The following is a 72,089-nucleotide window of genomic DNA, read 5'->3' as shown; positions in this document are numbered from 1 at the left end:
AATATCTAAACTGGTCCTGGGCACCCCCCTAGCTTGACTCGGCCTTAAATGAGCATAGATGTTGCGGTTTGAAAACATCAGCATGGAGAAGACAAAGGCGACCGGGTGTAGGAGCTGTCACACGTGCACCCCCTTCGTGTGTCGTCCTGCCAGTTTGTGGAGTTGGGGGGGGGGGGCGACGTTGCTGTACGTAATCCCAATTGAGTATTGTGCAGGTAATTTTTTAGAGCAAATGGATATTTGGCCAATACCAGTTCCACTGGATGTTCCGTTTAAATGAGGATTATGGGTATACTGGAGAAATAACAATACGTGGTTTAAAAAAGGAATTCGGGGCAACTTTATTTGAAGATGTGAAAAAGTGGAAGATGTAGAAAAGAAGTGATAGATGTAGAAAATGGTTTGAGAATCGTGAGAAATAAAGTAAACATTTAACAATTTTTTATTTTTATTTTAGCAGGTAAGGCCCACTGAGCTATATAGCTCTATTTCAGAAGCGACCTGGCCACGAATGATAGCTCAACGAAGTAGTTTATCGCGTGGAAATTTATAGCAGCCAAATACTCTAAACGCACGTGTCTAAATGTAGAGGGAAAACCCGGAGGACCCGAACAAAAATCCACACGACCACGGGGAGAGAGAGACACGCAGACTCCAAATATACAGGCGTCAGGGTCGGGGTCGAACCCACGATCTCCTGCATACCAGGCGATTGAGTTAACATCTCACCAACGTGGCACCCTACACGGGGAGGAAGCATGGGACAGAGAGAGCGAGTCTTCCTTCTTCGCATGGCGTTTGAAAAAGTCGACACGCTGCATTTGTGATTGTGTAAGGCACTCCACGGCATCCGGTGGCGGTAGCCGAGTGAAGGCCGCTCGTTCCACCAGAGCACGCGTGGCTGTATTGTGTGGAGTCATCGGTGGTGTGCGTCTGGTGGCTTGCACCTCACCACCGCATTCGCAGTTTGGTGTAGGAGCCCAAACCCCCCCCCCCCCCCCAGATCGTCACATGTATGGAGGAAATATCCCCGCACCTTTCTCTTGATTTAAAGCTTTCGTGACTGCAGGAATTCATGTTCTTGGGTCTTTTGGTAAAGTCACGTAGACAGGTTCAAAGAAAATAACGAAAAATAACAAAAAACTACGACGTTTCGATCGGAACACAAGTGGTCGTCTTTAGGAAATGGTGGGGGGTTGAGCTTCCAAGGCAAACTGTTTATAAGGGTTTTAAATGGGCATAGCACAAATGTCAGCAGCCAATGATAATTTAAGTGGTGGGCAGCCAACCTGACGGTGGTTGGTTTCCCACCAATCAAAGGGCTGCCAGGTGAAAATTAGCATGTTAAAGAGAGATGAGCATCTTCATCATGGTACCTCCTTTGCCAGTACCAAAACATGATAATAGGGTTTTCTCCTTTTTTCTGGCAACAAAACAGGTGTTAAGATGTTAAAACAGCAAACTGAAACCTTTTACAAGGAATCATGTCTGCATTAACCACAATGCTTGTGGTCAGAATACGCCTTTTGGCGTCCTCTGGTCTAACACCGTTTAAGACGAGGCTCAAAAGAAAGCTGTCTCTGGTGTGGACCAATCAGTTTCAAGGACAATGCATCTATTTTGGTCTTTCGGTAAAGTCACGTAGATGGAAAAGTAATAAAATAAAATCACGACGTTCCGATCGCAACACAAGCAATCGTCTTCAGGTGAAAAATACAGTAGGTGGACTGCTGAGGCAGGAAGGAATATGGCGAGAGAGCGACTGGAGCCATCGGTTATAAAGGTTTGACATGGGTACAACCCAAGGGTTAGTGGGCGGGGCTAGAGATGGAATTTGCAAGTATGTGTAAGATCGCAGAGCTAGGCATACCTCGGCCATTGTGTTGCTAGAGATTAGCATGTCAACCTGTTAATGTAACCCCACGGCTACGGTGCTGAAGAGGCTATTGTATTGTTCGAGATTAGAGATTAGCATGTCAATGTGAGACGGCTCCAGCAGCAGTGACTGTGCTAATGAGCGACATTCAGCCGATTAAACAACGAGCGCCACTGCCGCATCGAGGAAAAGGGAGCAGCAGCTATATCAGTGAGACATTTATCCTGTGAATGTAAAGACATTTAACGAGGTAATGTAACTCAGAGAGTCGGAAATAACTGCTAACATAGGCAGGTAGGATGGAACCATCACAGCCGGTTATGATTTTACCTGGTTAATAACGTCCTTCCAATGACTGCTCAGTTTGTCCCCATCCTCTCGGTTGAAGTTGTGTCTGTGTTTATATATCTGGATGGCTTCATGAACAAATCTCTGAAGGTAGCCAGTGGGTTTGCAGAGTACCTTCGTCTTGGAGAAATCTATTTCGTGTGAGCCCACAGCGTTAAAACAATGGTCAGCCACGGCAGAGGTATTGGTCCTACCGTGTTTCAGATCTGCCTTATGTTCGCGAACACGGTCCGATACATGTCGTTTAGTTTCCCCAATGTAACTACTGCCGCAGACACAGCTTAGTTTGTAGACACCGGGGTATTGCATGTCAGGGATCACATCCTTCACATATGGGATCAGATCACCAATTTTATGTATTGTGCTAAATCGGACCTGGATCTTGTGTTTGCACATGATGTTGGAATTATTTTATTATTTTTCTATCTACGTGACTTTACCGAAAGACCCAAAGAGTATGAATTCCTGCAGTCACGAAAGCTTTAAGTCAAGATTATCAGAGTATGTTTTTTTTGTTTGCATTCTGACCACAAGCATTGTGGTTAATGCAGACATGATTCCTTGTAAAAGGTTTCAGTTTGGTGTTTTAACATCTTAACACAGCTGTTTTGTTGCCAGAAAAAGGGGAAAACATATTTCACTGGTCAACAAAAAAAAAATTCTGGCCTGGACTTTTGCAGCTGTTTTAGACTAATTTCAGGGTGCTGATTCCAAATCTGATCTCAGATTTGCTCTATCACATCTCATTTTTATATATCGGCATTCCCATTTTCATTGATTTTACCCGAAATTAACTCTGTCACTTATGATTGCAAGTTGTTGCGAGTCAGTGACTGCTTTAGTGTTAAAATATGGTGCTGTATTTTTAGGTTAGTGTGTTTATAATACCATTTTATGTAGATATCCACATTCATTTAATATTTTTCTTCTGCAGTTTTTATTGAAAATGCAATATTTGATATCTCAAAAACCTGATGTGATAGACAAAAACTGATGCCAGATTTGGAATCAGCACCCCAAAATTACCTTATAACCGTTGGAATACATTATGCCAGAAAAAGTGTGTTGACCAGTGTAATCAGAGATGAGCATGTTAATGGAAGATTGCAGAGCCGCAACCATCGTAGTTTTTTGGTTATTTTCTTTGAACCTGTCTACGTGATTCTAGATTTGAAGTTTTCGTGACTGCAAAGATCCATACTCTTTGGTTCTTTCGCGAAAGTCACGTAGGTAAAAAAAAAATTAAAAAGAAAAAAAAAGTCAATGTATTTTTATTTTTTCATTTTATTTTTCACCTACGTGACTTTCCCGAAAGACCCAAGAATACGGCCGTGAGCTGTCGACAGAAAGTGTGACAGTGGATTTCACCAGGAAGCCTGCGGGCGGGGGTTGTGTGGGAGCGAGGAGGGAGAAACAGCCGGGTTGGGTTATAGCTCGAGTGGCTGTGAGAAGAGAAATGAGAGGCGATAGTTGGGAGGCAACGGAGGGCATAACTAAATCATGGGGAGTAATTTCTTGAGTGGCGAGTTTTTGTGTAGCCAAGTGGAGCGTACAGATGCTGTTAGTCGCAGCTGAGAAGAGGCACATGGGCACGATGGCTTGCTCAACTCACTGAAATAACCTCGAGACATTAAAATATAAAGATACACATTTCGACTGCTGATGTGCAAGCTCCTGAAAAGTTCCTCGGTTCAATGCGAAAATGATTCATAGCTATAATGTATACCGATTTTTTTTTTTATAAATCATATTTAAATACATATATAGGGTAGGAGCGAAAGGATTTAGGGGTGCAATATCTGAAGATTATCCCACTCACGGCTCTCGTTGGCCGCTGTATAAAAAACAGGGTCTTGGAAAACACTCCACGCCTTCATAAATGACCACCGTCACGCTCCGAATCGCGGGTCCAATTGAACTTCACCCAGTGCCAGGAACCCTGAATATTGATGTAAATGAACGTACATCGCGTTGTTCTTCACTCATTTCCAGAGGAAGCCACTTTCGCCGATAAGACATCACTAGAGTGAGGGGCCGCCACACATTTGAAAGCGTTGGGTGTTTGACAGCAGCACGATGATGTCGACGACGATGGGGTGTGGTGCTCTCACTCGGTGTGTATTGTCTGGGGGCCGCATGTCAGCGGCCGCACGAAAGGCCATCAGTGGCCCATGGGCCTTTGCGATGAAGACTGCCCCGTTCGTAACCGCGTGGCCCCAATGCCGCCATTCACTTTCAGCAATGGCGCTCGAACCGGGGGGGTCCGTGCAAGCCCCCCTTGGGGGTGCGTGGGGCAATGTGTCAAGGGGTATTCGTGAAGTCATTTCTAAATGTATGGAATTATATCATCCATGAGAGTCTTTGGTGAATAATAATCACGTATGAATCTGCCAATATAAAATAACGACGATTTTTGTTTTTTTGTTTTATTCATATGGTGACCTAGAACTATGTAACATACTCTTTGGTTCTGTCGGTAAAGTCACGTTGGTAGAAAAATATTGAAATAAAACAAAAAATAATATATCACGACGTTTCGATCGCAACCCGCTGGTTCAGTAGTGGAAGTGCTGGATTATTTTTTCCGCCTGAGGACGACCGCTTGTGTTGCGATCGAAACGTCGTGATTTATTTTTGTTTGATAATTGGTTCTTTACCCTTCTATCTGGCAACAAAACTGACACCTTTTTGCAAGGAGTCATGTTTGCATAGACCGCAATACCTGCAGTCATAAATACAAACAAAAGACATAACTCTGATAATGTGCACTGTCCTGTTTGTTTTATATTATATTTTTTTTCTTCTTCTACCAACGTGACTTTACCGAGAGAACCAAAGAGTATGGATTCCTGCAGTCACGAAAGCTTCAAATCAAGATTTTAAAAATACCTTTATAAACTCATTGATATTCTTGGTTCTTTCGGTAAAGTCACGTAGCAAGGGAAACAATAAAATAATAAAAATATAAAACAATAAAATTCTCACGACGTTTCGACTGCAACACAAGCAATCATCATCAGGTGTGAAATCCACAGCAAGAATTTATTTTATTTTATTTTCTTGCTGTGGATTTCACACCTGATGATGATTGCTTGTGTTGCAGTCGAAACGTCGTGAGAATTTTATTGTTTTATATTTTTCTTATTTTATTATTTCTCTTCTACGTGACTTTACTGAAAGAACCAAGAATATGAATCCCTGCAGTCACGAAAGCTTTAAATCAAAATTTGAACTAATTGATTTTAAACAATGTGGTTTCCAAGAGTAGCCAGCGAACGGCGACAAATCAGCTTCACGCGTGCAGAGCGTCTGTTGAATTTAGTTTTCTTTAGTCGCTTTACATTCCCAGCATCATGAAGGAGGTGGTCTCTTTGTCAGCGCTGGGCCATGCTGGAGTGATAGGAGGCCGATAAGGAGCCGTCCATAAATGACGTCACGCGATTTTGGACGATTTTTGACCCCCCACCCCGCCCCTTCGTCACACGGCGTCACAAACAGTCAGACCCCCCCTCAAATATGACGTCACAAAGCTCTGCCCCCCACCCCAAATAAAACATGCTTCAATTCGCTTTAAACTATTGTCATTGTAGTGCGTATTTAATGTGGCGCTGCACTCTGATGTTGTAGGAGAAAACATTTATTAAAAAGTCTATTTAATTAAGTAGAACGTGTTGCCTATATTTATTGAAAGTTGCGCATTTTGATGTGACGTCATATTTCTCAACCACCCCCCCCCCCGCCTCGTCACACATCGTCACAAATGTCTAGGTGCGTGACGTCATTTATGGACAGCCCCAAAGAGGCCGTGCCTTCCACCTTGGGCATGGTCTCTCCCAGAGGACATATAGCCACTCGGGCAATACTCTTTGCTTCTGCAAGTTATCTAGCAGTGGAGGTCTCTTTCTCTTGTCCTGGGACTTGCTCCTTCACGAGGCTCGGGATTTCTATCTGAAAGTAATCCCGCTCACACACAGGAGCAGATTGGAGAGCCCACGTTTCATGCCGGAGCTGCCGTCGTTTGTCACCGCTTTTTTTTTGCCACCAAATACCAAAAAGCCTCCACACCCTGCCCTCTCTGGCTGCATTGTAGACACATTCTTTAAGAACTTGGCCCGTGTCCAAGGCAATAGAAGCAAGAGGGGGGAGTCTTCAGAGGCACGCTCCTCGCAATTATTTACGCGCGCGGCCATTCGTTATCGAGACAGCCCCCGCCGCCGCCACTTGCGAACTCACAATGGTTTACTTAATCGGCTCCGGCAGAACTTACTTTACCCAAAGCACCTATGACGATTTTTTTACACCTTGAGTCACAAAGGCTTACGAAGCCTTCGATCGCAGATGCGGTAAGGAGGCGACACTGTATTTTACTGGTAGTAACCTCCTGGTTCCACCAGCCCACAGGGGATTATTGTGTCCGTCCGTCCGTTGTGCATCCAAAAATGGGAGGGGTGGGGCTGGGTGGAGAGGGGAGGGTGGGAAGGGGCTGGATGGGGAGGGGCTGGGTGGGGAGGGGCTGGGTGGGGAGGGGAGGGTGGGGAGGGGCTGGGTAGGGAGGGTGGGGAGGGTGGGGCTGGGTGCGGAGGGTGGGAGGGGTGGGGCTGGGTGGGGAGGGGCTGGTCACCCCGTGGTGCCCTTATAAAACTCAACGTTTAACCTACTCACGCCGGCTTGTGCCCGCCCTCACAGTCGGCCATATTTGCGGAATACACCACGCCGCCGTTGACCCTGGCCATTGACCGAGCAACCCAACGTTCCTACCAGCTCCCTCCGCAGGAGGAATGTGTTCTTAGCGCTCAGATCGTTTTGGAACACTGAAGGAATAGCGGCAGAGGGGTTCCGCATGGTGCAGACGAGAGCAGCAGCAGCACACGATGCAATTCAGTTGTGTCTAAGCCAGGGCTTGTCGACAACCACCGTAGGAAACAAACAAAACGCTTTGCCAACACTTTCACCTGCGCTGCTATCGGCAGGTGAAAGGCGCGCGGTGCGGTCGGGTTGCCACTGGGGCCATGTAGGGAACGACATTGGCGCAGCTTCAAGTCAACAGCTTCCCGTGATCTCTCCGTGGCTTCACCTGCCCGATCACGCGCCCTGCCGAGTCAATAGGACGGCGCACGCCAATGGACGAGACGATGTGAAGGGCAGTGGAGAGATGACTCCCGACAAATGATCATCTCGCTCTTGGAGGGCATCGCCAGGCGAACCCTCAGTGCTGACAACAAACATGATGTCGTGGGATAGGGCTGAACGATTAATCGAGTTTAAATCGAAATCGCATCTTGAAACAACGCGATTAGCATTTTTTTGCGATTTAAAAATTCCAAATATTTTATTATTGGAATTATATGATTATAATAACATTATTTATTTAACTTAACAATTGTTCTATGTTTGATTGTTCTATTTTTTTATAAATACATGTTGGAAGCAATTGATATCTTTTAAGTTCTCATCTTAGCATTATAATATATAGAGCAGTTCATATTTTGATGGTATCATGTGGTAATGCTCCATCACATCTCTTACATCTATTACGCAGTGAATATCGAACTGAAGCTTGACTTAAAACATTTTTTAAAATCGCAAATCAAATCGCAATGTCAGAGAAATCGCCATTAAATATTTTCCCCAACTCGTTTAGCCCTACTTTGGAATCTTTAACTATATAACACCCCACACACAAGACACTGCGCTGCTCATATGCCCCATGATCGCGAGTGTGGATTTGCGCGCACACACACACACACACGTGTATGTGTCATGTAGGGATGATGTATTGTACTGGCAATGTAGGGGGTTGTCAGGACAGCTTACGTGTGCTGTTCCGGGTGCTGTCGAGAACACATTATTGGTTCAGACAGACCTTGGTGTGTTCTCAGCCACTGGTGAAGTTTTACAAGGTAGTGTTTTCAGAATGGGACGTATCCTGTTACGTGTGGGGTAGGAGAGATAGCTAACTTCTTGAATTTTATCACCAGATTGCCGAGAGCATGTTTGGAGCAACCCGCAGTAAAAAAATCACCGGTCCCTCCAGGTATCAGAATATCAAGAGGCAATATTTCCCTTCCACTGCTGAAAAACAAAACTTGGAATTCGTGTTTCTTTTTACAGCCGAATCGAAAGAGACGTTTTTTTTTAGTCGCGATAAGCAACACCAAAAAGTGTGGGGGACAAGATGGCGGCTTCGACGTTTTATTTGGATCACAAAAAAGTGTCGGACCGAACCACCGTCCACGTCCGTCGAGAATGGACGAGAAATTTAATATTTTCCCCAACTCGGCCAGGGTCAACGGCGGCGTGGTGTATTCCGCAAATATGGCCGACTGTGAGGGCGGGCACAAGCCGGCGTGAGTCGGCGGCGACAGTTGGACTCCGAATGGCACGGTTGGCTACCGTACGGTGCGAAAGAAGTTCAACATACACACGTGTACGTGCATGTCTTGGCAAGGCATTGCTCAAGGACGTTAGCGGGCAGCCAGTGAATAAGAAAGCGGTCAGGTATTTGGTTGAAGAGGTGCATTAGTGTTTTAGTAATTCCGACCTGTTGATGCTTGGTGAGAATTTTGACGTCATTCGACGAGAGGAGGAATGGAAACTCCACGGGCATGCAGAACAGGGGTCTCCCCAACAGGGCCCAATTGCAAAGTGGTGGCTATGTACGGTGCGAAAGAAGTGCAACATCAATCCATACCTGGAGTACAGCCGGGTTGTAGACATCTGTGAAAAAGAGCCTCATAGCTAATCAGATTCCTCCAGCCTAAATACAGATTCGGATTAATGTATCGAACATTGCAGGTTAGAACCGGTGGCCTCGGCTAACGTGGCGTTCGGTAGGGCCGTGATCTCCCTGCTGCGATTTCCTAGATCGCCGTGGGGCTCCCCGTCTCATCGGTCACAGCTTTGGCAATGGGTTCACCGTTGAGAATGGTAAGAGGCAGTAAATACGAGAGATGGATGAATCTGTAGGACTTCTGCTAGAACTCCTTTTTTATTCCAACACGTCGCTGCCACCCCCAGGTCCCCACGTGCGTTCGAAGTGCTGTCAAATGCGAGGCGCTCAATTGCAGCAGAGGTGGTCACCTGGGCCTCAAGGGGCCCGGACTTGTGCGGACTTCAACGTTACAAATCATCGCCGGTCAGAGCACTGGGTGCAAGTGTCGGCACCCACGAGGGTCAGAGCCCGTCCCCGTCTTCGTCCATCGCTGGGAGGCGCAGATCGCCTCAAGGTCGACTGCATCACTCAAATGGGAGATGGAGCCCGCTGCCCGCACACGCTGCGTCATGCATCCATCCGTGTGTGCCGTGAGGCTTGCGTGGCGTGCCTATGCATTTGCACGGTGCAACATATTTTTGAACAAATAATGTTGAGACGGAGTTCATCACAGAGAATGGGTGGCCGTGACAAGGGGCGTCAATTGGCTTCTGGAGGGTTGCTTTATGGGCAGCAGAGCGCTGTGCAGCATAAGCAATTGTTGCACTGTACTATGCCCACATGTCTATCCACCCCGCCTCCAACTCGCACAGACCAGAATATGGTCAAGGAATCCCCACCATTCACACAGCACGAGAAGCCAATCATCCCGGAGTGCACTGATAAAAGTCACGTACATACATTTGATAATGAAAAGCAACACAAGGTGACTAAACGTGCCAGAATGAGAAGTTTCCAATTCGTGTATCTAACTGGCCACATGGATCAGAAACATATTGACAAAGAACATGGAACAAAGGGCTAAAAAGTATGGAAAAGAAGTACGAAAAGGTGCATGCTTGGAATGACACTCAGACAGAAGGAACACATGGAACACACATGGCAACGTTTAATCAACACATGGACTGCGAAGAGAATTTAGTGGACTCGGGCAGGAGACGATCCCTTGAAGACGACGGCCGATGGCAGAAACTGGTGACAGGACGACGGCAGCAAAGTAGGGAAACATGTCGGAGAGGATGATCACCGGAGATGGAGCAACGGACATCAATTCACGCGCAGCAGTGATGGCATCTTTGGAGCGTGAAAGACGGCGGCAGCGGCGACCAACGTGGGGAGGCCTTCATTCGGCGGTGGATAGATCGTGGTGGGTAGATCGTGGTGGATAGATCTTGGTGGGTAGATCGTGGTGGGTAGATCGTGGTGGGTAGATCGTGGTGGATAGATCGTGGTGGATAGATCGTGGTGGGTAGATCGTGGTGGATAGATCGTGGTGGGTAGATCGTGGTGGGTAGATCGTGGTGGGTAGATCGTGGTGGGTAGATCGTGGTGGGTAGATCGTGGTGGGTAGATCGTGGTGGGTAGATCGTGGTGGGTAGATCGTGGTGGGTAGATCGTGGTGGGTAGATCGTGGTGGGTAGATCGTGGTGGGTAGATCGTGGTGGGTAGATCGTGGTGGGTAGATCGTGGTGGGTAGATCGTGGTGGGTAGATCGTGGTGGGTAGATCGTGGTGGGTAGATCGTGGTGGGTAGATCGTGGTGGGTAGATCGTGGTGGGTAGATCGTGGTGGGTAGATCGTGGCGGGTAGATCGTGGCGGGTAGATCGTGGCGGGTAGATCGTGGCAGGATAGATCGTGGCGGGTAGATCGTGGCGGGTAGATCGTGGCGGGTAGATCGTGGCGGATAGATCGTGGCGGGTAGATCGTGGCGGGTAGATCGTGGCAGATAGATCGTGGTGGGTAGATCGTGGTGGGTAGATCGTGGTGGGTAGATCGTGGCGGGTAGATCGTGGTAGATAGATCGTGGTGGGTAGATCGTGGTGGGTAGATCGTGGTGGGTAGATCGTGGTGGGTAGATCGTGGTGGGTAGATCGTGGTGGGTAGATCGTGGTGGGTAGATCGTGGCGGATAGATCGTGGCGGGCAGATCGTGGCGGGCAGATCGTGGCGGGCAGATCGTGGTGGGTAGATCGTGGTGGGTAGATCGTGGTGGGTAGATCGTGGTGGGTAGATCGTGGTGGGATAGATCGTGGCGGGTAGATCGTGGTGGGTAGATCGTGGTGGGTAGATCGTGGTGGGTAGATCGTGGTGGGTAGATCGTGGTGGGTAGATCTTGGTGGATAGATCGTGGTGGGTAGATCGCGGTGGGTAGATCGTGGTGGGTAGATCGTGGTGGGTAGATGGTGGTGGGTAGATCGTGGTGGGTAGATCGTGGTGGGTAGCTAGTGGTGGGTAGATCGTGGTGGGTAGATGGTGGTGGGTAGATCGTGGTGGATAGATCGTGGTGGGTAGATCGTGGTGGGTAGATCGTGCCAGGTGATGGATGAGTCCTCAAAATCAATGTGTGATTTGTATCAGTTTTTATTTTTTATACTTGTTTGTGGTCACTTTGGACATTTTCAAGTGAGTCCATAATCAATGTTGTTCATCGGTCAAGCTGTACAAGTTTTTGTTACCATTCGTAATGCTTAAAACAAAAACTGCAAATGTAGTGCTTTTTATAAAAGCCATAATTCCATTATACTTGTAACCACTCTCCTGTACTACATCAGCACCTGGACACAACTGCACTCTTGAGAGAGCAATGATTTAGATGGTGTCTTTAGCATGATCTATCAGACACAGTTTAGACTTCAGTTGCATTTCCTTGACCGTGATATACTTGAAGAAGGTTCAATTCCATGAAAACCATCCTGGCGGCAAGCACAGTCAAAGCTACATGGAGCCCTTCTTAAAGTCAATCTTAATTTTAGAACTTTAGATTTTGGTTAGATTTTATGTCGCTATTTCATTATACCTGATGATGATTGCTTGTGTTGCAATCGAAACGTCGTATGCTATTATTTAATTTATTATTTTATCTTTAGACGTGACTTAACCGAAAGAACCAAATAATAACCCTTCTTAAAGCCCTGCGAACTGGGTACATTTCCTCACAAGTTACCATCCACTCCACATCAGAATTGACTGTCGATGACAAGGCGACGCAACGACGCAGTTGTTGATCATGGAAGCCTTTTACAAACACGAGTCTCAAAATGTCAAATTGGGAAATGATTTCAGAAGTCTCTCTCATCCCAACCTCAAAACGACGATCCTTTAACGTGTACAGTGCTTCACTGTGTTCATCTACAGAGAAATTAAACCTTTAGATCTTGCCGAGATTTCATTAAGTGCAAAAGCCACCGACTAATTTGTGTTCAGACAATAGTCCCTGGGCTGAGACCATTAAACTCCTTAAACACGATAATCCATTTTGGGAGTAAAAACTGTTTTTCGTTGTTGTTGTAAGGTCAATTCGTTGATAATTATGTTTGTGTGTGAGAAGCCCATACCAATACGTGACCAAAACTCAGCACAATTCACAAGAAAGATGGGTGTTACATCCATATCATGGACACCATCCCCACATTGAAATATTACCGGTCCTCCGAATTGAATTTTACAGGTGTCTATCTCATCACCAGCCACGTGTAATAAGAGTCGCTTGAACAGCGCGACAAACCCCGTTGGGCGGCAGCGGCGCTTTCTTCTGCACCGTACGTAGCCAACCGTGGCTAATCGGAGGTGCGGGAAATAGCTATAAAAAACATACAACGTAATTGGTATTGGCCAAACCTCCCATTGCTGAAGAAATACCTGCAAATTACTCAAATGGGGTTATACGCAGCAGCAGCTGCAGCATTTGCTTGCCGACTGTGAAAAGTCAGGAGCCTACGGAAAAAAGCATCGAGTCTTAGCAAAGCCGTCCTGGATTAAAAAGCATCATAATAATACTACTACTAATGAAATAAAAGACCGTGTTGCATTGTCCGGTTTGGCGGTCTGCTTACATGCTTTATTATTTTCGGTCATGTAAATGAAAGCAACTGCCAACTTCTATTTTGTAGAAAATAATTAAAATGAGTATCGTTTGTTAAATGGAGTGGACCAGGGTTAAGGTATTTTATTAGGTCTGAACGTGATCTAAAGAGATTAACTGGCAATGCACAACACACGTTCTCAGCAGATATCATCGTGAAAAGGTTCCTCGATTAAACCAAACTATGATTGGGACTCTAAAACCGAATGAAGCAACGTAAGATCAAACGTCTGTAAACTGCAGAAACATTGGAGATTTCAGAATGGGTACTTTATACCATACAGTTGTTGCTCTACATCAGCACCGTCAGTCATATGAAGAAGACGATAGCTGCATTTGGGCAGGATCTACGATGGCTTTGCATACTGATGAGGAACAGCAGTGTGTGAGAATAATTTTTTTGAAGGAAGGCAATTATTGAACTTGCCGAAAAGCACATATTAGCTGTATAGTTCTGATATAAAACTATATTTAGTAAAGGCAGCAGCCCAAATCGGTATTACAGTTTTTTCCCCAAAGAAATGTTGGCAGTTACAGATTAAAACACACATTCTCACGTACTCCTACCATAGTATGAGAGCCCAAACAAAGACAAATATCCCCCGTATAGCCTTAACAGACTGTTGGGGCAAGTGCTGTTAGCGAGCACCTATGAAGGCCTGCACAGTACACGAGGGCGTGAATGGCCAACACCACGCCCGACCGCCTTTGTCTCCCCAGTGGCGATGTTTACACACCGCGCCAGGTACAGTACTCATTCGAGGCTGACTCGACCTAGGGGAGGCCCAGGACTGGTTCAGATAATTGTCACCGATGTTGTCCGTGAGCGGGAATCAAATCCTGGTCGTCAGGTTCGTTGCGCAGCGCGCTAACCGCTACACCACCGCTCCCCTAATGACAACGCTCACCCCCCTCCTCTATAAGCCACACACAGTGTATAGCAAACTCGCTCAAATAGCGATCTACCTTTAATTAAAACCCTCATCCTTCGGTCAAAAGGGCAGTGTGTATATATTTTTTTCTCTTTCACTTTATTTTTCAATATAAAAAAAAAGAATTAAACCGTGGCCGTTCCAACTGCACATGCAAACCGACTGTAATAAAATAAAATAAAAGATGCACGAATAGCAAACGTCACAAGCATCTACATGGTGACAGCGGCACGCAACAGCGTGCCCCAGGTGCCACCTCACGAGTTAGCTAGGCAAAGGGAACCAACTAATCACAGACGATGCATTTCCTTCCTAATGGGACAACCACCGATCCGAAAAAATAATATGCTGATCTGCGAGACTTCCGATCCAAAACACCGCTGGATTAGAGGGAGCCAACTGAATAAGACTTACACATTATTTATAATATGAGACCCTTACAGGATTACACATCTGTCGGTCTTATTATAGTAAATGTCAATTATTATAATAATATACACGTTTTCAACTTCCAATCAGGTTCAATCAGTGCAGCTGTTCATTCACAGTTAGATTATACATAAGCTATGTACAGTATATATAATATGTACTGCATATATAAATATAAGAGTATTATTATTATACAGAAGTAAGCAGTCATGGGGGTGGAATTTCTAAAACAGCACAGGTGTAATTAATCACAAACAACAAAACCCTCCGAGCAAACGAAAATAATAAAAAAGCAATATTTTGACACATACAACATCACCGTGTTTAAGTTGTGGGGACGCGGTGCTACACCTTAAACAGGATCAGTGATGGGAGAGAGATGAGGATAGATCGAGGACAGCGCAGACGACGACGGGAGATCAAAAGCTTCTCTCCATCGCAATGCCAAGAGATCGAATTCAAATTCACCGTCAGCCCACCACGGTAACCTTCCAGCTTCAATAAAAGCCAACGCCATCCGATTCCTCGTCGATTTGATGGGTTACATCGCCGCGTCAGCCAAATATGTGGTCGTGTGCCCTCCTCCACCTCACACAGCCAATTAATAAAGTTGTCACAATGTCCCAATGCATTACTGCTTCAAGCACGCCGGGTGTTGGGAGTTGCACAATCCACGTTGTTAAATGTTACGAATCGTTTTGGTCACCAAAAAAAAAACCTGCGCGCTAAATTAACACAACCTGTTCAAGTTACACCACTTGGCGGGAAGCAAATGAATGGTGGTTGGCGTGTTTAAAAGAGTCCCTGCCACCAGAACGTGGAATTTCCGCAAGCTTGGGACACGAACAATGGGCGAGCATTGCACAAGTCTCACGTTAGCGTCACTTTTTTTGGCGCGGCTTCAAGCACAAACCTTTGGAGACTTCGTTTGAAGTGATATCTGCCGATTCAAATGAGTTTCACTTTTGGAAGTTGGTCACAAGTAGGCGAGTTCTGGCTGATCCAAAATCAACTTCCACAATCAACGATTGCATAATGAGTCGGAGGTTTCTGAAACCACGATGGTGCCTACAACACAAACGAGACAATGCATGCGATCATCATTTTTAGTCCCAAAGCTGAAAGTGATTGTGTTTCTCTATCGCTAATAAAAGGCATAGATTTTAACTATACAGAAATTGTGATTCATCAGAGGAAAAAGGCGAAAAATTTCGCTGCAGTCACTACATTGGGTGTTCTTGGATTCCAACCGAAAATGGTTTTGAACATTTTACCATAACAGTTTTTTGTTTGTTTCGTTTCAACATCACTAAATCAGCAAAAAGTTAAAGTACACCACACAATGAGATGCATCACATCACAGCTCCATGTCAAAAATCATTAACGTCTGTACGGCCACACAGAGCTAAACTCTTCACACATCTACTGCACAAATACACCAAAAGCGATCCGCTGCTGCCGGAACCAAAACCACTTTCCCCACTCATTTTTTTTTGGCGCGGATTACTTTGTTTTAAATAAAACACGTGTTAATATATTCTCTGCATATACTGCAAGCAAAACGAATGGTGTTCACGATACATTGAATCTTAAACAGCCCATTACACCACACCATAACTATGCAAGGTCCTTTATCTGCATTGACAACACAGCTATATACACACACACACACAATATTTAACTTGTCTTCTAAAAAAAGACTCTGTGATGAGGCTGTAAAAGTTGTGGTGTCACCTCATTCTTAATTCAAATCCCGGAATGTGTTTTTCAATGACTAAAAAAATTTAGAGTACCAGAATTCTGAAATGGATTAGGGTCATAAAGTCCATGAAACCTCCACCACAATGCCTCTACAGGGTGTGCTTGTTGGCATGTGTTGTACGCGTGCGTCTTGTGAATGCATTCTCTGACAATCCCGTGTCTCCCGCGGCCTTCTCAGCCGCAGTGGCCGTATTCCGCATCACCACTTCTGCACGTGACCGGAGTAGTCGCTGTTCGCCGGGCGTGGGGCATTCGGCTCCGCAACAACCCCGCCCTCGCCGTCTCCGCCGCCACCTTGCCGCTCGGCGCGACCGGCGCCGCCGTCTGGGGCGCCTCCGTCACTTGGCAACGCCGGCTCGGCCGCAGCCGCCTCCTCCTCCTCCAGCTGCTGCCGCTGCTGCAGCTTAAAATCGTTTTCCAGTTGCTGTTCGAGAAATTCCGCCTCCTCCTCCTCTTCCTGCGAGATGTCGCCGTCCCCGCCGCCGCCGCCGCCGCGCGTCGGATCGGCGGCCCCGGCCACGGCGGCCGGCGCGGGCGCCGCTTCGGCGCGGCCAAACCACCAGGCTCGAGGGCCGGTGCGCTCCTGCTGCCGCTGGCGCTGGCGCTCGAGGCGCCGCGCCCGCTGGTAGCGCTGCAGGAAGAGGTCGCGCGCGTACTCGTACAGCTGCACGTCCATGTCGTTGAGTTCGCGGATGCGCGCCATCGTGGCGTTGGGCACGTCCACGCCGGCGGCGCGCGTCGCGTTGTACTGGGTGAACGGCGCGATGAAGCGCAGCTGAAACGTGCGCTCAAACAGGAACTGCGTGCGCCGCTGGAACTCGGTGAGTCCGAAGAAGGCCATGCCGCGCAGATTGCGCTTGGCGCTCTCGAGCAGAATCTGCCCGCGGCGACGCTCGATCATGAACGACGCGTTGTAGCAGCCGACGAGGCTCAGGTCGGCGAGCATGCGCGTCTGTCGGTTGTTGGCCAGGTTGTAGGGGCAGGCCATGAAGTCCGTGAGAGAGACGCCCGCCCAGTCGTCGCCGGCGTAGCAGGAGGGCAGCTCGTGCGGAGTGGGCGCGCGCCCGTCGCACATGTGCAGCGAGGTCTTCCACGTGGCGCCGCGCTGCACGTGCCGCCACTCGCTCAGGTAGCGCGACACGGGGTCGCGCAGCATCGTGATGTAGTAGAAGTTCCTAGTGAGAAGGACGGGAGGAAGGGGGGCGCAACGTAAGCCGGACTGTTGGGAATAATCCGCGTGAGGTTTTTACTGCACTCCGCAACACATTCAGCATTCTCAATGAATCTGTGCCTCGTGAACGGGGTTTCAGTATGAACAACTATTCTGGTTAAGATTTCAATAGGACGTTTTTCTGTTGACTCTTTACGCAAGAGTTTCATTTTGCTGGCCCCAAGTTTGGCCAGAGAGAGGTCATACGTTTTATGGGTTGGAACAATTAAGAGGCAAAACTGGAACACACATTATTACAATAATTACTCAAATAGGATCAATTGCATCAATAATTGCTCACTACCGGCAGACGAATGCTTCTTTGTAGGCCAAGGTGCCGAGTCACCTTACAGGGACAGCTGCCAATGGGGGTGCCCTTTCAAACGTTTGAGACAAGATGTAATTCGTGTGTCGCGTGCCCGTAGAAACGGGTGCTAAATAAAATATTTCACTGGTAGTTATTGTCAGTCTAATAATGATGCGAGTACCCTTTCCGCAGGCCGTAAGAAAAGATCACTGTACCAAAGGGTCATGAATCAGATCTGAAACACGGCAAAATTGAGTCTTCCGCCGTTGCCGATCATTGCTACAACGCTGTGGGCTCTCATGATATTGTCTTTTCCGAGACCAAGGTGCTCTGCAAACCTTCTGGCTACCATCAAAGGTTTGTACAAGAAGCCATCCATATATACAAACACAGACATAACTTCAACCGTGATGATGGGTACAAACTGAGTAATCATTGGAAGAAAAAAAAAGATTTAACTAAACATATTTGGACCATCTTATTTGACAGGCACTATTCTACTTTACCGAGTGTGGACATCTCCAGCGTTTAACAGTACTCTCCTTTTTGTATTTGGATTGTCAGCCAACACCGGTTACAACCTCTCTTTTAGCCCCACCCACCCCCCCAAACACGTTCCATTCATTGGCTACCACATTCAGATAAGCCCCTCCCCCCCTCCCCCCTTAACTTGTATTTAAGAGCTTGTCTCTTGGAATTTTGCCTCACTTGATGCAGTAATTTTAGCTGTGACGGTCCCACCTTATGACGGAGACTTGTGTTGCCTCCGAAACGTCGTGATTTATTATTTTATCTCAATTATTTTTATTCATTTATTTATTTTTACCTACGTGACTTTACCGAAAAAACCTAAGAGTATGGTCATGAATTAATATACGGAGAAAGCGGTTCAGCAGATACCGGAGGGGGCAAACAACAAAAGGAAGAGAAAAAAAGGCTACTCAACAAAATATAGAAAATCGTCAGCAGGTGGTAGCTTCTTTAGAGCTTACACAATACGGACAACCTATAACGCACCGGGGTCTGCCGTGTGACCTCCCATTGGCAAGGCTTCCTCTCTCTCTGACAACGACGACGCCGCTTGAATCTGTCCCCGAAACGTCAGCTGTCGACGACGGCTCCTTGACGAGCGCCGGGCATTTTGTGTGTCACAATCACAAGTTGATTTCGCCGAGTAAAGTGTCACCTCACATCGCACAAATCCTTACAATACTCGCCGTGCACATTGGGCCTGTCGTCACTGCCACTTTAAGGTGAATTTAGAATATTGTACTAAATGTATAACGTCGTTTAAAATTTTAAGAGGGGCTTCCATCAGATAAGGATCATTCTTATACACACACGTGTTTTATTGATCGAGTATTGCACTGAAAATCATGGAAATGAAGTGGTTGCAGTGACTGCTGACAAATGCGCTTCTCGCCCCACCATTTAACTTACTTGGGATCACATCTTGCCAGACATGGAGCTAAACGCATTAATCCTCAGTCGCCACGAGGAACCATCTGGATTGCTCCAAGCCCCATCAGCGGCGGCTCCATGTCAGGATGCGTGCTTACAGCGAGTGTTTACTGGAAAACTTGAAGCCTCTGGAGTAAAACTTCCTGGCTCGATTACAATGTGTCACTACCATTGTTACGTTTGTTTGCTCAGGAGAGGCCCCACTGAGTCTCAATTATCTTTTTCAGGAGGATCCTGCCAAGATTTGGCAGTACATGGGGGTGGGGGGGGGGGCGACATTGCTAAAATGTGTAATCCCATTTCAGTCAGGTGAAAGGTAATATCTCAGCATTGGGATATTTACCGAATACCAGTTACATTTTACATAAATGTTTTTCCGCTATGAAACGGGACAGCCATATTCTTGGTTCTTTCGGTAAAGTCACGTAGAAGGGAAATAATAAAAGAATAAAAATAAAACATAATAAAATAATTCTCACGACGTTTCGGCCACAACGCAAGCAGCCGTCCCTCAGGTGAAGAACAGGTCTGTCTTTTATATCATTGGTTTATTTTTATTATTTTATTATTTCCCTTCTTCGTGACTTTACCGAAAGAACCAAGAATATGAATCCATGCAGTCACGAAAGCTTTAAATCGAAAAATGGGACAGCCAGTTCGAGGCTCATGCAGAACGGGGAGAGAGACCATACAAAATGCCACACAGAGAGGCACTGAGATGGGAGTCTAACCCAGGCACTTCTAGCTGCGAGGCACGAGTGTGACCGCGGCGCCACGCTGCCGCCTGGATGAAAGATCGAGATGAGATAGAAGGCCAAGCTTATCACAGGTTATTTAATGCGAATGTAGATGGCTTTTGTAGACATGATATTCATCAATTTTATACATGCTGCTGAAGAGTAATTTATACCAGGCTTGTCAATGAAATTAAGATTTTCATTAAAGGCGGATTATTAAATTAAGCTAACGCATAACGAGTTGGTATTAAAATAAAATTTAAGTGGATGGACACCATCAAACAATGCACAAATTGTGGGTAATGACTTTAAGTTAATCATGACCATGATGTAACCGAAGCAAGTTTAGTCTTGCCAACAGAGTATTTTCCTCTAAATTGCTAAATAAAACATAATTAATCTGCATTCAATTGAAGTCAAACATTAATTGAAGTGTCATCCTCAATTAATGGGCGTTCAAGTCCATCAAGAAGCCCATGAACATCTGCACCTGCAGCAAAGGAGCCTCAAAAGGGGGCTCACCAATTCTGGAGAAAATCTCTTGCAAGAAATCACAATTACCCCCGATTCTGGCTTACCCAGGTCAACCTTCAGTGTTAAGATTACACAAATAAATACATAAAAATGCATCTTATCTCGCCAGAACGTTTTTCACACCGTACGTAGCCACACGTGATAATCGGAGGTACGGACGATGGGCTGAGTCAACCACCCCCCCCAGCCAGGAGTTGAACTCACAACCTTGCGACTGCGAGCCGTTCGCTCTAACTCTGAGCCACCCAAGCAGCGACTAACGATGACGATTAAAAGCTCAGACGATAGGAAGAGGTGTTGTACGTACTACATGTTGAACTTCTTTCGCACCGTTCGTAGCCAACCGTGCTAATCAGAGGCGCAGAATCAGATGTGGGAAGCTAAGCTGGGGTGGAGCCTGGACAATGGTTGGACGGGACACCACCATGTCAAGCCAGGTTGTCATGGGCAACTGCCAGGCTTTGCCACATCCATGAGAGGGCAATTCCAAAAATCCACTGCTGTTCCGTACCTCTTTAAAACCAATGTCCACGCTCCCTGCCTGCACCAGCCCGCACAAAGCCGCACTTAGCAGCGTGATGACGTGTGGTAAAATAACCCCCGTGACCTGCACGGCATGGGGAGGCCCTGACCCAGCAGTGGATTGACGCAAGAGATGGTTGTGCATTCAAGGTGCTTTTTGTGTTAGTTTGTTGTCCTTCCCCCACACCTCCGGTTAGCACTGTTGGCTACATACGCTGCGAAAGAGTTCAACATACGTGCATTGCTAGGCTGGAGAGAATGCCATGGGCGAAGAACATCAAAACTCTGGAAAGGTAGATCACATAAATGAAACGACATGATGGCTGTATCACTCCCTACACAAACACACACCTCACTGCCTCTGCAGTGATACTGCCCTGGGTGCAAGGCGATATTTAAGGAAGGTACCGCACCATTGTTTCAACTCCTGTGCTCGGACAGTGGTGGACAGTACTCGGATCGCAAAAAATGTTGTCGTGGACCTCAGGATGAATCAGAACAAATGTAACCAAACTATTTTTTCTTTGGACTGATGGCAAACAAAAATGCATTTATTAAAAATGTACTTCCAATATATGGTCCTGGTAGTATATTATTATTCTTTAACAAATAACAGCGTTTAGCCACCTCTATGAATATTATAATGAGTTTTTCATATGCAGTACATTGTGGCAGGACAGGAAGAAAAACAGCGTTTTGGTACAAGAAACGGAAGTCACATCAATAAAGTAGCTGCCCTCATAAACAAAAAACACACTTGGGCATTACAAGATTAAATGCGGGAAAGTGTTGGTAATCGCTTTCTGGTGGCTCATCATGCAGCCCGTTGAGATCCACCAGAACCAATCATCACAGTGCTGGGTGTAAAGGCCACCGCTGTGCAAGGATCTTGAGTCGAACCGGAGACTTTTGGATTGCAAGTTCAGTGTGCTAACCATTAAACCACAGCAGCAGCAGCACACACGGCATGCGGTCCAAACATATATCATCGTGCCTGGCGCCGCCGTAAAACTCAAAATGAGAACTTGTTTTTCTCCGATGGCCCAACGTGTTATGTCATCAGTCCTGCCTCGTTTTTTTTTTTTATAAAAACGGACTTCAGCCTTGCGAGGCGTCAGGAATATATCGCGGCGTTATTCTTTTAGTAACTCGAACCAGGCCTGTCACCACGATTTTTACGTTCGGCCCTTTTCACGTCACTCTCTAAGCACTTCCACAACGTTCTGCAATCACTTCTGGAGATCCCGGAGCGACGGCGATCACCGCCGCCTGGTGACAGGGCACCAAGTGCCGTGCGGGGGATCAGACCTCGGGTCACCCTCTCTTAATGGTGCTCACAAATACCGTGCGCTGCGACCATCGTCCACTCGCACACTGTACTGCCACTTGGTACATCTCGAGCGGCGGTATGCAATGCTTGCCCACGCATGCCGATTGTTAACAAATGAGCTCCCTATTAATATTTAACTTGTGTGTGCGTGCACGTGGGGAGCGGTAGCAGTGTGGCGGCTTCAGCGCGCTGCGAACCCCTAACACCTGGGCTCGAATCCCGCTCGCGACCAACACCGGTGACGATTATCAGAACCCATCCTGGGCCTCCCCTATGTCGACTCAGCCTCAAATGAGAACTTGGTGCGATTGTGTGAACATCACCACTAGGGAGACAAAGGTGATCGGGCATGTTGCTGGGCACCTACCCGCTCGCGTGCCGTGCCGGCCTTCATAGGTGCAACTCACTAACACGAACTTGACTTGAAGCTTTCGTGACTGCAGGAATTACTCTTTGGTTCTTTCGGTAAAGTCACGTTGAAAGAAAATAAATTAAATAATAGAGTGCGACGTTTCGATTGCAACACAAGCAACCGTCATCAGGTAGAACTCAATTTGAGACAGAGAAAAAACACAGACACGGAGACACACAAGCATAGAGAGACAACACAGACACACAGAGAGACACACAGCATAGACACATAGAGACCCAATGTCTCTGTCACTAACACTACTTGCCCATACAGTCTGTTAAGGATGAGGGATATTTGTTTGATATTTGCGGGGATCGGTAAGCAAAGTGGTTAGCACACAGCGCTATTAACCTGGCAACCTAAGTTCAATTACCGCTCATTACCAATGTCAGTGACGAATATCTGAACCGGTCATGGGCCTCCCCCGTGTTTGACTTTAAATGAGTGGTACAGAGGAAGTGGTGCTGGCCACCCACCCCCCATTGTGTACCCTTTTGGTCTTTATAGGTGCTCGCTAACAGCTATTACCCCAAATGTCTGTTGAAGGCTACACAGGACATATTTCTACGTCTTGCCGTGAGTTTGTATATACGTTTGTGCATATTGTAGGAGCTGGTGGTGGTGGTAAAGTTATTGGTATACTGCGTTACGATATGTGATCTAAGATTAATTCTAGGCCATGTGCAACATTAACGCAAATGTGTATTTAAACGTAGCCGGAATTGGGTATACGGCGTGTAGACGGTGTGACGGGGAAGCCATCACTCCAAACAAGTCCAGTCTTTAAAAGTGTAGCTACGCTAGAAGTGGAGGTTTGGCTTTTAAGAGCGCGCGTGGATTTGTTACCGAGTCTGCACGTCCTGTCCCCCACACGTGCCCCAAGGTATATGCTGTTTGGAATCCAGGCGTAGTTCTTTGTCAATTGGCAGTCCTACAAGCAGACAATGTGTGGTCATGTGCTCAACATTCCTTGCATTTCTAAAAACACAAATTCAGTTCAAGGAAGTTTGGTTTGATTAGATTTTAAAAATGGAATCTCCGCTCCAATGGACTGCTCCTCCCATCTGCAAGTCCACTGTCTGTAACTTGCCGTTAAAGTAACACGGTCCAAACCTTGTTGCCTTCAACGCCCTGTGAATGGAAATGGCTACACAAAAGTTTTGGAACTGCGTGCATCCTAACCTTAGGAGGCCTTAAGAACGGATCGTGCGAGGGCTGGGGGAGGGTAGTTGGGGTAGTGCTCTGCCATTCGCTCCATCATCTTGGCGAGACATTTCCATTATCAAGACTTTAATGTACTTTGCAGGGAAATGCTTTGTACTCTCGCTACAAAGAGCTGCTCGAGTGGCCAGCAAATGCACACGTGTGCAGTGAATGAATGTGTGCACATTAACTCGCCCGGCTGCCCCCACATACGCTTGTGTTCTGTGTCTGCACGTGTATGTGTCTCTGCATGTATTTTGAACTTCTTTCGCGCCGCATGTTGCCACACCGTGCCAATCGGAGGTGCGTGCAGTGGTTGCATTGTATCTGGTTGGTACACAGCTACACAATCCTGATAATCTTGGTTTTTTTAAATTAAATTTGCCGTTCATGATCAGTGGCAACTGTCTGAACCTGGCCTTGCTGGTCCCCTGTTCCGACTTCAGTCTAAAATGAGACGCTGCTGTGGCAGTGTGGTGCTCATAATAACTGAACAGATAAAGGACATATCACCGCACTGGACATTACATCGGTCTTGTTAATAAGCTACACTTACTCTGCAATTTCTTATTATACAGACAATGAAAATCAGCAGACTCTTGTTGGTTGCGGGTCACTGAAATGAACGTGCAAGAGTAAATGAATATCCGTAAGGAATAACCAGTGGTGCGGAGACAAGCTGACTTAACTCACCCTCCTATAACCAAAGCACAAATACAGACCATGCGCATCACAGTCCACAACTGTCTTGGATTTGACTAGCCAGGTGAGAGACCAGTGCAATTCATTAATAATCTTGCATACAACGTTCTGATGCAATTTCAGTCGATATTTTTCACGAATTAAGACAATGGCAGAAAACCGCACCGCCCATTAGCACGGTTGGCTACGTACGGTGCGAAAGAAGTTCAACGTACATACAAAACAATATTCCACTCACGAAAATGTAATTACCGGCTCTTGAGACATCCACATTAAAGCATACCACAGCATGCACTCTGGGGGTTCCCTGCGGAAACAATCCAACATCCCGGGGAGAATCGCGCCAACCGCCGTTGTACCAACCGGTTCGGCAGCAACCCAATGGCCCCGCTCGGCTTACCCAGTGCATGTACCCAAAGCGTAAGCAGACAACGCAGACGAATGTCGACCCGTGACAGAACGATGCCGGCAGCTTCGGCGGGCGCGCCGGCCGGCAGGGACGAGAGGGTGCAGCGTGAGGGTAATGTGGGCTCACGGCTGGACAGGCTTGCCCGAGAGCGATCGTGCGACGACGGCGGAGTAAAAAAAAAAACACTCGTAGACACCGATCGATGCCTGTCTGCATGTTGGGCCGATTTACGGCGTGTCCGAGCAATGAATCCAGCCATGCATCCCGCCCGCATGCGCGCGCTCGTCACTTAAGCGCCTTCTGCCAGACCCCCCCCTCTTCCTACCACACTATCCCCCCCTCCTCAAGCCCATTTTCTGCCGACATCAACATCCCTGTCAAAGGCACGCATGTAGGACAGCTACCCCACTCTCGCTGCTGCAAAGCCCGCCACGACAACGTGTGCCTAAGTAACCAGGTCAACGGACCTCCTCGGTGGTTGATGTCTAATGCATGTTGAACTTCTTTCGCACCGTACGTAGCCAACCGTGCTAATCAAGGGTGCGGCTGGCTAGATTCAAATTAGCGAACACAGAGTGGAGTAAACTGGGTCTCACACGACTGGACTATAATTCCCATCTGCATTCCCGTTCCATTGCCACATTCATCAGAAAATAATCTAAAATCTACTCCTTGATTCATAGTATGGTGGTCGTAAGCAGAAGCAATCATTTGCACAAAAACCCCGATTTCATAACGTCAAATTATATCTTTGTCAATCCTTCGATAACACCAGTTTCCAGCGACTGGAAAATGGTGTTACTTATTTACCAATGTCCTTTTATTTTTAACACTCATGATGGCCACAGGTTACGGCTGTTTTCTTCAACACATACCTTTGTATTAGCATCAATTAAAGCCGAGATTACTGCACGCAGCACAATTTCGTTCTTTATGACAAAGCATTTTTATTTTAAAAATTACTTCATCCTATATTATCCTGCTTCTGTTTCATCAGCGCATTCATGCACCGTCTTCAGCAGCTCTCCTAGACACCCGAGTGCTCTCCCCCATACAGCAGAGTCAGTGGTCGTGTTGACTCTATTAAAGCGTGACTTGTTGTATAATGATGGCCTGACACTTGCACGTAATATCAGAACCTAGGTGGTGCATTGCTAGAGCGCTTGACTTGATGTCAAGGCAACCCATCATCCCTCTGAGGTGGAATAAATCGGTACTATTTCGTGGAAAGCCAATGGCGCTGCTCTGCAAAAATAATGCCCCCTTATAGAGGAATTCTAAATTTCCACCGCTGGTTAATGACGGCCAACAGAAATGTACAATGCTCAATCGTCATGCTTTTGGCATGGGAATGCCGACTTCAATCACTCTGCTTATGGAATCCATCATCTCATTCCAAAATATCCACTCCACACTCGTGGAGATGTTTTTTTCCACCATCGTACAGGCGAGTGTATGGGACACACGTACAAACAAACACACGCTTTGCCAGAATCAAAATTGCAAGCAGCCATAGCTCAAGCAAGTGCCCTAGCGCCGTTATAAAACCCTTGCGCAGAATACAAAACCACACGGCGTGTTTTTGTTATGCAAACTTATCATCCTTCGTGCGCTTCAAAAGTCATTGCATTGTTGTTCTCCGTAATTGCACTATTAGGGGGAGAAAACGAAGCCGAAGATAAAGGTGTGGGCATGGACAAAGGTGGTTGAAAGGGAGTGGGAGAATGGGCGAGGATAAGATGCAGTGCAATTGAGATGGATAAGGCCGATCCAAGGTCATGCGCACGTGTGTGTTCCCAGGCACCACGTGACTCATTAGTGATCACTAGCCAGCTTGTCCTGACCCTGAACCCGATACTTAGCGATGATAAAAGGCGCTCCACATCGTTCCCTTTCATCCCTACCCATTGCCCGCATCCACAAATGCACAAGACAAAGACCCCCCATGTAGCCTTAACAGACTGTTGGGGCAAGTGCTGTAAGCAAGCACCTATGAAGGCCAGCACCACGCTCGGCTGCCTTTGTCTCCCTCCTCACCGCAGCAGGTACTCATTTGAGGCCGAGTCGACCTAGGGAAGGCCCAGGACCAGTTTATATATTCGTCACTGGTGTTGACCGTGAGTGGGTATCGAACCCGGGTCGCAAGGGTTCGTAGCGGCGCGTGCTAACCGTTGCACTACCGCTCCCCGAAAGACAGACAAACACGGACGCACACGCTCAGCGTTATGCTTCTGTACACAAAAAAGACAGCTCAATCTTGATCGAAGCAGTTTTAGTTGATGGAACAGGAAGGAAAAGGAAAACTTTACGTGCAAATCCGTAAACAAACAGCGTCGCAACAGAAGAGATGAAAAGGTAAAAAAAAACATTGGGAGTGTGTCGGCGACCACTGTATGAATAAACCATCACGCAACATGCGCAGCGCCGCATTGCGATTCAAATACTTTCCTCAAATGGTTTCAAAAGATTGTTAGACTTCTCTTAAAATGCGCAATTGTGTAATGGTTATCTCGATCACAATCAACAACTTTAGAATGCAGGAATCTCCGTGCAAAATCTCAAAAAAACATTTTCAGATGCACAAGCTCTGAATCGATGATATCTTGAAAGAAATGCAACTCATGCCGGATGTTTCTCACAACTAAATTTACATTTCTAAAGCATCCATAAGATTACGTTTGCCATGAACGTCACTCATTGATTCCTCCACCCACGTTGAGAACTGTTCACCAGACTCGACTATTTTAGTCTTAGCCCCATGCTGTGGTCAACCACCGCCACAATGCTGCAGGTCACAACTCACTCACCCCAACCACCACCACCACCACCACCTTAATTGTACAGGTCACAATAACTCACTAACCCAAACCACCACACTGCAAGTCAAAACAATTATTGTACTTACTATATTACTGGTAGGAACCTCCTGGTTACACCAGCCCACAGGGGATTATTGTGTCCGTCCGTCGTGCAGGGAGGGGCTGGGTGGGGAGGGAGGGGCTGGGTGGAGAGGGGAGGGTGGGGAGGGGCTGGGTGGGGAGGGAGGAGCTGGGTGGGGAGGGTGGGGCTGGGTGGGGAGGGTGGGGCTGGGTGGGGAGGGGCTGGTTGGGGAGGGTGGGGCTGGGTGGGGGGTGGGAGGGGTAGGGCTGGGTGGGGAGGGGCTGGTCACCCCGTGGTGCCCTTATAAAAATCAACGTTTAACCTACTCACGCCGGCTTGTGCCCGCCCTCACAGTCGGCCACATTTGCGGAATACACCACGCCGCCGTTGACCCTGGCCACTGACCGAGCAACCCAACGTTCCTACCAGCTCCCTCCGCAGGAATGTGTTCTTGGTTCTTTCGGTAAAGTCACGTGGATAGAAAACAAAAATCTAAATTAAAAGCAATTCAGATTTTTGTTTTCTATCTACGTGACTTTACCCAAAGAACCAAGAATATGAATTCCTGCAAGTCATCAAAGTTTAAAGTCTAGATTTATTGTACTTACGGCTTCTTTCATCGCACTGCTTAACTCAGGAATTCCCGACCACCGGCTCAATTTCCCAAGTTCTTATACCGTTGTGCAATTCAAGAGACGTATTGTAACTCTTTATCCATCACAATTTCAAATTGGGCCTGTGCTCAGCAACTGTGATTTTTACAAAGAACACCCTCAATGATGACATGGCAACCAGACTCTAAAAGTGGCCAAAATGAGAGTACATTAATGATTTCTTGAATCTTAACTGTGGATAATTTAGTGTTGTCCCCTCATATGCTGCAATGTTTATCCCTTCTGTAAAGTGAATTCCTCCTGCCGGTTGCCAGACAAGTCATTAATGGCAATGATCAAATATGAAACATGAAAGGGTCCTCCTGAAATTAGTCCTCAGACACAATGAGGCTGTCACGGATAAATAAAGGCAATATCACAATGTTGTTAGTGATTGGAATGTAGGTTTTCACAGCCGATATAATTGATTTTATTGGGTTAAGCCACATCATTCTGAATACCTACCTGGGTTCTGTCCTGAAGATGATTGGCATAGTTGCGAAGTGAAGCGTCGTATTCGATTGCTACATTTGGTTCTGAGCATTGTTCAAATTACCCAGTGTGAGCTGAAATAACAACCGATATACCATGGGACCTCCTTTGCCAGTACCAAAACATGATAATAAGTTTTCCCCTTTTTTCTGGCAACGAAACAGGTGTTAAGATGTTAATACACCAAACTGAAACCTTTTACAAGGAATCATGTCTGCATTAACCACAATACTTGTGGTCAGAATGCAAAAACCACTCTGAATAATATATGCATTGTCCTTGAAACTGATTGGCCCACACCAGAGACAGCTTTCTTTTGAGCCTCGTCTCTGGTGTGGACCAATCCGTTTCAAGGACAATGCATATATTATCAGAGTATGTTTTTTTTTGCATTCTGATCACAAGTATTGTGGTTAATGCAGACATGATTTCTTGTAAAAGGTTTCAGTTTGGTGTTTTAACATCTTAACGCCTGATTTAAAGCTTTCGTGACTGCAGGGATTAATATTCTTGGTTCTTTCGGTAAAGTCACGTAGAAGGGAAACAATAAAATAATAAAAGTATAAAACATTATTGTTATTGTTTCCCTTCTATGTGACTTTACCGAAAAAACCAAGAATATCTTAACACCTGTTTTGTTGCCAGAAAAAAGGGGAAAAACCTATTATCAATAACCGACACGTTAAAGCACTTGTGGCCTGTGACAATTAAAAGTGTTTGTCTATTCTGGGGTGGTGGAGAGTCCCATGACAGATATTTGGCCAAATCATTATATTGTTAGAATGCTAATGAAACGGGCCTAAATAATAAGATTACCTAATTTCAATCATGGGTAGGATAGCTTTGAATTTAAAAAAAATCCATTAATGTGATTAAAATAGTTACTTTATATATTTTGATATTCTTCTAATAATAATATTCTGTAATTTAAAAAAAGTTTTGCTGGCTGGCTGGCATGAAGGGTCACATCTAAAGGACATGCCCATTGCTTGTTATTCCCAAAAATATTCTTCTCCTCACTAAACTCAAAGGCCTCTTCTTCTATGTGGAATCCTAATGTACTTTCCTATGCCATGGAAGTATATTGCTGTGTGTGAGAATTTAGTAGTAATTGCATGACCATAATTCCATGCATATTATACAGCAGCAGAAGCATAAGCAGCAGGTGGCCAGGCCCATTACTGGGAGCTCTCAGCTCTCCTGGTACAAAGATGGTTCGTGTGGAACCAAATGGTGATCTATCCTCATTCCTCGGCAAAATCATTCCACCATGGAGGTCTCAGCCGCCTAGTAAACAAGGAACACCTCCTTAATAAACCGCACATGCTACTCTTTCAGTTAAAATACACATTCACGTTGCTTCTTGGCTATGCAATTCAGCACTCACCGATTTGGCGTACTACTAGAGTATTGTGTGAATATAGACCAGAGAGACAGGACAGGGGTGAGAATTCTCACAATTATATCTGCACTCACCCCCCCCCATACACTCCGCCGCTCTCACATCCCACAGTGAACAAAGCTGGCAGGGCCATTTCTAGCGCCCACCGAGGGTGCCGATTGCTGACTGGGGTTGAGAGTCCACTTCAAGTGTGAACTAGACAATACCCGGGACGCTGCCGCCCGTGTTCAGCTCAGGAGCTACGCAAAATGCAAAGCCACCAAATCACAGCGACGCGCCGCGCCGCCCCCTCCCCACCCCCCAGTGCGTGAACCCGGTGGAGTTTACGGTGGGAAAAGTCACCGCGTGTTTGTAACATAAAAACTTTGCATGTTTAGGACGTGATGTGGCTTCTCCTGACAGCACCATTATCAACTGTCCTGATGAGAATTTAACGTGAAAACGCTTAGGCACAAAGACGCAGTGCCCTCCAGTAAGTCGGGTATGTATTTTGACAGCAATAAAGCGTAAACAACGACTATGATCGTCGGATTTAAAGAAGTGCTTAAATAAGCCAGCATCTCAATTCGAAGGGGACACCCAGGGGCAGCTGTCCATGTGCAGGACAAAGTGACTGAACCACCAGTCTGCAATTGTGCATGAGCGAGGAGGGGGTGATGGTTGCCGTGTAATCCCAATGAGTCTTGTAATTTGTTTTCTTCCATTTGGTCCATGACGCTGGCACACAATGGTATACTCTGTTTGAATGCCGTCGTGTGATCTTTAAAGTTCACTGAGAAGTAGACGACGCACATTCTACGGTATATACATCCACAGTATCAATCAGGGCGGCGTGCCGGACTCAAACCGGGGACCTCTTCAACAACCGGTGAAGGCAATACCGCTGGGCCAAGTCGATGCTCCATGTAAATAAACTAGGCGAGACTCCGAGGCTTAGTGAGGAACCAAAGACAAAGATCCCCCATGTAGTCTTAACCGACTGTTGGGGCAAGTGCTGTTCGCGAGCACATATGAAGGCTGGCACGGCACGCGAGGGGGTGGGTGGCCAACACTACGCCTGGCCGCCTTTGTCTCCCAAGTGGCGATGTTTACACACTGCACAAGGTGCTCATTTGAGGCCGAGTCGAGCTAGGGGAAGCCCACGACCGGTTCAGATAATCGTCACTGATGGTGGGCATGAGCAGGGAATCGAAACCCGGGTCGCCAGGTTCGTAGCGAAGCGCGCTAACCGCGGCACCACCTCTCCCCATAACGCAGGAAGAACCAAAAGCAACAGACTCGTTTGCATTCCATTACTACATCACGTAGCTGCATAGCGAGGCCTCTGCGTAGCCCCAACACTAATCCACTAATCCGCAGCCACGGTGGGGTCTCCACCTGCATGGCAGTAGGCCTGTTACCATGGCTACACCGTGAGGCACACTGCATGCTGGGAGCTGCTCAACTGTTTCAGAGAGCCCAGTGTGGGAGAAAACCATAATGGCAGCACTGCATCTTTATTATAGGCATCCACTGGAAATGAAAAAGTGAAGGTTTATTTTGAAAATGTTAATGTACATAGCAGAATTCAACTGCCACATTAAACTAGATTTATATAATTGTAATGAAATAATATACTCCAAATGTGCGTGCTTGCATCTAGCATTTAGGCCACTTCTATCTGCACAGTGAAACGTATTTGGGAAACATTTCTGTATAATATTCTTGGTTATTTCGGTAAAGTCACGTAGAAGGGAAATAAAAAAAATAATAAAAACATAAAACAATAAAACATTCTCACGACGTTTCGAATGCAACACAAGCAATCATCATCAGGTGAGAAATCCAGGATTTTTTTTTTATTGTTTAATATATTTTATTATTTACCTTCAACGTGACTTTACCGAAAGAACCAAGAATATGAATCTCTGCAGTCACGAAAGCTTCAAATAAAAATTTCTCTATAATGTTCAATCGCCTTACCCGTCCTGTCTAGACTTACCACTCTTTTCCCTACTCCCCTTTCGATGTGATGGTATGAGAGAGCAGCATTTTCCCCGGCCATTGCCAACTGCTCGCCTAGTCCATGCCACTCTTCTCGAACTGCTCTTCGCCAGTTCCTCCAGCGTCTGTAGAATCCCATTTACTCGGGAGGAATATCACACACACTGCTGTTGCCTTAGCAGGCATAAGTGGTGTAACGGCTTGTTTAAACTCTTTACAGGTTACTTCCTTAAAACGTTAGCATGATATGCTTATTGCAAAGGAATTATCTTCCAAACACATAAGTTTTTGGAGCCATTTGGATTCATATTCGATTTTTGAGATAGGCCATGCAATGAGCTATCCAAATTTGTGTCGCGATGACCCTCCACCACCCGACACAACCAAATCAATTTAACTGCCCGTGTACAAGCTTTTAAACACATCAATTATTATCGTTTCAGCTCACCGGTGAGCTGAAGGAACAGCTCTCACAACTAAATGTGTCAATCAGATAACGCGATGTTTCAACCTGAAACTACAAGACCCACGAAGTCAGAATAAAATTCATGAATTTTCATGGATGGTGGTGGAGAATGTTAACGACAGAAGTTTGGCCAGATAATTAAGTGGCTTTATCCAATAATCTATTAAGAATCAGATGCTTTCCCTTGTTGATGCTTTCATTGGTTCGTGAATTGCTTCCTCGACCAATAGGTCGCAAAATGGGCTGCATCACACTTCCTGTACTTCCTCCTCTTTCTGTGCCACTGCAATCCCTGACCAGTTCCAATTTTCTGAGAACTCCTCTTGCGTTTACGGTTCTTAGCAAAAGAGAGAATGTTTTTTCCCCATCTTCCTTTCGCCCAACGATGAGCTACACATTCTGGCAATTCTCATCGAATCCACAGCCCTACATTTTCCAATGGTTATGTTACATTACTTTTGCGGAACTGTGAACACATAAAGCATGAATTAACTTGGCAACGTTACGCAATAAAACCTTCAACTATGAGAAAACAAAGGGGCCGTTTTCCTACCGTTTACAATCCAGCTTTCCGGAATTGGTGCGAAAAAACTGGCCTTTTCCACTCGTATACATGCATGCACACATATTTACACAAGAGTAAAATACAGCACTAACAATTGCTTTGCCGAATTGTGGTAATAACGCAAGGGACACATAATTGCAGGCGCCGAAAATAGAATGGTATCCTCTGAAGTAGCCCACACACAGCTAATGTTAGATTCTTTTCAAAGATTTTTTTTTTCCTGGAGGAAGAAGGAGTTTTAATGATGACAGCTCTAATGAGTGGCAGGGGTCCCTTGTTAGGGAAAATGGGTTTAAAGAAAATATATATAAATATGTATTCCCGGAATTTAACTAGCCAGGGGCATCTGGCGAGTGCTAGGAACAAATAACGTGTCCCACTTCAATGCTCTGATGTACACACGTGCACACCCCATCGTCAGACACGTTCTATCCACTGCTGGATAAAAGGTCACAAACCCAGCAAGGATATCACCGGTTACACCATTGAAACCTCCTTTGCCAGTAGCAAAATATGACAATTGGTTTTTTACCCTTTTATCTGCCAACAAAACTGACACCTTTATTACAAGGAGTCATGCTTGCATTGACCACAATACCTGCGGTCGGAATGTAAAAAAAACACAACTCTGATAATGTATGCACTGTCCTTGAAATTCATTGGTCCACACCCGAGACAGCTTTTCTTAGAGCTTAGTCTCACATGGTGTTGGACGCCTTTTGGCGTCATCTGGTCCAACACCATGTGAGACTGGGCTCTAAGAAAAGCTGTCTCTCGGGTGTGGACCAATGAATTTCAAGGACAGTGAATACATTATCAGAGTTGTGTTTTTTGTTTGCATTTCGACCGCAGGTATTGTGGTCAATGCAAACATGACTCCTTGTAATAAAGGTGTCAGTTTTGTTGCCAAATAAAAGGGTAAAAAAACAATTATCATATCACCGGTTGTTGATACGTTTTCCATGGCGGTCTGTCAGCAGCACCACAAAGTTACTGTTCTAAGTTAAAATCCAACCTTGATACCAGTTATTTTCCATGCCCTAAGCTCATCTCGATCCGCTATTTAAAAACATATACATTTTCGTACAACTCTCAGAAAATATGCCAACGTACCATAGCTCGCAAATAAACGTTGGCATTGATTCATGTTTTGAGTGCCTGTTTTTACTTTGTCGAAGTCTTGAAATGTACTTGTATTTGGACATTAAATATTAATGCAAACTGTATTGTGGAAAATATTACCGCACAAGCAACAAAAACTTTCACACCAAACAGAATAAATTTTGAGACATTTCAAAATTTAGGCCCAATATGTTGAGCTAGCATACATGAAGGTCAGCATTGTATGGGGGGGGGGGGGGGGGGATACGTCACAAACACCATGCCCAACCACCTTCATCTCCCGAGTATAAGACATCGAGTATTGACCCTGGAGGCGAAGGGGGGGGGGGGGGGGAGTGTTGCGGTCACCGAAATAAGTTTCGCAAATTTAGAATCCACTATAACGCCACTTCCTATTTTCTCTCGCATCCACGAAGGACAAACCCCACCTGGCGCAAGCAACGGCACTGGAACCTCGGCGGCCCGCAGGCCTCTCTCGCCGTGCGTCCATGGGCAAGTAATGAAGCAGGCGTGATTATCATCTCAGGACGGCACGAGACAGCCCGGATCCGCACCGCATTAAGCCCATTAAACGCCGCCAAAACATCTCTGGAACAAGACGGGCATGCGCGAAGGAGATGGGGGGGTGGGGGGCGGCAGCAGCAGGTCTCAAGACGCCGCTTGCCGAGATCACATCTGACGTGCAAATGAGCTATAAAAGGGAGCACACGAAGCGGCACTTGAGGGCAGAGAGAAGGGTTTACGCAGCGGGTTGCTGCATTGCGGCTGAATGCTCGCATTCCCTATCTTGCCTCGGCGGAGTGATGTTCGCACGAAAGGCCAGCTGACTTTATACAAAGCAAATTTAATACGGCACAGCGATTGAATTTACACACTCGCCAGACGTCAAAGTGCTGAAGAAAAAATTCAAACCGCTAATGACACGGTCACAAGTCTGTAATCCGGAGTCCTTTGTCAATCTATTGCTAGTTGCAGGCTACAAAGAATTAAACAATTGTTTTTGTCCGTGAAAAGAGATTTCTTCCTTTCTCTGACCTATTAGTTACTGCGTAGATTAATTAAAAGTTCACATTTAAACTATGTTCAAAACTAACCCTAAGTAGGAAGACTAAAGACACAGACCTAATCCAAATAACCTATCATCTCCACAGCTTGGCGACATCCAAAACCACACAGCCAAGACCTGAGTCAGCAAATACTTTGTTGACAAAAATACTCCAACTAAGTATTAATATATGATTACATTGACTTAATTTTATTTAATGTTGTGTCGCCCTGGGCCCACATATAGTAATAATAAATAATAATAGTAAGAAGGAGGGTGCCTGCCTGTAACATCTGACAGTTCACCAGCATTGATTCAAGAGCGCCTGACTGCTGATGAGACACTGTGCGCCAAAACCGTTCCAGAGTTTTTATGAAACATTTGAATCAATGCCACTGAAATTGTGCACTCCCAGAAGGCCGTGGGGCCAAAAGCCCGCGCAAGAAAAACTTGTACTTTATTTTTCATGTGGAGAGACGGAAAACATGAATGAGATTTATTGTCCGCTTATCTATTCTGTTAAAACTAACTGGGGCGTGAAGGCAACGTATCGCGGCGGTATTACGGTGACTTGGGATGGGAGCCGTGATGCACTTGCAGCACCACACTGCTGCACAACAGAGTGTCTGTTGAGCAGCAGTACAGCGAGGACTCTAGATTTCCATACTCGACAATTGTTTTGGTTCTCACTCCGGCTTTATCTTCCCACCTGTAATAACATGTCAACATGGACGGGACAAAAATTCCAAGCAGAAAACAAAACCTATATCAAGGTGCTTTGCTTGACTAAGATTATAAAAGCCTTAACGGGAACCGCACAAACCCTACACACCAGTCCAGTACAGATGCCAACAGGCCTCTGGCTAATGGCAAAAAAATAATATTGTATTTAATAGCTCATCATTTGAAGCATGTTTAGTGCCTTTATCTAAATGGTACTTTACATTGTCACGTTTAGCATACTCTTTGGTTTTTTCGGTAAAGTCGCGTAGGTAAAAAATCAAATAAAATAAATGAAAACAACTTAATTAAATCACGACGTTTCGGGCACTTAAGAAGTGGTTGTGCTTTCGCTACGTTGTCCCCACCTGAAGAAGGATGCTTGTGCTGCACCTGAAACGTCGTGATTTAATTTAGTTGTTTTCATTTATTTTATTTCATTTTTACCTATGTGACTTTACCGAAAAACCCAAAGAGTATGAATCCTTGCAGTCACGAAAGTTTCAAATCTAGAGCGTTTAGCATACTTGGCAACACCGTCCGACTAGAGCAGCACTGTCCGATTAGCATAGCCCCGCCTGAGTATTAGCAAAGTACCGTCTGATTTGTGTAGCACCGTCCGATCAGCGCAACTGCACCGAGTCACAACAGCCCAAAGATCCCCCACTCAGGAGTCTGTTCGCAGGCTCACACGACTAACCGTGGGCCCCCCCATCCGTATCATCCTTGTTGTTTACCTAACTACTGAGACCGCCGATGCTTGAAATATTTTTCTCAAATACGATTGCCACCGTTGAATGCAATATAGCAACGCCTTGTGAAATATTTAATGAGCTAAGCCACTGTGTGTGCGCGCGTGCATAAATAGTGACCTGTGATAATATGAACTGAACAGGTCTGCAAGCGCTGTTGCGTTCAAACTTTTACACATCTCGCAGAGTTTATTATTATAAGGTTACAATTTCTTAGCGTCTACCACAACAAAACCATGCAAGTAGCGCCGTGTAATTAATGAAAACCATCGATTTGCAGTTGTCAAATGTGCAAATTGAGTTTTGAAACTCAGTGAGGCTTTCCTGGGTAAATAATGGGTGTTGTAATTTTTTTTATATTTTGGCACCACTGTGTTATGCAGAAACCTTTATTGCAATTCCAGAAAAACACAATGAGCCAAGTAGTCTGTTGTGGCTGCCGGTGATACTTGCAAACGGCATTAACTTGCGGCATTTTAATATTCCGCATTTTTAAACATAGAAAATATATGAGGTTCAACCATACTTAAAGAATCAGAACTATATGGTCCCTGCTGACCTCAAGTTACACATTGTGCATTGGTGTGCAAGAGAAAATAACAAGGCAGTTTCGATTTAAAGCTTTCGTGACTGCAGGGATTCATCTTATTGGTTCTTTCGGTAAAGTCACGTAGAAGGAAAATAATAAAATAATAAAAATAAAACATAATAAAATAATTCTCACGACGTTTCGGCCGCAACGCAAGACTGCCTTCTCGACAGACCCGTTCTCCACCTGAAGACGGCTGCTTGCGTTGTGGCCGAAACGTCGTGAGAATTATTTATTATGTTTTATTTTTATTATTTTATTATTTTCCTTCTACGTGACTTTACCGAAAGAACCAAAAACAAGGGAGATATTATAAAGCATATGCATTGCAAGGAGTCTCGTGTTTTAAAGTAGGTCATGTGCTCTTTTTGTCATTTCTGCAAGATACGTATCATTTTATGATCGGCGCTATTCATCTGGCTTTAAAATATGGTACGTCGTAAATTGTGGTGCTTGAAGTTATGAATATAGCATCGGTGCAGCTGGTGCTTTCAATTAATATTGCATTTTATGTACCGTCCACTGGGTTGTATCTATTTGCATATAAAAAAAACCCCAATGTGAATGCTTGCATGAATGAAAGCAGCTTGTGGTGGGCTGTGAAGAGGCCGCAGTGCTGGGTTTACTGTGGGCGGGGAGGGGGGTAAAAGTCGACATTATTACGGCTTGGAGCCGGTTTCCTTAGGAAAAGCACTATTAACTTTCAACTGATAGGAGTGGCCATGGACGATTGTGTTCATTACTTTAAAGGAGGACGGCTGAGTGGGCCTTGAACTCGCTCACAGGGACCTCGGTGATAACGTCGGCAGGCTCCTGCGGCACTGGGAGCCGGGGTAGAGGCCAAGACGACCGCGCCGTGGCGTGCTCTCCAAGCGCATCTGGTGGGACACAAGTTGATCCAGGGCCTGGGGCTTCTGGTCAGTGGCGGTTTGGGTCTCAGAAAGGAGCACTATTCCATTTGAGCTCTCAACTCCTGCGGCGGAGGGATGCTCCTTCCTGCTAATGAGGACTTGCCCGCAGGCTGACCTTTGGGGGTCGCTGCAACAAAGAGGGTGAGGGGGGGGGGGGAGACATTGTCCCCGCTGCCAAGGTCGTTAATGTTGTGCCAGGGTCGTTAATATTGGGCCATGATGGCACCAACTAGGATGCAAGCCTGGTAGACTCTAATACTAGCCTCTAGGTGTTCGTCACAATTTTCCCAGGGGTGAGGATCCCTCATCAGGGGACAAGCGGTATCTCAGGGTCCTTGATCTGCACTGCATGTTCAAAAACGACCTTCCATCACAGGGAGACGGCGAGCCTGTAAAAGGGTTATTTCCCCCCCGCTGCCCCTCGCCCGCAAGCGTCTCTGCCTCTCTGCCCTGCACTTGAAGGACGAGACGGGAAGCGTTGTGCGGGCGCCGCAGCCAAATGTTAGAATGATCCAGCTTCAAGGAACGAGGGGCGGCGATCACGAGGATACGCAGGAGAGCGTCCCCGAGGCCACATCCTACACAAAATCGACAACGGGTTTATTTTCCTGCCACCATTACCGATGCGGAGAGCCCAAAAGCCGTCAGACTAATGGCCAAAATGAAACTCCCGCGACATTGCTGCCGGGCACATATAAATCCCCTGAGACTGCGGAGCATCCCCTGGAAAAGTAAAATAAATGAAACCCGACTGAAAAAAAAAAGCATTATTATGAAGAAAAAGAAGGGAGCGATACTCAGCTCACCATCTATCGTGGGCGTGCGGCAGAAGGGAGCCGGTTACAAGCTCCCGTAACGAGGGTGCCCCCCCCCCCCCACCATGCTCAGAGTTTAAGCTGTGTGGGCAGCCTCAGTGGGGGGGGGGGGGGGGGGGTCAGCGTCTATCCTCATGGCTGCTACTGCCGGCAAGTTAAGACTTTTTGTTGGTCCCTTTAACGCAATCGTCCGTTGGCTTATTGAGAGAGACAGCAGCAATTTTGTGAGCATAGTTACTAAGAGAAGGAAAAAAATACTTGCAGAAATGTTTTTACATTTACGTATGCGGTTTTAACTTCAACACACAAGGGGCGGCTCCTTACGAATTATATCATGGGGACTTTGCTATTTGCATTCATGAGAACTGATTCCAATTTGCAGAGGTTCAACAAAACAACTGTGCAAACACGTTCAGTAGCAAGCCCACTGAAAATTGAAACTGCCTTTCCAACAAAGTACAAGGAAAGTCAGTGGAGTCCCCACTCGCACAAGCATGGGGCGGGCACTTCAGTCTTCTACCCGAAGCCAATGGCGGAAATTCCACATTACTGGTACATGGGGCAAGTCTATCCACAGGACAATCACTGCCGACTTCCACATGTCACCATTAAGAAACATTTTTTTTACTTTACCGGGTAAAGCCCACTCGGCTATACAGTTCTTTTTCAGAAGTGACCTGGCCATAAATGATAGCTCACCAAAGTGGCTCATCATGTGGGAATTTATAGCAGCCAAATGCTCTAAAGGGATGTTTCTAAACGCGGAGAGGTAGGCTGGAGGACCCAGAGAAAAATCCACGCAGCCACGAGGAGAGAGAGAGAGAGACACGTGCAAACTCCAAATATACAGCAGCAAGCGTCAGGGTTTTGATGTAGAAAGTAAAACGCATCCCTGGTGGTAACCACCAGCACTGCAAAGAATCTCAGCAACGCACGAGCCCCGACAAGCAAGATGAATATATATGGGAGCAGACGGCATGCTGGCATGTAGTGCCAACTCACCTGTGCCCTTTGACCACATCACAGCCTTGCAGTGCGTATAACCGTTGAGCAGGAATATATATAAGTATGTAATGAAAGCCCATGCTGAATAGCACCGTGCAGCGCCATTAAGCCCAGTTGCAACTTCAACAAGCCTTGCTATGGATGATGGATGGATGCTTTTGTATTGATAATTGACAGCGCACTCCTTCTCGACTCTCGCCACTGCTGACCTCTCACCCACCACCTGCTTGCTAGTCCACCACGGGGGGGGGGGGGGGGGAGACCTCTCTCAGCGACATCCTTCACGCCGCTGACGCAGGATGTTTGTTTCCGCTCGACGGTCGCTTTGGAACGCAACCCCCCCCCCCCCTGCACAGGTGTCCCTTTAATGTCAATGAATGGAGTTCAGAGAAGAGTTCAGGCAAAGCTGCAGGGGATGAGGGTAGGCAAACGAAGCTGGGGGGGGAGGGGGGGGGGGAGGATTTTTTTGTTTTATAGGCCTTGGCTGAAAACCACAGCGGTATTTCCGTTGCGTCGACCACGCTTGTGATTTAGTCACACCGGCGCAGTTTAAAGGCATTGCGGGCTGGGGTTGTTGGTGGTTTCTTTTGCGCAATGTCTTCTGTTTACTATCGTGTTGCTATGGCTGTATGGTTTTATCTTGGTGTAACAATGGACTCGGGGTCGCGAGCTTTGTTGTCAGCTATATGGCAACCGAGGCAAGCGTTGCTCTGTGGCTAACCGGAGTGTTGTTGCGAAGGTGGTGGGCTCGCCACCCTCGTGATGAATAGTTTTTGTTGTTATTCATGAACGTTCATCGACTCTTACGTGCTTAGTTTTTTTGTAAGTGATGACAGTCGCACGACAGGTCGCCTCTCCCGGTGAGGAAGGCGCGTGTGTGTTTCCCTTCTGCCAGACGGCTGCGTCTATTGCAGGAAAGGTGCTCAACGTACGGAATATCAGCACTAATCTGCACTTGTGCAGACAGAGAATTTTAAAAACGGAGTTCGCCAAGGTACATATTATTTTCCACGTTTTAATTATCCTCTTTAAATGATTCACAAGACACACTTGGAAGAAGAACTGCTTAACACGCAGCCCAAACCAGAAAACCGCATTTGGATTACAAGCGGTCGCGAAAGTTTACGCTTTAAGCTAAATCGTTTCAAACTATTTCCATTGTTTTTGAAAGAATCGCACGATGCTTAAATCAAGTGGAATGCCAACTGTGCAGAGCACTGCAGATCGGCTATCGAGGGAGTTTGCAGGGATAGCCTCACCGGCAGTTCCCCGTGGCAGGAGATCCATCACACAACCAGCATCGCCAGCGTGGAGTTACGAGCAGCAGCTCTGGTCTGTCCTGGCGATGTTCATCTGGGTATCGGTGAGCATACAGTGGCGGCTATTTGCCCAAACTTGGGCGCAGCACTAATCATGTGCGATGCAGATAAGTAAACCCAAAGAATGTCCTTTGGGGTCTGCCCAAAGACAGCCACAGATGAGTCACCCCTCCTGAGTGTACCCAGGATTGACTTTAGATGATCGGACTGAGGATTTTCCTGTTCTGCAAGGTGTAGTGCTGTCGGGGTGAGCCTGTTGCTTTCTCCCTGTTCAAGGCTGCATCGCCCATGCTTCCTGCTTCAGGGGTCAAAACGCGGGTAAGCCCTGCCAGTTGATAACTGTGACCACGGCTACATCGTTGCTATGGATCCTGATGCTGCTGCCTTCAATATGATCCACGCAGAAAACCTCGATGGTGACGGATGGCTTTTTACTCCAGTAGGTCTAAGCGGCCCCTTAGCCTCTGGAATCTATTGCCTCCCTTCAGCCCCTCGCATCCCGGTCATGTAACCGGGCTGAGGGTTCTTTTCTGAGAACACCTCCCATTGAAACGTCACCGGAGCAGCTGCACACCTGCTTGAGTTGCCCTCCCCAGCGAAGTTTTCCCAAGGTGGTGTTTTGTCCAGATGACGCTCTGGGGATGAAGTTCGCTTAGTCCCAGCTGAGCTTGGGACTCAAGTTGACCGTCCTGCACATTTGCCTGCACTTTTGCGCATCGCATTTCCGTCAAATGTCCCAAGTGCCCTTTGCGCTCCTCCTCTGCATGTGGGAGTTGAGGTCACAGCCTTGCAGCCCCCACAGGATGATGTGCGATGCCCAGACAGACAAAGCGTAAAGAACGCGTGTATGTCTTCTGAATAACTGCCGTGCATCCGCAAAGCACAGGCATATTTAGAGCACGGCTGCATGATTAATGGCGGGGTCTGTGCAGAAAATAATGAAACGCATAAATAAATCTGCGTGCTTAAGCGCGAGCAGAGAAGCTAGTTTCCGAGTGGGAAAACGAGCCCCCTACTAATTAAAAAAAAACTCTAAGAAATTCCCATACTGTACCAAAAAACTATTACCCACAAATTAACTCTGTTTACAATTAAATATCTCTTTATGTGTGCGTGTATGTCGAACTTTTTTCTGCACCGTACGTAGCCAACCGTGCTAATCGGAGGTGCGGGGAAACCCAAAGTGTAGGGAGGGCTCTGATGTACGGCCCCCCCCCACCACCGCCCGATGGAACAGACTTGGAGTGAATCTCCGGGACGCGTTTTCTCCACAAGTCGACAGCAGCGTGGCGTCATTAAGAGGGGCGCCCCCGGGAGATGCCCCGCTTGAGATAGAGGAGACGCATTCTTCACGGGGCGACGCGGATGCCGAGATTAAATGTAGGTGAACGATGGAGCACACACACACACACCTTGTACCAGCCATGTGGAGAGAGAGCAGCAATGCCACGAAGGTGTGTGTGTGTGTCGACTCGGCCTGAAAATGGGTACCTGGTGCGGTGTGTAAACATCGCCACTGGGGAGACAAAGGCGGTCGGGCGTGGTGTTGGCCACCCACCTCCTCGTGTACCGTGCCGGCCTTCATAGGTGCTCGCTAACAGCACTTGCCCCTACAGTCTGATAAGGCTATGCGGGGGATCTTTGTGTCTGTGTGTGTGGGGGAGTGACGGTGTAGCGGTTAGCGTGCTGCACGACGAACCCGGCGACCCGAGTTCGATTCCCGCTCACAGCCAACACCGGTACAATTATCTGAACCGGTCCTGGGCCTCCCCTTGGTCGACTCAGCCTCAAATTAGTACCTGGTGTCATGTGAACATTGCCACTTGGGAGACAAAGGTGGCCGGGCGTGGTGTTGGCCACCCACCCCCTCGTGTGCCGTGCCGGCCTTCATAGGTGCTCGCTAACAGCACTTGCCCTTACAATCTCTGTTAAGGCTATACGGGGGATGTTTGTCTTTTTGTGTATGTGTGTGTGTACGTGTGTGTGTACGTGTGTATATGTGTGTATGTATGTGTGCAGAACCTCTTTTGCACCCGTGCTAATTGGAGGCGTGGGGGAGACTACAAACTAATCACAAAAAGCAGTTCTAGAGAAATGAGTTATTAATTTATAAGAAACAGCCATGGCATGACCTGTGTGTTACTGCACAAGTTACTTGGCGATGCTGCTGCTGTTGGCAGTGGTGCACAAGCACTATTAACAACCATCTCAACGCATTCGTCAATAACACTATCACCTTAAACAATATATATAAAATGTGACATTTCAGGCAATGGTCCTTCTTCATAGAAAATAGATAGGATAAATAAAGCAAGTAATATGCAATACAATAAATAATTGAACCAACACAAGGAATTATTTAAGCTATTATATGCTATGTAGAAAGGCCATTGCTGGAAGCGTCACCTGTTATACATTTTCCCCTTTTACGGGAATGCTACTGACAAACGTGTTGCGGTTTCTGTTCATGTGTGTTACGTTCATGTGTGTTAGTTGTGAAACATATCCGTGACTCAATATTACGAACATTGATTCGCATTTCTTCCTTAGAAATGCAGGAAAGACTGTCGCTGCTCTGGAAAGCGTTTGAACAGGTCAGAAATGCCCGCTCATCATGCGGGCAGAAGACCGGTCCAGTGCACCTCGAACCAAGTGCCGTGCAATTCTTGTGGCTGGGATTCAGTCTGACAATTGCGTCATTGAGAAGAGAGGAAGGAACAGCACACCTCACACACACACCCCTCAACCGTACCGCTACATCGCAGTCACCAAGGATGCTGCAGGACAGCACGACTTTTAAATAGATAAACCGAGTGCATGGCCCGTGTTAAGCACTGTGCACAACACACCTGAGGACGTGATAGATTACGTTGCTAACTTCATGGCTGACTTCAATTAATTATTAGAAGTTATATCCTTGGGACCTTGGTCAAAAAGGAAGCTGTAACAAATGCAATGTTCATCCTCGCATCCGAGCACATCACACTCCCTGGCATTTGCCTTTCCCAAGGGAAGAGTCTGCACTAAGTCATCATCGAAAGATTTTTTCCTCATAAGCTGCCTAACCACACAGACAGTAAAACAATGCATCTGTCCCAGCAGCTGAAAGCAAAATGTCCGTTGCAGCTATCAAGTGGGCCATAAATGATCGTGAAGAAAATTCTCAGCAACGAAGCTGGATTACAAGTTAAAGCCAAGACTTTCAATATTTAAAGCCAATGCGATATTATAATGGTCCAATTTGTAACAAAATAACCGTTACATTAACGAGGACTCCCCCATCAGAAGTGGACAGAGGGCATTGCCCATCTTCAGCTGTTAAACAAGATAACATTCATATTGAAGGCTCCCGCTTTCTAAAGTTGAAGCGAAAACCCTGGCGATCTCTGTACCTTCTCTCCAATGGCACTGTGACAAGATTGGATTTTTTTTTCTACCGCAGATGAGCAGTGTCACACTGCCCCAACGGAACGACCCTTGCCTGGCACTCATCACAACGACGGCACAACCAGAGCACGCGCGAGTAGCTACGTAACCCAAGGGTGGCACAGTCGGGTTTTTTAATTGTCTTTTTTATATTAAACCCGATCATCTGAGATTGGGAGAAATCCGGTTTCATTGGTTCTAATTGCAGAACCGCACTTCTCAACGATGGGTTTCATCCATTCCAAGCTAAGCAACTCACTGGCGCCCACGATTGTGGAGAAGCTCCTCGTGTTCATCACGACCAATCTGCCCGCCGCATTCTACGACTACCCCGTGACCGACGGCCCCCCTGAGTACGATAGCAGCACCGACGAGGAAGCAGCCTAAGCCTAGACTTGAAGCTTTCGTGACTGCAAGGAATCAGCTGCATCACTTGATGCAGCTGATCTGGCTGTGACTGTCCCACCTGATGACGGAGACTTGTGTTGCCTCCGAAACGTCGTGATCTTTATTTTTATTTTATTATTTTTATTAATTTTGATGTTTTTACCTACGTGACTTTACCGAAAACACCTAAGAATATCAGCCTAAGCCTATCAAAGTTTCGCATTCATTAAACCAGGTTTTAATTGCCCGAAATCGGGTTTAATTGTATTAAAGAAAACACCCGATGCCTGCCGCTGGAAAAATCGGGTTTTTTCCACCCAGAACGTAACCTGCGCTCCCGCAGTTTAGGCGATGGGTAACGGGCAAAGCGACCCCGACTGATATTTGTCGGCAGCTGATGGTGGTGATACATTCGATGGGGTTGTTTTTTCAGCTAGCAATTCGTTTATTTACCCGCGGAGAAACGATGAGTGTTTGTGACAGAGGCAAGGGGTGGCTCCTATCTAGGACAAATAAAGATTCTATCTCCATGTCACCAATATCCTCATTATCACCAATCTCTATATAATAATATGCCTGTTTGTCTGTAACGCTGGCCGGAAGGGGAGATGGGGTGGGGGGGTTATGACACCACGCTGGTGAGGGGGAGGGGAGGGGCTGATTGACCTCAGAGACACTGGGCTGTTGGGATGAGGTGTATCGACGTCACGCAAGATGAGGGGGGCTGATGACGTCACGCAAGATGAGGGGTGATGTTGTGAGGAGGGGGGCTGATGACGTCACGTGACGCAGAAGTTAGTGAGGAGACGGGTGGAGTGATGACGTCGCGCGACACTGGTGAGTTGGAGCAAAGGGGTGATGTGATGACGTCATGTTAGTGGTGTATGTCAGTAAGGGGAGAGGTGACGACACACCAGACGCGGGGGTGGTGAGGAAAGGGGTTCGTGACCTCACGCGACATTGGTGAGCTGTAGGAGGGGGGAGTGGTGATGAAACGGACATATTCGCCATCATTTTACCGCAGAAGTTCCACGGGTTCCTGCTAGTGTTATTTTAATCATCATCATCACCATCACAGCTGAGAGGACAGTAGTGATAGCTTTCGGGCACCCCCATGCTGTGTACGGTGCGAAAAAAGTTCAACATACATCCTGGCCACATGTATACAAAATCACAACCTCCGCTTTTTAAATTACATCGTCCACAATGTCCTGCCGATTCTTATTCTGAATTTTATATTTTATTCCAAACTATCTTGCTTCATCTGCGTGGCCCCTTTTTTCTCTCGAATTGTTTTCCGTAAGAGTTCGGCTCTCGGACCCAGGCATGCGTCAAACAGCATCTGCGCAACTCACATCTCCTGAAAAGGAGGTAGCTGATGAACAATGCTGTGATTGAGTGTAATAAGTAATATTTAAAAATACTTTTTCTAAAACACGCTTTAATGAAATGAACCGTACGAGTAATGGCAGAACTCCACGACTCCAGGAAGTGGCCGCCAAGCTTGCCATAACATAAGGGGCCGTGGTGATTTACAGCCAACGTGAGTTGAGTGTGGACAATTAGACCCAAGCCGAAACATACGATAAAAAAAAATGTTTAAAATGTTTTTTTGAAAGAATATAGTATTGTCATCAGTATGACATAACTATACCAAGTTTGCAGTCAATACCACATTGGGAGGTGGGTTAAAATTGAGTTACAAGATTTGAGGATACGACAACAACAACAGAGAGTGAGTTAAATAAAAGTGTGTAAAAAAAAAATCTACTTTTCAACTCGGTTGAGTATGCCTATATATCGGTCTGGCATCCCCAACATCAAAATTTCACAATCTACCAGCAGACTCTAATGGTGGCAAAGACTCATCTACAACAGCTGTTACATTGTACTCCTGAGGAGCTAGTGTTGTGTTTTGGAACGTTACAACAGCCCTGAAGGTAAAAAAAACAATCATGAGAAAAAGCACTGTTTGTACTTTGAGGCTTGTTTTTAGTTTATTAATATCACTAATCACATGCAGGAAAAGTTTTAAGTTTCTAGATCCTTTCAAATAAATCTGAGATGTTTCACTCTCAAACAAGTAAGCAAGTTGACTGAAAGCTTTCGTGACCGCAGGAATTCGTATTCTTTGGGTATTTCGGTAAAGTCACATAGATAGGTTCAAAGAAAACAACAAAAAACGACGTTTCCATCGCTTGTGTTGCGATCGAAACGTCGTAGTTTTTGGTTATTTTCTTTGTACCTATCAACGTGACTTTAGCGAAAGACCCAAAGAATAAGTCAACAAGTGTCTTAACGCGTGAAGTAGCGCTTATTAAAACTAGATAAAAATTTCTAGAGCAGGGCGGTAGCAGAATGCTTGGTGCACTACGGCTTGAACACCCAAGAGATGAACATCGAACGTTCATCCCTCACTGCCCAGCGGTCAAACAACCCTCACGGACCAAGACGGCACGGGGGAAGTCTTCATCCAGCAGTAGATTGACAGAGTGCACAAGAAGTTGCGTGCGTTATAAAACTATAAAAGTTCATTGTTGCTTGTTGGGGCACGTACTTAATAGTAGCCAGTCGTCTCAAGAAACGAGTGGCTTGCTGTTCAAGGTCACCTTGCGTGTTTCATGATAAATTGGGAGGAGGATCGGAATGAGGAGTGGGGGGTGGGTGGTGGTTTCACTCCAACACAGGGCCTTGGGGCCTGAAAATCTCCGACGGTAAACGCTCGCCATGCCCCTTCCCCTAATTGGGCACCTAACACGCCAGTGTACATAGCCTGCATTTAATTAGAACAATAATGTATAGCGTGCAGAGAATGCGGGGCTGCTGGGATCTTGCACCTGTCCCCCCATTCCACGTCAGAAGAACCCCCCGTGAGCCGATCCCATGTGAGCGGTCCGAGTGAGACGAGGGGGGTAGGTGGTGGTGTGTCCGCATCGGCTGGCGTTTACGTGTGTGACAAGGCGTGAACAGAATCTCTGATCGTGTAATCGTGCAGTGTCATCAGCGCAATTCCAAGTGTGTTTTGGGTAGATAATTAGAGACTTTGAAATTACTCCACTGGAAAGATACTTTCACGAAATATTACCGTCAGAAAAGCCACGCTCTCAAGCGGCGTTATCACACCAGCAGCACCGTCATCGCTAGCCGAGAGCGGTGGTAGTGCTAACAGCAGCACCGTCATTATTGTCAGCAGCATCACCATCATCATGACCATGGGCAGCGTCAATGTCATTATCAGCAGTGACAGGTCAGACACAGTGGTAAAGTGCGCGATGACAGAAATGGCGCGTACAAAAAAAACTATTGTTTAAAAGAAAAGTTAACATTAGCTCATGTCATAAATTAAAGGAGTGGCTGATGCAGGATGCAAGTATCAGGACTGGTGAGACAAAGGTGACACGGCGCTTGGCCATACAACCCTCTTGTACTGGGTTTTCCTGAACAGGAGATCGCCAGCAGTACCTGCTGTGACACTGTGTATGTGCGGACACGGGCGACCTTTGCGTATTCATATGCATGTTGTGCACCGTGTTTGTGCCTTTTCACTCGGCCACAGATGCATCATCAAACTGAAGGCAGCCAACGGGGAGAAAAGCATGCATGGTTGACAACTTGCATGCGTGCCAATCTAACAAGGTACAGTAAGATCATCGATTATCCGGTGGCTTCGGGGGGGAAGGAGGATGCAGCAGATTTCCATCATTATTTTAAAAAAACACTTGTTTTTGCACATTCGTGTATGACATTGTTTTTAGGTGTTACGTATATGTTTGTGTTTAAAATTAGTTTACTTTATGAAATTGGCATAAATAAACATACAAATAGACGAAAATAAATATCCTCCTGCAAAAAGATGCTGTATTTACTGTACAGTACTTACCACTCCAATCTCGAAGACTCCGTATCATGGGGTGATGTACGTAGTAGTACTACGCTCTTGTTTAAAAACTTGTGTTTGACGATCGCCGGACTGATGCAGCCTTTAGACCGGTGCTCCGGCAAACGCCGAATTACACAACGCCCTTTCCAATGAATCCCACTGTGTATATTTTCTGTATTTACGAGTTATTGGTCATGAAAAATCTTCCATACGTGCAGTATTTTTCACTGTTTAAGTTGTTGTTGGTAGTATATAATGTACCGTAAAAATATTTGACACTGAAATCAAGCATAGCTACTTTCTTTTGGCATGGACATGGTGCAGATCTCCAAACTGGTACAGCCTTAGGGACGAGCGGTTTTCCGGCGATCACCGGAGTGCATGCCGGTTTCACCTGGATCAGCCCGGGACCGGCAGATGTTGGAAGCCGGATAATCGATTATCTACCGTGTGTATATAGAGAGAGACATTTGAAGCAGATAATATGATTTACAGATGGTTACACAATGTCCCAGGCACTCGTTTGAGGCTGGGTCGACTTAGGGGAGGGCTGGGACCGGTACAGAAAATCGTCACTGGTAATGAGCTTGTACACCACTCTATCCATCTTCATCAACACGTTAATAAAATACTGTAATTAAAAAAAGTCACCGTTCCCTTGACTTAGCTTCCCACAGGAATCCGCTGTGCACATTCAAAGTACTGGTGCAGTCATCCTGTGCCAACACCAGCGAAGCCAATTACACATCGACATTGTTCGCATTCACGTTAAGGCATGTTCCGCCCCGAGTACGAGAGAGAAGATGCCAGGATAATGTAAAAGGCAATGTCAAAATTGCACACAATGGGGACACACACACACACACACACGAGTCCTCTGAACTGACACCATGTCCAAGTAGCCAGCTGAGAATCCTCGGATCAAGTCGGTCCTTGGCTGCTGCAAGACTCTCAAGTCCCATGCCAAGTCTTTCGCCGAGTAGCAGCAGCGACCTCCCACACGCTGCTCTTGGGAGCATTCGAAGAGCGCATTGTGTTTTGCCTTGGCTCAGACTACTGAGCACAACTGGGGAATTTTGTGGTTATTTTAAACGATGCATTAATTAGAGCCAGACATTCCGCAGAAACACAGTTGAGCTCCAGTTTCTCCCAGCAGGTTCCCATCTCAACCACAAGTTTTCAAACCCCATAGCAGCATGATGACATAATGAGTTGGAATCAGACGAACCTCATTGTATAATACGGTTTACCCAGTTCAAATTGTAATTCATACCCTGTGTGAAGAATCATAAAACAAACACGAACCCCATTATTAAATGTGAAAAAGTTAATTGGCTGCTGAAACTAATTCGTATGCATGTCAAATGACTTCCATCTAACGAGCAAATGCCAGGTAATTAGGAGTGAAATAATTATAGTTATTGGCGAATTTAGACATTCTTCCCGTATCTGTGGAATGTTTCCGTGACCTAAACACATTCCTGCGGAGGGAGCTGGTAGGAACGTTGGGTTGCTCGGTCAATGGCCAGGGTCAACAGCGGCGTGGTGTATTCCGCAAATATGCCCGACTGAGGGCAGGCATAAGCCGGCGTGAGTAGGTTAAACGTTGAGTTTTATAAAGGCACCACGGGGTGACCAGCCCCTCCCCACCCAGCCCCACCCCTCCCACCCAGCCCCTACCCCACCCTCCCCACCCAGCCCCTCCCCACCCTCCCCTCCCCACCCAGCCCCTCCCCACCCTCCCCTCCCAGCCCCTCCCTCCCCACCCAGCCCCTCCATGCACGACGGACGGACACAATAATCCCCTGTGGGCTGGTGGAACCAGTGGGTTCCTACCAGTAAAAGCATTTTCTGCTAAACCGTTGGACACACACTACGCAACACACAGACAACACACACGGGAGATAAATGTTGACAAATGTAAAAGTGTTAAATATGATGAAGAGCCCCGGTGGTTGGTATTTCTATCGCTCGGCCAATTTGTATTAATTGTTGGTTCGCTTGGTGTCAGAGATGCCAGGTAAATTCTGTTGGAAACATACAAAGGCTGCGTGTGTGCGATCACATAGTTCCGTTAAATTTCTCAAATATAAGCTTTGTTGAGGATAGGGATGTGTTTGGGCGTGTAATAAATGAGCCTTGCGACTCTCATTACTCACTGTCCCTTAACTGCACGGCAGTCTACAATGTAAATATGCAGCTTGAAGAAATCAAGGTCTCGAGAGCAGAGAGCAGTGTTTCATCACCGGGGGTACTTGCAACACCTCCCTGCGCGCGACATCTCCCTACGTGCGACATCTCCCGGGAACATTCACGCAAATGGCGGACGTCACATGGGGTGACCGAGCGGGTTGCTGCTGGGCAGTGTCTGCGCTAGCAATTCTAACCCTGATAATTGTTTTTTTACCCTTCTATCTGGCAATAAAACTGACACCTTTTTTACAAGGAGTCATGTTTGCATAGACCACAATAACCTGCAGTCATAATGCAAACAAAAAACATAACTCTGATCATGTATGCATTGTCCTTGAAGATGATTGGTCCACACCCAAGACAGCTTTCCTTAGAACCTAGTCTCACATGGGTTGGACCAGATGACGCCAAAAGGCGCACAACTCAAAGACAATGTACCATCAGAGTATGAGAGCTCGGGGTAAGCATTTACACCATTGGAACGAGGTTCCATTGGAATGAGGTTCCAATGGTGTAAATTTTAACCCTACCGTACGTTGAAATTCTTTCGCACCGTACGTAGCCAACCGTGCCCATCGGAGGTGCAGGAGGTATGGAAGCTGTGAAGCCTTACGCTAATCACTTGCTGGATGAAATTTGGTAAACCCGTGCGCTTGGCCGCTCCCGTCGTGCTCAACCGAGGCTCTTTCTCTTTGATCGCGTTAATTTAATTTGTAATTTACTGATGCACAGAATAATAAAGCAAAACATTGTCAAGCCTCATAATAAAGGTTTTTTGGTTAGATCGCGTATGTATAAACGTGTCGTAACCCTCCATCACCCAAGTAAGGTTTGTCACGTAAACAACGCGCCAATTAGTTACTACTTCAGCCCACCCGGTGTGTTGGAGAGTAAATCCACAACGTTTACAATTTTAAAACGACATTTCGCTGGTAATTACATCCAGCTTCATCGAGTGATTTGCCAGAATGTTGTGGATTTACTCTCCAAGACAGCGGTGTGCTGAAGTAGTAAACTAACTGACGCGTTGTTTACGTGACGAACATTACTGGCTGTGTTGGGTGGTGGAGGGTTACGACACATTTATACTTACGCAGATCTAATCCAAAAGACGTTATCATGAATAATATTGGTCACGAAAGCCTACGTATTAAACATTGTCAAGCCTCGATTTAAAGCTTTTGTGACTGCAGGGATTCATCTTCTTGGTTCTTTCGGTAAAGTCACGTAGAAGGGAAGTAATAAATTCTAAGAATAATAAAACATAATAAAATTATTTTATTAGAATATAAAAAAACGTAATAAAATTCTTTTTTTATGTTTTATTTTTATTATTTTATTACTTCCCTTCTACGTGACTTTACCGAAAGAACCAAGAAGATTGTCAAGCCTGTCGGGGAAAATCTTTGGCGTTCCACACCCAACCTTCCAAACGCTCTGCGTCCTGGTGATGCGAGTGACCGCCACTTAAATAGCCATTAAAAAAAAATGGAAATGAAGTGTAAATATTTAATTAGATTATTTACTAGAATGTTATTAAGCATTAACTACATGTCTTAGATATTAATTACAAATAGATTATTGAAATATTCAAATTTTTCAAATATTAAATTTAATATATCGTCAAATCCTACCAAGCCAGATATCTCAATTTGCCATACCAGAATGTAGCGTAGCGTGTAATAATATACGTGGAATAATAAAAATGCACGAGAACGCGTCATATTATGTGCAATCTATAAATTAGCAGTTAAAAGTGTAATAAATTAACTTACACCAATACCCGAGTGTTGGGGATTGTGGGAAGGAGGTGAGAGGAGAGGGGTTGGTGGTGGGGGATGTGGAATGGGGTGATGGGGATGGGGGTGATAGGGGAGGGGTGGTGGGGCTTGTGGAAAGGGGGTGATGGGGGGGGGATTCCACCACATGCTGCTTGCGTTTGGCCAGATAGAGGAGGCTAATCAGGCACGGGACGGGCTAGGGAAGAGATAGACTCATGTGGTACAATAATATGTGAAGCTGATTGGACTTGCCGATGACTGGTAGCAGAAGTGTCAAGATCAGCCTGTGTGGAGGAGGTTCGTGAACGACGGTGCTGAGGAGTTGGAGGCAGTCGCCCTCCAACAGGGTAGGGCAGAGGAGCGACGCTCACAACAACGGGCGGGGCGCCGGGCGGCTAAAACGCAGCGAGTTGGCGCAGTCAGCGGCGGCACAGCTGGTGCATCTGGCAGTGATCTCAATCAACCCGTGGCACCTGCTGGCTCTGTTCCGTGACCTCCTTCAGTGGGCCTTCGACACTTTACGTGGGCCTCAAAGTGCACCTAGCATGGCACAAGCGCCAGTGGTGATGTGACCGCCACTTTGTGGTGAACGGCGGTTGTTGTTGTTGCTGGGGTTGTTCGGGTGGGGTATGGTGTAGAGGGGGTGACAGGGGAGGGGTGGTGGGGCATGAGGAGGGGGGAATGGGGGACGTGGCAGCACCTTGGACCGAGGGACCTAAACACTTTACAGTACAGCAAAGTCCACATCGCATACCATAACTTAAGCATTATATTTGTTGGCCTGTACAAACACACACATATATTTACCACAATACCTATATGTATACGTGTAGAATAACGCAGGTTGTGCTTTTTTAAATCCTTTATATTAAGTTCACTTGCTTGCTTGCGCGCTTACGACCGTGCAAATCTTTCGGTCGTTTTTTAACCCACTTCCCGTGATCCAATCGAGCTGACATTTTGCACACAGACTTTTTTTCCCAAAATTTTCCACTTTTTAGGAAAATGTTTTTTTCACATTTAATTTAAAATACCAATGTGATAAAAATGAAACTCTTACTCAAGAAAAACAGAAATGAATAATAAAATAAAACCGATGCCACGCATATAAAGGATTTATAGTGAAAAACTTTGTTTTTACGGGTTAATTTTTATACATCGATTTTAATTTGTTTTCAAGATCGGCATACTCTGGTCAGCCCCCGACCCCCCATTCGTCGTGCTGGGCGAGTTGATAGGTCTCCTAGGGAGTACGCGACAAACAAAAGGTTGGGGGGTCAACATCGCTGTGGGGGCCATCTCTTGCGTATTATATAACTGCGTTTGAGCAAACGTTTCAAACCGGAACCTTATCTTGAACAGGAGCTGCACAAATCCGCACAAGATCAACGGTGCCAACCCGATTCCTTCTCCGTCACGGCAAACGGGGCATGATGACTGCCGTCAGCGAGCAAACTCGGCTCATCGAACGGGGGCGGGGGCGGCTGCAACTGTCACGAAAGCTTTTGCCGCTGCTGAGATGAACCTGCTGCCAAAGTGTGTGGCCTTGGCTTTCATGAGCGCCGACACGGTCATGCCAGAAATAGAGCACACGCGCAAAGCCGCCGCTCGTGAGATCATGCCTCTCTCTGTCCGCGATCCCATCTGTAGCCCTGTGGAAACCAGTGGTCTTGCGAGGAACGTCAAGGACATTATCAAAACCATTGCCTCTCCTCACCCACAATAGACCAGACTAAGCGAATGAATTAGATTCAATATACAATGACATGAATACGAGTAGAGGACAACGATGGATTTAACCCTTTCCCATTCACCAGAAACGATTCGAATTTTTTTTTTACTTTACCGGTACGTTTTCAGATCAGAAGATTTACCGAGGTTCCCACAAGGCCATGCGGGAGGGCGTGTGGCACAGTCTGGCGCGAGCTATCGTAGCGTACGCTTGTGTCGCTACAGTTCCCTGCGGTGAGTACAATGTCTTTAAAAAACAATGGCGCTCGATCTCTCTAAATAAAATTAAACGTTAATCGCTTGTGCGTTCCGAGATTAGCAGTGGATGGGACACCACCCTGCAACTTGCAGATGTCTCGGAATGGGAAAGGGTTAAGAGACTGTGTGTTGGCAGTGATGTCAATGGAAAAAAATCTGGCCACCAATGTACATTTTGTAAATGCTCCAGATATATACTTTGAGGTCGGGCAGGCAGCATTAATGGTTAATTTACGGTGAGATCGTGTTCGTTCGACAAGTTTTTAAATCAACCCAATTCTCTCTGTGTTTAAAAATAATTGGCTGCCATGCACGTGTGGCTTAACACACATTATATAGCATGTGCTCGGCTGGTGTCTTCTTCGCAAGTCATTTTGTCAAGACAGCCTTGACTGTTAAGTTGAACAAAACGAAAGCAATTGTGGAGAAGGAGGCGAGGAAGAATAAGGCGTGATTGTCAAATGAGGAACTAATTAAGGTAAAGTCCATTGAAAAGTGCTTTAAACGGGTGTGCATTACAGTTCATAAATATAATACAGCAATCCCCTTCTCAAATTACGGACGTGGAGTGCAAAGCCACTTTATTAACAGCACACACACGTGCTTGCTATCCGAAACTGCCCAACAAGACTACCGAAATATTTCCTCCGCGTGTCAGCAAATGCCCTGTTCAATAAGCATTCAACATATGTTAGGGGCACGCTCGCTTTAATCAAAAGACGACTCCGGGACTCGTTTGGCGTGGATGCGTAATTATTTTAGCCCGCACGGCACCCGAACCTAATGCAAACTGCTCGACAGGCGAGAAAGAACAATCGGTAGGAATGTCTGAAGGAACTGTGCCAGCCCATATGGGTATAACTTGTGAGTATGTGGAAGAAGCCATAGACAGCGACAGGACCGTGCTGCATTTTTGAGGAGCGACGGAGGTTCCCGCACACATGTTCATGCAACGTGGGGAATTATGTAAGCTATCACCATTCACTCGCATGTGTCCATTTAAAGAGGGGTGACGAGGTTCACGCCTTCCAAGCTCAGGAATATCAACAATTGTTCCTGCCGTAATAAAATGGAATTACCACTTGTGGCTCGGGACCATGAACCTCACGCAAGCACCGTCAAAATGTTCATTTTGAGCACGAACACAAGACACAAATAAACCACTAAACGTACTGCACGACACACAGCACATTCCTGATGTGGCGTCTATGGACGCCTCTGCTGCCGGAGGATGAAGACAATGAGAGGTGTGCGACAGCTAAGGGAACGAGCATGAAAGCGCAGGTTGGGGCTTGGGTCCGGAGGTGTTGAGTCAAAGTGAGAGCCCCGGGATTAGGCAATGCGTCACGACTGGCTGCTCTGGGCAATTAGACTGTAGATGCTGCAAACTGTGCCAAGGCCTCTCGTCAACAATTTCAAAAGAAAGGCGAAGCAGCTTGCAAAACAGCTGCAGCTTGTGGTGGGGAGAGGGGCAGTGGTGGAAATGGGCCAGAACGCCCAGGAACGCCGTGGCGGGAGTGAACATTTGAACCCGACTGCGTTCCGGAAGAAATCGAGGATTCATATTTTTTTTATTGATTTGACTCACACTTAGACCCCTAGGACTAACAGAAAGACCCACAGACATGCAGAAAAACAATTAGAGACCCACAGACACACAGAGACCCACAGACACACAGAGACCCACTGACACACAGAGACCCACAGACACACAGAGACCTACTGAAGATGAACCCACAGACACGTTGAGAGACCCAGATACACAATTAGAGATCCAGAAACATGCACAGAGACCCACTGACACACAGAGACCCACTGACACACAGAGACCCACAGACCCACAAAGACCCACCGAAGATGAACCCACAGACACGTTGAGAGACCCAGATACACAATTAGAGATCCAGAAACATGCACAGAAACCCACACACGGAGCAAAGCTCCTCCTCAGATTGAGTGATGGCGAGGGGAATCATTTATGAGTTCCCCCAGTAATTCCTTCCCATTTCCAGCCCTGGAAGGGGATGGTAAAGGACTTTCTGGTATCCCCACAATTCCATAAAAAAGGCAGTAGTAGATTCCTCGGCACATGACACATGGGCTGGACACACACTCGCACAAGTACCCAGAGGCAAGGGATCAAGATAGCGTGTGTACGCTACAACCAAGCAATTGTCTGGAGTTCAATGACGAACCTCTCCTTATAAACGCAGCGCGAGTTTCTTCAGAGCAAGTGGGCCAGGCGTCAACTCTGCTCACGTGTTTCTCCGTAATCTACATCGCAAAACAAAATAGGCACAGAACTGTGGAGTGAACGTGATCTCGTTCACTCTATACATCCTTTCACCAGGCAAGCACTTAAGGATTATGCAGTGGCCAACATATTAATTCTAGATTTGAAGCTTTCGTGACTGCAAGGTTTCATATTCTTAGGCTTTTTCGGTAAAGTCACGTAAGTAAAAAATTAAAATTATTAAAAGTAAAATAAAAATAAAATAAAAATCACGACGTTTCGGAGGCAACACAAGCTTCCGTCTTCAGGTGAAACAGCAATCGTGCTGTGACGGTTCCAAGTACTTGATACAGCAATCGTGCTGTGACAGTTCCACCTGAAGACGGAAGCTTGTGTTGCCTCCGAAACGTCGTCATTTTTATTTTATTTTACTTTTATTAATTTTAATTTTTTACCTATGTGACTTTACCGAAAAAAACCTAAGAATAATTGGCCAACATATTGTTTCTTTTATATATATAAAGGCCTAAGTGTGGCCCTTGCTGCCAGGAAATTAAGGGTGTGTATAATGATTCGTCAATTAATATTGTTTCTTAAGCTCAAGGTTAATGCATGTTGAATACATTATTTGCGATTGATATCAATCATTTGCAAATGTTTTCCTTCACCGTAATTAAATAAATGCGACAGGGAAAAAAATTTGACGGACAATGCAAATGCAACCATTAAATGAAACGAGAACATTTTTATTGTTTGACGAGAACCGTGACCGGAATGAGATGTGGAAACGCAGGACCACGCAAGTCCGAGCGCGGTGGTCATCGCGCTCGAGTTCTGTCCATCACGAATGCGCGTTGGCAATGGGGTGGAGAGGCCTCCATCCAGCAGTGCAAATAGTCATGGCGCACGATGATGTACGTACGCCTTTGAACTTCTTTCGCACCGTACGTAGCCAACCGCGCTAATCGGAGGTGCGGGAGGAAGGACAGCAAACCGTACTGCGGTGCCCGATATGGAATTGGTTCCACGGATTGAAATGTTCAGAATATCGAGTGAGAAATGTTGAGCCAACGTCCATTGTTGCATCACCAAAGGCACGATTCTGTTGGCATCCACTGCACCAAGAGACATTTTGCGCGTGGATACCACTAGCCTTAGGTTAAGTCCAGCCTCTATTGTCCATCTTAGATATCGCACAAGAGCCCTTCCTGGTGCCAAAAGGAAACCGACAAAAACCTGCCATTTACAAAAAATGAAGCCTCATTCACACAAAAGGTTTGCAAAAGCACAATGAGCACACGGAAATAATGCGCGAACGTAAGCCAAGAAACATAAAAAACGTTACGTCAGCTTGCACTCGTCGCATGTCTGAAGCACGGCACGGTGCATCAGGGGGGAGCATGGAGCCAGGGGCAGTGGATGGAAGCCGTGACCTTCCTTGGCACAAAAGGGTCTGTATCACAACCAGCGCGCAGGTGCCCATGACGTCACAACGACAACGGATCCCCGTGTAGCCTCAACAGACTGTCGGGGCGAGCGCTGTTAGCGAGCACCTATTTAGGCCGGCACGGCACACGAAAGGGGTAGGTGGCCAACACCACGCCCGGCCTCCTTTGTCTCCCGAGTGGCAATGTTCACGCACCGCACCAGATATTCATTTGAGGCCGAATCGACCAAGGGGAGGGCCTAGGACTGGCTCAGATAATCGTCACTTGTGTCGGCCGTGAGCGGGAATCGAACTCGGGTTGCCAGGTTCGTAGCGCAGCGTAGCGCGATCTCTCTCCCACCACCATCGCTCTGCCAGGCACAGTTCAGTCGGGTCTCCTCCACCTCTTCCCTCTCCCCTATGCCGCCAAAGTGACGCATCACTGCATCTTATAATGGAAGCGTTTCTCTGCGGCACCCCAGAGTCAATGTCCGGGGCAGCCGGCGATCGCGCTGCCACCTTCCTTGACCGTGTGCCATTTTAACAAACCCTCCTCCCCCCCCCTCACTTTCTCGCTTGTCGAAGGTTTCGCTTTCACGCCTTCCCCATGAATATCCTCAACAAATTCTCTCACACGAGCAGTGTTCCGGTCAGGAGTTTAAACCCCCTCACTCCTCCGTCAGCCTTAATGGACTTACCCTTACCTCAATGTACTCGCTCATTCAAGTCCAGCATTGGAAGGTTTCACTATACACCCGTGTGCAACTCAATGCAAATGTTTTCTCGTTGATCAAAAATACTTCCACGTTCAGATTCAATATGCGCAAGACCTTTAGCTGGCACGTGCTATTTGGCCCAGCATGCTCATCAACTCATGGATTCAAAAGCAAAAACACAGAATATGCCGTCTGTCGGAGGCCTCTAACCCGCATTGCACACAATTGTTAACCATCTGCTTTGTCGTGTGGACACACGCGCAATGACCCAACTCGGGTATTCATAATTAACTGTAGTTGAATTTAATCGCCGAAGAATGTAAGCAGTTTCCATGAACCTTGGGTGAACTTGATACTTTGTTCACCAACCTAAAGACAGACCAGTGGTTTGCAACCTTTCTAGACCGATGTCAAACCATTAAAAAAAAACTTCTGTACCACGGTGCATCAACAAAATATAATTATAAAAAAATATCATTCCAAATGATCGATTCTGGAACATTCCTGCAGACCACTTCCCATGGTCTTGCGGACCACCAGTGGTAGTGGGACCACTGTGTTGGGTAGCACTGCTCTAGACGACGACTTGAAGTTTCAAGAATCAAAATCTTAATTGATTATAATTGATCAATGTGTGACCATTGTTCTTCAGCAATTATTTCTACATATAAAATCGAATAACTCTCGAAATATTAACTTCCTCCAGAAATGCTCACACAAATCTGGAAGGTTGAATATGTGCAGAAAAAGCGTTTCGCGAGTGGCTCATCCACACCTATCCTGACAACAGAGGCAATGTATCTCAGTATTTTTGGTTGAGAAATTACGAAACACAACTGAACTGCGATAACCATTGGCCAAAAGTGTCAGCGAAAAGTCTGCTCATTAAATCTGCATATCATTGACCTAGACACGGCGTAAAAAATCATTAGGCGGCGTCTCTTGGTGAATTGTGGGTAGTAGAATAGTGAATATGAAAAGTATATTGCATTGCAAATATGACATTAAGTCCATAAACCATCCAGAGCAATGTTTTCCAACAGCATTTACGCTAGGGTCAACTCTGGACACAATAATCGTTGTTGTGAATCTGAACCGGCTCGTGCGGCCAATTAAACAAAAGCTGCTGCTGGGTTGTCGGGTCCACAACCACAGCCCCCCCCCCCCCCCCCGCGTGCAGGAAAGCTAAATTGTACGAAATAATGATGTTCCTTTTCTGGCAACAATTGTGGACATAATAATAGGGTTGTTCCCCTTTATTCTGGCAACAAAACCAAAACCTTTTTACAAGGATTCATTTCATAATTATGGACATTTTTAAATAACTCAATTTAATTTAAAAAATAGCCTTCAGGACTGAGTACAGTATTGCACATTGTAATTTTGGATGGGAGCCGAGACTTAAATTGACAGTAACCATGAACGTGTCATGTTTTTTGATTGGTGTTATTGCTGATGAACACACAACATCCTGCGAATCGTAACCCTAATCCTAAATATACCCACGACCGACCACTGCCACAATTCCTACCAGTGTTTACTCGTGAGCTGCCTCCGAAGCAGCAGACATTTCAAGGTGTTTTTTTTTCTTCCCTCTAACGGGCAGGTGCCAGACGACGTCATTAAAACCCGCTGCTTTTCAGTAAGGATCCAAAACCAACTTTAAAATAAATTACCTTTTTTGAAAAATGTAACATTGCTAATGGAGCAAATGCAGATATGACAGACCGATTTTAAAACATCGAACGCAAACACGCGGTAGGTAGACACAAGAGCAAAGGTTTCCTTCAGCTCGAAAATTGCTGCTGTGTGCACCCAACGCTTTAATGAACACAAAGCGCTAAGTATTCTGTGCGAGGGAGTACCACATCAAATGACTTTGGCCAACAACGCGAGAACCCTTGGGCGGCCTTCACAGAAATTCAGACGAGTGCCTTCCATACAGACCCACAGAGTCACCGTGTTGTCAAAGTCAAGTGATACGCAACAATGATGCTTATGCATGGAGCGACAACAACACGACTGCATAGCCACCTTTCCGTACAGAATGCAAGCATATTGGCTGCTCAAACGAAGCCGTGCCAAAAACACAGATGCCAATTACTGTTTTTTTCCTCCCAATTAACATTCATTTGTGAGTAGCTAGGTAAGGAAAGGCCGTTTAGAGCAAGGTTGAAAATGAATACAGTATACAAATAGCACATGGACCTTTAACGCCCAACATTTATATCGTGCTGCTACCTGCTAATTGCCCCACCCATTCTGAACAAAGCCAGAGAGCAGCCGAGGTCCATGGAGCTGTGGGAAGACAGAGTGAGCATTGGGAGGCAGGGACACATTTTTTACTGCTCATTTTATGCACAGGGTAAACATCCTAGATTTGAAGCTTTCGTGACCGCAAGGATTCATACTCTTTGGTTTTTTCGGTAAAGTCACGTAGGTAAATAAAATAAAATAAATGATTAAATTTAGTTGTTTTCATTTATTTACTTTTTTACCTACGTGACTTTACCGAAAAAACACAGAGTACAGGGTAAACATGTTGTGTAGAGTAAAATGATTTAATATTGTTTTGTCTTGTTGCTTATTGCCGTGTACGGCTTCCTGAGAACGTCTGTACTTCGAATATCCATCCTCATCCGTCGTTGTCTGTGCTCTGCTAGATGAAGGCCCCCCCCCCTCATCACGGTGTCTCACAGTGTTGCGAATCCACAAAGACAAAGGTCACCCGTATAGATTTAAAACACTGTTGGAGCAAGTGCTGTTAGCGAGCACCTATGAAGGCCGCCGCCACGGCACGCGAGGGGGTGGGTGGCCAGCACCGCGCCCGGTAGCCGTACCGGGTACTGATTTGGGGCTGAGTCGACCTAGGAGAGGCCCAGGACTGGTTCAGATAATTATCAGTGGTGTTGGCCATGAATTGAACTTGGTTATCAGCGCACGAACAGCTGCACGACCGCTCCCCACGTGAACGTGATCTCATAGCTCCATCGAAGTCATTTCTATCGTCTTAGGTGCGGTCCGTCCTTTCGTATGCGATTCAGTGGCAATGTACGCAGCGAACCAAGCTCTCAAAAGTCAAGCCCTAAATACAAATAAGTATAAACGATAAACACTGAGGTTCCTCAACAAAGTTAGAAAATATAAAACAAAGGGAGTCGGGCAAAGCGGTAATCTCCCGCCAAGGTTATTTACAGCAACGTTAAACGGCATCACGCAATAATTGGATGAATAAATAAACAAATATACAAAGAAACATTAACTATCTGGGGCTCGCTGATCGCACAGCTATTATAGCCACTGTAAATTCGTCGCAGGACATGATTTAAGAACCGTAAGAAGAAAGGCTGAACATTCATTTGGGATCCAAGTTAATCATGAGAACAACAACAGGCGTTAAAATGCAAGCGCGCTGCACTGGATGCATACATCTGTTGGAAGGACGCCATTATGAATACACATCAAAGTTTCCCTACGGCATCTAGCGAAGGTGGACAAGGACGTACATCGACGAGCGATAGTAGACTGGAGTGTTTAGAAGCAGAAATAACTTGATAATGAAAGCCAACAAATTATATCAAGCGTAAGTGTCCCCACGTGCAGAACTTTGCACTTAGGGGAAAATTCCGTACCGTGCACAACAAAGTGCAATGCCTTTGGCTTCAGATCTGGGCAGCTCATCTCCAGGCTAAAAAAAAACCGAACATCGTCTCAGTTGTTACTGTGCGACGATAATGAATCATTCACTGCACTAAATTTAGATCTAAATTCGGTTCAACAATGATGACTTGGTCAGCAAATATGCAGTGAACCATTCACTTCTCTACCGGACGAAGCAAGAACATTTTTAATAAGTTACAGAAAGATTAATCCTTAAAGGATTCCAAAGGCCTACATCACCTGTAGATCATCTATCAATGTGACTTGCTGCTATGATGTATGTTATGGGGGGGGGATGCTTTACGCTGTGTCTGCAGGATGATTGCATAATTGGGATGTAATTCATGAAACGGAGGAGGGAAAAAAATCACTGTTAGATAGCAGATGGAGACTCGTTCTTGCTTTGCAGACGCTGCCATGCGAGCCCATTAATCCGGAAATGTATTCAAGAGCGTGAAGCTTGATTTAAGTGTAAAAAAACACCCCCGAACAGATAGCACAACATGTATACAGCAACGTCGATTTCCAGCACACGCAGTGGAAGTTTTGTTCAACAAAAGGAACGTGGCCAGTCCGCCGTTTTTGCGTCGACAATTTAGTTAGTCCGCAATTGTGTCAAGCGGTGAAGATTCAACTCTTTTTTTCTAATGCAACCTGAAAGCACAATTCAGGTCAAATCATCGTTTCAAAATAAGCAAATTAAATTAATAGGTCTGGAAAGAAAAACACGGTTGCAAGTGAAAATGTCATAAAGCTAAGGAATACGGATTTCAATTTGAAGCCTGGATCTCAGTTTCGTGTAATCAAAACTTATTTTTACAATTCAGAAAGTTTTTCACGTGAAAACAAAAAGAAACTGGTGAAACATCGATGTATTTTTTTTAACCAACAAAATAGCGGCCAGCACTGTCTGTCAAACCCAATGTTTGTCGCCACCGACTGGCAGCACAGCTGCCGTTTGTATCAGGTGGAAACGAAACAATTCTGAAGCATCTACAAAGCCTCTTCTTCTTCTGCCTACCCAGCAACGGGATGGATTGTGCATGGCTCACTCTTTACACACACCACATTATTTTGGCATTATTTTTTCTGTTTGAAATGAGATCTAAGCTCGCACTAGATCTGGTACAATTTTCGCTATGCCAAGGGACTTTTTTATTTCCTTGGTGAGCTCCCTTCGCCTCTAGTCCATTGCAGTGACCTCTGGTTGCCCAACGAGGTCAGTGGCTCTACGAGCCCCAGATTGTCTGGTGGAGCAGATTTGGCCCAGCCAATTGACTTACCCAGTCCGACAATTATTCTTCAACTTAAAACAGAAATGCTTTGACCACCCCGGTTGTTTAAAACGTGTTCACGCGCACACACACAATGTGCTTTAAGTGAAATTCACATTCACAGTATGAACAAGCTAATCGTGGAATTGTTTTCTTTGTTAAGCGTTATTAATAATAACAAAATATGAATGCGTAAAAATACGCATATTTTTTTTACTACGGTATTGTATTGAAACGGTAAAAATAGAAAGATCGAACACAAGGTTACACAAGAATACGTATTTGCGTGATTGGGTACTGCAGGATAGCTGTTTGCAATGCTTGTGTATAACCATCTATCATACTGTTACGTAACTTTCAAATTGACCTTTGTGTCTGTGTCTTGTCAGTGTGTGTCATATTCCTCAGCCTCTGATTGCAGTCGTGTATGTGCTGCACATATTGAGTGTCTGCTTGTTTCAACTGTGTCTGGTTTCATACCAGAGTTTGTATCTATGATTATTATTGTACATCGATAACAATTAATGTTCATCAGAATGTGTTTGCACATTGTTCTGCTCACCAGTGCGCTATCACCTTGTCACAAGCTACGACCATGTCACAATGTGTACATTGCCTATCCTGTTATCTATCAAACAAAGTACTAGACATGACATTTATGACAATACATTGTCGCTATTCAGGGTTTTTTATTTCCAGAACCTAATTTTTTTCGTCTCGTTTATAGTTTTGGTCACCCAATTATTTGTTTATGTAACATCACAGATTTGTACACATGTACCGTGAACGTAAGATTAATACATCAATTTACAAATTTCCACATTCCTAATCGGTGCCCATATGCATCAGTGTGTTCACCAGGCTGTCTGTACGCACGTAACAGTGCGTGTGTACAACAAACGGCTGTCTGCGTGTGTACCAGTTTGTATATCGTCTCACAGGATTGCTCGCCAAGCTTTGGTGGCCAGTACACTGATTATAAAACACGTCACATGTTGAGTGCAGCAGTACAAATCCGTCAGCGGCCCACGAAGCCTGTGGGTACGTACCCAAAGCACACCACCTGCTTCTCCGCACAGTCAGGAGACAAAACCAGCGATCATTGTATCTTGGCAGCAAAATTTGCCGAATGTGCAGACTTAATGGATATGGGATTGAAACCACCACCCCGTGCAAAATGGTTTATTGGCGAGCACGCCCGATCACGGGGCTGTTCAGTCAAGCCTACGACCCGACCCGCTATGTTATCTAGCCGTGCACAACATAAACCACGATTTTTACGGTGCACAGGCACGACAGAGAAACCCTCGCCCTGCCCCCTTTGTAACCACGAGGCCGGAGAGCTTTGCAACCGGTGGTGCCGCGGGAAAATTCCCAGGTGTGCCCTGATGTTTTCGATTTGATCAACAGAAACACAGGGCAATGAAAGAGAATAATTGACAAACACGTTGACAGAAACCCACAAGAATCAATTAAATAAGACGAACACATAGGCGTTGAAATGAACACAGTAGACACAAATAAAACCACAAAATTGATTAACAAATGCCATATTTCCACAATGGCAAAGTCCATCCGTAGCGGCGTTATCAATTTAGAAAGATGCGTGCACACACACACACATCATCATCATCATCATCAGTCATGAGCAATCGACTGCTGGATTTAAGGCCCACCGTAATATTTTGGTTTGGTGAAGCGTGGAATAACTCGAGGTTGTGAGCCACGATCCACCTTTGTGAAATACACAAGGTGATCATCCAAGCCCTTCCCTCCCACCACCTTCCCGTCCTAACGGACAGCCTGCCCCATCTGCTCGTTTACCATCACGACGACGATTAACTCCTCCAACTCAACAGCGTCCTGCCCTCTTACACCTCGAACGTGGCGCGCCATTCGAGCGGTTAGAGTCTGTGCAGACACCTAATTATCATCACACCATACACATAATGACCCCCCCCTCCAATCCTCCAATGACGCCACCTAAACACGAGCAAATATAACTCGTGGCGATTACGGTTACAGTAATGGTGACGCACTCCACCTTGGCGGTTTCGTCACGTTCACCTGAATCCACAGGAGCCCGTGTCCCTACACCACTGTGCACCCCCCCTCCAGGGTGACTCCCGCTGTGCTGGAGGGGGGGGGGGGTTGGTGAGTTGGGGGTCCTGGAAATGTTGGGGGGGTGTTGGGGTAAAGGATGGGGAGGGTACCTGGAAAGGGGGGATCACTGCGACCCCCCTCACCCGCCCCGGTCGCCCAATTGTAAATGGCAGAGCCACCAGTCTATCACCGCACTCACCTCTAAATGTCCCTACATCGTGGCTTGCCTGTTCCATGATGAAAAGATTCATCCATCACGTTCCCCACAACACAAACTCATATTCGCCTCCAATCACTGGGTTCACCCTTAAATGGTATGTACGGTGTAAATCTATCACCGCAACAACTACAACATCGAAACCCCATAAGTAACGATGACGATGGTGAATATTTATCTCCCGGCCACCATCATCACGACGGGCCATTCAACTTTAACTTGCAACAATTTTTTGTTATTTTACCAGGTAAGGCCCACTAAGCTATGTAGCTCTTTTCAGAAGCGACCTGGCCACAAATGATAGCCCAACTTAGTGGCTTATCGCGTGGAAATGTTTATCAGCCACATACTCTAAACGTATGTTTCTAAATGTTAAGGGAAAAACCGGAGGACCCGGAGAAAAATCCACGCGATCGCAGGAGGAAGAGACACGCAAACTCCAAATATACAGCAGCAGGCGTCAGGGTCGGGATCGAATTCACGTCCTCCTGCGTACCAGGCGAGGTAGTCAACATCTCGCCACCGTTCCAGCAGCAACAGCTTTCTGTCAACAACCCTCGATCAAGGGGCGGTCGTGCTCCCTGTTGCTGCTCCTACATTCTAGAATTAATTTTCTATGGCCATCCACACCGCACAGACCCAAGTAATTTCCCCCCCAGCCATTGTTTCTATGAATTGTACCCATGAGCATCTCTATCATCAGGTCATCTCAATTCCTTCGCAGGCCTGTAAGAATGTCAACGCTCCTTGCCTGCTCTAATTAATACAACCCCACAAAAACCACACCCTCAGCACAACAACAACACAACTACCTCTCCCCAAATGGTTAAAGGGTTCTCCGATTTGTTTGCGTGGTTTTGAGATGCGGTCGGCTAGAGAGATGCTTTGGGAGAGAGGCAGCAGCTGTTGACGGAATTCACGTCCATGAGTTTCTGGCTCACGGCCACGCGTGACACAAACGTGGAGGACACATCCTCTTGAAGTCTCGCCCGCAACTGTTCCCAATTGTATCCCTTGAGCACTCTCCTTCAACCCTATGATGCCATTTAGGGGCCATTGCTCCTCGCAAGTGAAGTGTTTGTAGTGATGAAGACTCTGACAATTTCCCGACACATCTGCCGTGTTGTCAAGGTCTTGAAAGGCGGCAGCAGCAGCAGCAGCATCCCGTCAACATCTCATCCCCCACACACGAGTAGCCTGCCACGACTTTGTACCCCCATTCATTATCAAAGGCGCGATACAAACAATACACAAATGAAAGAGCATCGGCATTATCTTAAGCAGTCTGTACTCGTTCTTTGCAATGTTGTCGTCGTCGTCTTTGTGTTTGCTGTGTTTAACGCACCGCGGATCTCCCCGTTGTAAAATAGCCGGGAAAGCTGTCAAAGTCTCACCATCGTCCAGGTGGAGCGAGTCAAACGCACCTCCGATTAGCAACGTGTTGGCCACGTGCGGTGCGAAAGAAGTTCAACAGAGTAGCAGTGCGTGCGTGTATCGCGGGGATGGCTGTTGTTGGGGGGGGCTGTTGTTGGGGGGGGGGCTGTTGTAGGGGGGGGGCGTTGTTGGGAGGGGGGGGGGTGGCTGTTGTTGGGGGGGCTGTTGTTGGGGGGGGGGGGATGGCTGTTGTTGAGAGGGGGGGGTGGCTGTTGTTGGGGGGGCTGTTGTTGGGGGGGAATTGCTGTTGTTGGGGGGGATGGCTGTTGGGGGGATGGCTGTTGTTGGGGGGGCTGTTATTGGGGGGGGGGCTGTTGTTGGGGGGGGGGATGGCTGTTGGGGGGATGGCTGTTGGGGGGGGGATGGCTGTTGTTGGGGAGGGCTGTTGTTGGGGGGGCTGTTATTGGGGGGGGGGGCTGTGTTGGGGGGGGGGGATGGCTGTTGGGGGGATGGCTGTTGGGGGGGGGATGGCTGTTGTTGGGGGGGCTGTTATTGGGGGGGGGGCTGTTGTTGGGGGGGGGGGGATGGCTGTTGGGGGGATGGCTGTTGGGGGGGGGGATGGCTGTTGTTGGGGGGGGCTGTTGTTGGGGGGATGGCTGTTGTTGGGGGGGGCTGTTGTTGGGGGGCTGTTATTGGGGGGGGGCTGTTATTGGGGGGGCTGTATTGGGGGGGGGCTGTTATTGGGGGGGTGGCTGTTATTGGGGGGGTGGCTGTTATTGGGGGGGTGGCTGTTATGGAGGGGGGTGTTGGGGGGGGATGTTGTTGTTGGGGGGGTTTGCTGCTGTTGTTGTTGGGGGGGGGGGGGGTGGCTGTTGTTGTTGTTGAGATGTTTACCTCTTGGCGTCGAGTCTGCTGCCCTTGCGCTGCAGCACGGCGGGCACGCAGCTCGTGAGCTCGGTCCAGTCGGCGTGGAGGCCGCAGCTCCATCCCGTGGAGAAGCGCGAGAAGAGCCACGTGTCGCGTCGGCCGGGCCGCAGGCAGGCGCACTTCTTCTGCCCGGCTCGGCACTCGCACGGCAGCTCCAGCTGGATGTTGCGCACGAGGTGGCGGCCAAACGTGGTGCCGCCCGTCTTCTGGATGTGCAGGAACACGATCACGTCGTCGCCTTTGAGGTCGAAGGGCACCGTCTTGTCGAGGTCGCGCGTCGCGAAGTGAAACTTGCGCACGTAGTGAGGGTCGGGCGCCGGGTAGGGGTCCAACGAGGAGGAAGAGAGAGACGAAAGGGACGACGACGACGACGACAAGGACGACGATGATGATCCACCACCGCCGCCGCGGTGCGCCTGTGGTGTCGGCGTGAGGAGCAGGAGGCCGCAGCCCGTGCCCGGGCACACGTACTGGTAGGCGATGGTGAAGAAGATTAGGGCCGCCGCCGCCACCAGCAGCGCTTTGCTCAGCCGCTGGTCCATCTCTCGTCCATGAAAAGGCGCCCGGCAAACCACCACCACCACCACCCCCCCTACCTACCCCAGCAAAATAACCCTGAGGGTGACAACAACCGCGCTCGTGTGCCCACCACCGCTAGCGCTCAGCCCCGGCGAATCACGCGGCCACCGCCACCGCTACCGCCGCCACAAGCGCCGCCGTCGGGGAATCGCGGCGCGGCCGGGGGGAGCAGAAGGCGGCCAACAGCGCCGCGGTCCCCCATGGCTCCCTCATCCCGGCGTGCAGTGCGCGCGTCGCGCGGTGACGTCACGTCGCGCGGTGACGTTGCGTCCGCGTGACGCGGGGACTTGTTGGGGGGTGGAACGTTGGCGGCCATCTTACGTAGGGGCTCGAGGCTGGGGGGGGTGGTGGCGGTTGACGCTTGTTTCGCCCGCCTGCAGCGTTGGGCCCCCTACGTAAGATGGCCGTCAATGCCTCCCCCCCCACACACACGCCCCGCGGACGTGACGTCAGGGCTGTTGTGGAGGGGGGGGGCGTTTGCGGCCATCTTACGTAGGGGCTCCGACGCTGCATAGAAGAGGCAGGCAGAGGGGGGGTTGCCACCTGTCCCGGTTTCGCCCGTTCGATATTTCGCCGTAAGAATCAAAAGGAAAACATCAAAATTAATAAAAATAAAATAAAGATCACAAATTATTCATTTTGATGTTTTACCTACGTGACTTTACCGAAAAAACCTAAGAATATGAATCATTGCAGTCACGACGAAAGCTTCAAATCTAGAATCAAAAGGAATCAGAATATTAGATTGATTAGCAGAGTAGATACGCGATTGAATGAGTGTTGTGATTTATATGTGAATGTTGGGGAGTTTCTAGATCCGCCTCTGACTGGCATCTAAAATTTCGCGTGGCAGAAGGAATTGATTTGTAACGCAATCCGCCGTGTTGAACTTTATCACACTTTATAACTGTATCACAATTTATAAATGTATCACAATCCAACTGCATTGTGCACATTAGCCAAGAGGCAAATGTGCCCGGTTTTAGTCTACAAAGCGGTCCAGATGTCTCGTGACCCCCATTTAATTATCTAAAACACAATATACACTTCTAAAGTAAGGTTTACTTAAAAACCGAAATGAACGTGCAAAGGGCTGAAACACAAATTTAGGGGTCAATTAATTGAGATAGTAGCATCAACCCTCGGTGGTATCGATTAATATCGATACGACACATCAGTCTTGAGTTGAATAATCGATCGCTATCACGTTCTCCGTGACACCCACCCCCTCATTATTTACGCAGCATCCCCCAAATCAGACGCTGATGATGGATTCAAGTTGGGGGGGGGAGGGGGGCAGAGCAAGTGCGGTGACCTTGCGTCTGTGTCTGGCCTCAAGGTGCACGTAGCCTGGCACAAGCGTCGTGGTGACGTCACCACCACTTAGTGGAGAATGGTGGTGGTTGTGGTTGTTGTCTGTCGACGCGCGCTCCTTGCAACAGGCGATGGGTTTAGGGACCGTCCATAAATGACGTCACGCGATTTTGGACGATTTTTGACCCCCCCCCCCCTCAAAAATGACGTCACAAAGCTCTGCCCCCCCCCTCAAATATGACGTCACAAAGCTCTGCCCCACCCCCCACCAAAAAATATAAAACATGCTTCAAATCGCTTTAAACTATTGTCATTGTAGTGCGTATTTAATGTGGCGCTGCACTCTGATGTTGTAGGAAAAAACACGTATTAAAAAGTCCTATTTAATTAAGTAGAACGTGTTGTCTATATTAATTTAAAGTTGCGAATTTTGATGTGACGTCACATTTCTCACACACCCCTTCTCGTCACACATCGTCACAAATGTCTGACCCCTCCCCCCCCCCCAAGGTGCGTGACGTCATATATGGACGGCCCCTTAGTGTCCGTGAACTATCAGGCGGTGGTGCATCCGTCATTCGTCTCAATCAGTTAACCCGTAACACCCACTGGGTCCGTGTGTGTATCTGGATATCTCTATGCATGTCAATCATCTCAAACACATTCCTCCTGCGGAGGGAGCTGGTAGGAACGTTGGGTTGCTCGGTCAATGGCCAGGGTCAACGGCGGCGTGGTGTATTCCGCAAATATGCCCGACTGTGAGGGCGGGCACAAGCCGTCGTGAGTAGGTTAAACGTTGAGTTTTATAAGGGCACCACGGGGTGACCAGCCCCTCCCCACCCAGCCCACCCCCCACCCAGCCCCTCCCCACCCCACCCCTCCCTCCCCACCCAGCCCCTGCCTGCACGACGGACGGACGGACACAA

General features: G+C 46.8%; 1 protein-coding gene across 1 annotated transcript; it reads right to left on the bottom strand.

Annotated features, from left to right (window-relative positions):
• Positions 1–11,474: 11,474 nt before the first annotated feature.
• Positions 11,475–70,075, bottom strand: LOC133353946 (heparan-sulfate 6-O-sulfotransferase 1-A-like). Its single transcript, XM_061570475.1, has 2 exons — positions 69,238–70,075; positions 11,475–17,313 (listed from the first exon to the last, which is right to left on the bottom strand). The coding sequence occupies exons 1-2, from the start codon at positions 69,810–69,812 to the stop codon at positions 16,338–16,340; spliced, it is 1,551 nt and encodes a 516-aa protein (XP_061426459.1). The 5' UTR covers positions 69,813–70,075; the 3' UTR covers positions 11,475–16,337.
• Between the last annotated feature and the right edge of the window lie 2,014 nt (positions 70,076–72,089).

The sequence above is a fragment of the Lethenteron reissneri genome, chromosome 45 (assembly GCF_015708825.2).
Source record: "Lethenteron reissneri isolate LAM-NWPU_2019-01 chromosome 45, ASM1570882v1, whole genome shotgun sequence".
NCBI lineage: Eukaryota > Metazoa > Chordata > Hyperoartia > Petromyzontiformes > Petromyzontidae > Lethenteron > Lethenteron reissneri.
The sequence above is the reverse complement of the archived record's forward strand: the minus strand, read 5'-3'. Positions and strand labels throughout refer to the sequence as shown.

What these genes read in the sequence shown, in the direction of transcription:
- LOC133353946 (XM_061570475.1), bottom strand. Translation starts at nt 69,812, where the DNA reads ATGGACCAGCGGCTGAGCAAAGCGCTGCTGGTGGCGGCGGCGGCCCTA. An exon ending in AGCAGACTCGACGCCAAGAG is followed by an intron (nt 17,314 to 69,237) that starts GTAAACATCTCA and finishes CCTTCTCACTAG; the next exon opens with GAACTTCTACTACATCACGA.